At 44.1% G+C, this 60,506-nt stretch overlaps 3 protein-coding genes and 1 non-coding gene across 7 annotated transcripts; 2 read left to right on the top strand and 2 right to left on the bottom strand.

Moving 5' to 3' along the window:
* Nucleotides 1–12,765: 12,765 nt before the first annotated feature.
* Nucleotides 12,766–24,701, bottom strand: TRIM15 (tripartite motif containing 15). 2 transcript variants are annotated; one of them, XM_032271845.1, is made up of 8 exons: nt 24,279–24,701; nt 22,052–22,115; nt 18,182–18,277; nt 16,924–17,154; nt 16,199–16,221; nt 14,832–14,947; nt 14,439–14,471; nt 13,008–13,633 (listed from the first exon to the last, which is right to left on the bottom strand). In XM_032271845.1, the coding sequence occupies exons 1-8, from the start codon at nt 24,335–24,337 to the stop codon at nt 13,116–13,118; spliced, it is 1,140 nt and encodes a 379-aa protein (XP_032127736.1). In that variant the 5' UTR covers nt 24,338–24,701; the 3' UTR covers nt 13,008–13,115. The 2 variants fall into 2 exon arrangements, with proteins under 2 accessions (XP_032127735.1, XP_032127736.1); XM_032271844.1 differs by lacking the exon at nt 24,279–24,701 and having other exon boundaries at nt 12,766–13,633; nt 22,052–22,593.
* Nucleotides 24,702–24,736: 35 nt separating this feature from the next.
* TRIM10 (tripartite motif containing 10) lies at nt 24,737–34,445 on the top strand. Of its 2 annotated transcripts, XM_032271843.1 has the most exons (8): nt 24,737–25,519; nt 26,673–26,768; nt 27,290–27,520; nt 28,526–28,548; nt 28,856–28,971; nt 30,259–30,291; nt 31,898–32,073; nt 32,450–34,445. In XM_032271843.1, the coding sequence occupies exons 1-8, from the start codon at nt 25,091–25,093 to the stop codon at nt 32,510–32,512; spliced, it is 1,167 nt and encodes a 388-aa protein (XP_032127734.1). In that variant the 5' UTR covers nt 24,737–25,090; the 3' UTR covers nt 32,513–34,445. The 2 variants fall into 2 exon arrangements, with proteins under 2 accessions (XP_032127734.1, XP_032127733.1); XM_032271842.1 differs by having other exon boundaries at nt 31,898–34,445.
* Nucleotides 34,446–34,789: 344 nt separating this feature from the next.
* On the bottom strand, nt 34,790–48,586 carry TRIM40 (tripartite motif containing 40). Of its 2 annotated transcripts, none has more exons than XM_032271847.1 (6): nt 48,420–48,586; nt 47,217–48,198; nt 38,778–38,873; nt 37,665–37,880; nt 37,333–37,355; nt 34,790–37,152 (listed from the first exon to the last, which is right to left on the bottom strand). In XM_032271847.1, the coding sequence occupies exons 2-6, from the start codon at nt 47,559–47,561 to the stop codon at nt 36,897–36,899; spliced, it is 936 nt and encodes a 311-aa protein (XP_032127738.1). In that variant the 5' UTR covers nt 47,562–48,198; nt 48,420–48,586; the 3' UTR covers nt 34,790–36,896. The 2 variants fall into 2 exon arrangements, with proteins under 2 accessions (XP_032127738.1, XP_032127739.1); XM_032271848.1 differs by having other exon boundaries at nt 47,217–47,700.
* A 2,446-nt stretch (nt 48,587–51,032) lies between these two features.
* On the top strand, nt 51,033–51,164 carry LOC116545278. Its single transcript, XR_004266258.1, has one exon. It is a non-coding gene; the product is annotated as a small nucleolar RNA SNORA48 (small nucleolar RNA).
* Nucleotides 51,165–60,506: the final 9,342 nt, after the last annotated feature.

Below are 60,506 nucleotides of genomic sequence, written 5' to 3'. Positions count from 1 at the left end.
TATGAACTATACTTGCACATAAGGTAAACGATTTCTGTAGTACTTCTTACAAATAGGAACATTTCCCTGCCCTGTTCCTCCTCCAAAAGACCCAGTTCATACTTTTTAGCAAACTGTTTTGTGTTGGCCTTGATTTTTTCTAAATAACTTTGGTTTGGGGCATTATCTTCTCATTTCCCACTGTGGAGCAGGAAGATGTAGCCCTCTACTCTCTCTGTCCCCTGTCACACACACATTCTCTTCTACCCATCCCCAACCCTTCAATGTGGTCCTAACTGGTTAAACAAGTGTTTTGTGTGCTCGTTACTACATCTGTTTAAAAGCTATTCACACCTGGGCTGTGCATGGGGCTAGGATCATTTTTCCTTCCTGCAGAAGTTTTTGTCTTCCTGGAGTTTCCCTTCCCCTTTTGCATCATTTCCTATATCTTTATTACTTATCGGACTCCAGACTCCTTCACTGGCTGTCAAAATCTCCAGGTCCTCATTCACCAGGTGCTTTTACCAGTTTTGTCTGGATGCATCTCTAAGCCTGCTGGCCTTGAATCTGGAAGAGCTGCTTTCTCACCTGTGCATGGCTCCCTGGATATTCCTTCACCGCATACTGGGGTTCCTGCATTGTTTCTATTTCTTTATCCTGTTTTCTCTCTTAATTTACTTCATTTTGGTGGAACATTATTTAGGAGCTTTCTGAGAAATGGTGCATGGAAGTTGAATTTTAAAAATCCTGAATATCTGGAAATACCTTTATCCCACTTTTATACTCAATAAGTTCCTTAAGTTTAGGATTCATAGCTGGAAATAATTTTCCTTCAGAATCAAAAGCATTGCTTCACTGCCTTCTAGCATCCTTGGTTGTTGAGAATTCTTGTGACACCCTGATTTATGATCCTTTGTATATGGCCTATTTTATGTTTTTGTTTTTTACCGGAAGCTTTGGGTCTTATCTATGTTCTTACTCTTAAAGATTTCTTCTCTTCCTCTTCCCTTTCCTCCCTTCTCCTCCCTCCTTGCGCCCCCCCTCCCCCCCCCACCAGCTTTCTTCTTTTAGAGACAGGGTTTCACTCTGTCATCCAGGCTTGAAGGCAGTGGTGCAATCATAGCTCATGTGGCCTTAAACTCCTGGGCTCCAGCATTTCTCCCACCTGAGCCTCCCGAGTTGCTAGGGCTACAGGAGCACGCCACCGCACCTGGCTAATTGGTTTATTTTTTGCAGACACAGGGTTTTCCTATATAGCCCAGGCTGGTCTCAAGTGATGCTCAGCCTCCCAACGCATTGGGATTACAGGGATGAGACTCCATGCCTTGTCTTACTCTTAGATTTCTTCATGTGACTTTGTATGAGCCTTTCTCCCCATTGTGCTGGTTAAATCAGTGAGCTCTTTCATTCTAGAAACTTAAAGCCTTTCAGTTCTGGGAACTTTTATTGAATTATCATTATTATTATTTTTAGAGTCTTGCTCTTTTATTCAGGCTGGAGTGCAGTGGTGGGATCATAGCTCACTGCAGCCTTGAACTCCTGGGCTCAAGTGATCCTCCTGCCTCAGCCTCCTGACTAGCTGGGATTACAGGCCTGAGCCACCACAACTGGCTTAATTATTATTTCAGGGACATGGGCTTGCTCTGTCACCTAGGATCCTAGGGCCTAGTGGTGGTACACTTGTAGCTCACTGGGGCTTTGAACTCCTGGTCTCAAGTGATCCTCCCACCTCAGCATCCCAAAGTGCTGGGATTACAGGCGTAAGCCACTGTGCCCTGCCTGAATTATTTCATGTTGACTTTCCCTCCATTTTCTCTATTCTCTCAAATCTATTATAATCTCCAGGCTTCATTAGTCTCCTGAATTCATTTATTAAGTACCCGTGATGTGCCAGGATGTTTCTAGGTTACAACAGTGATAAGGTTAACAAAGTTTCTACACTCATGGAGTTTATATTCCAGCACATGGTGACAGGCAATACGTTAAAATTGAAAAAAAAAATTAGCACTATGCAAGGAACTGAAATAAGTCTGTAATAGATAGTGATCCAGTATCTATTTTATAATGTGTGATCAGAAAGGAGTTCCCTGAGAAGATGGCGTGGGAGCTGAAATCTGAATGGTAAGAGGGAAGTCTAAGATCACACCAGCGGGAGGGACGGCAAAGTCCTAAAGCAGGGACAAACTGGATACAGAAAGACTGCACCTAGAGTATGGTTATGGCAGAACAGAAACAGCCATAGCTTTTTTGTTTTTGTTTTTTCGAGACAGAGTCTCACTCTGGTGCCCAGGCTGGAGTACAGTGGTGCGATCTCGCCTTGGCCTCCCAAAGCGCTGGGTTTACAGGTGTGAGCCACTGTGCCTGGCCGGCCATAGATATTAAAGTGGAGAAGTAAGCAGGGATGGATCATGTGGGGCCTTGTGGACCATGCAAAGAGTTTGGATGTTTTTTCCTAAGTCCAGTGGGAAGCTACTGAAGTGTTATAAGCAGAATAATGACTCAATGTAATAAGCAAATATTGAACATTATTATGTACCAGGCACTGTTCTGGGTAAATGGGATGCATCAGTTTTTAAAAAGTTCCTTTCCTTGAGGAGTTTACATTCTAGAAGGGAGATATAGACAATAAAAATATGTACGGAAGATACAAAATATTATTAGAAAATAAGTTCAACAGAAAGAAAACATATAATTACTTAAATATATTTGGAGGAAGTAGGCCAGATGGTTGAATAGATGACATTAGTATGTGCCTCCTCCATGGAGAGGAACCAAAGTAGCACGTAGATATTCATACAGCATCAATCATCTAAGAGAACACTAGGATTCAATAGAGAAGTTACGGGAAACATCGAAAGTAAGGAGAGCAAGGCAGGGCAGTTTGCTTGGCCAGGATTGTCTGGGAGCTGGCGGAAGCTGCCGGATGTGAAAAAGGGGTAACGGAGAAACCTCCAGGATCCATACTCCCAACCATAGGCTTTTACAGACTTAGCAGTGGGAGAATCTCTTGATGCATGTGGGCTTTACGCCTAACACAGGGAGCTGCCTAGAAATCGCACAGAAACGTTGCTCCAGAGAAGGAACTCACGTAGTCCCACGGGCATCTAAGCCCACAGCAGCTTCAGTTTGGTGCCATTCTGAGAACCTTACTGCCTGAGATCTATGTCTTGCCTTGAGACTAGTCTGATGTGGCACTGCTGTTGCTGTTGCTACTGCTGCCACCGGGTAAAAGAAAGAGAGGGGAGACTGGGCACTCCCACACACCCCTGGGACAAATCCCATCGCCACTGCTACAGGCTGCTGTGAGACCAGGGCTTGAGAAGACTGCACTCCCTGCGGCTACTTGTCCATGCTGCTCCACCTGAGAGGGGTCCTGCCCTCCCCAATGGCAAACACGTAGTCATTATTCTGAGAGTTTAACCACCTGGGTCTGCATTCTGCCTTTGGGCCTGGCTGGGGCTGCTGCCACAAAGCCAACGCTAAGTTGAGGAGGGAGAGTAGAGACCGGGCACTTCTAAACATTCCTAGGACAAATCCCACCATGGCTGCTATGGACTGCTGTGGACAAAGGTGTCAGCAGATTACACTCTCCACAGCTACTTGCTCATGGTGCTCCAGCTGAGAGTGGCCCTGCCTTCCCTGGTTGCAGGACTACAGCACAGCCATCACAGCCAGCCCACACCTGAGCATTCTGCCAGTGGCCTGGGGACCTCCTCGTCTCTGCCTATTATAGCTAGCACCTGAATGCATTGCAAGGGGACCTGAAGACAGGTCTGCTGGCCTGATCCCATCCCCTCTAGCACATAAGCGCATCATCCAGGGGCCTGTAAATTGCCCGGCCCAATCTACTACCATTGGCATTTGAATCATTCCTGCCAGGTCTGAGGTCAGCCCAACTCAACCTACCAATACCACCATAGCTGACACCCACCCACACATGCTTCCAGTGGGTCAGGGTACTGGCCTGCCCAACTTGTCACAGCCATCACCAACACCAGCATTGGGTCCTAGTGGGTTGTTCCACCACTGCTACTGCCACTACCCATTTCACACCAGCTGCCCAGGAGCCTGAGAAGTTGCCCACATGCCCTGCCCACTGCTGCCACTGATAGCATCTGAGCAAGTCACCTGAAGGCCCAAGAATTGGCCCTCCAAGACTGACTAACACTGTCAGTTTAAGCCACTCTGTGGCCCAAGAACAGGCTCATTCAACCCACTGCTACCATAACTAGGGCCTGAAGACTGGCCCACCTGGCATCTCAGTTCCCAGCCAAACTTCACCACAGCCTTCACTAATAAGTGCACCTTAAGTCACTGAGGAAATTCACAGATACCACTGATGTTATACTGCCAAATAAATCATATAGAGATCACACTACTGCAGGCACTCAAAATTAAACCCAAAGCACCCTACTCAATAGAAAACATGTAAAACCTTCAGAAAAAAAATCCTCCCCTATGAAAGCAATTTTAAAAATGAAAGAAGTGACTGTTGCACTAAGACGTGTGGATATCAACGTAAGGACATAGGAAACAAAACAAGGAAATATGACACCAACAGAAGAACACAATACCTCTCCAGCTACAGTTCTCAATCAGAAAGAAATTCATAAAATCCTAGATAAAGAATTCAAAGTACTGATTTTAAAGAAACTCAGTGATATACAAGATAATTCTGAAAAACAATAGAAAGAAACAAAAAAAAATGTAGGATATGAATGAGGAATTTACCGAAGCAATAGATTTATTTTTTAAAGAACCAAATAGAAATTCTGGATATGAGGAATTTATTAAAGGAAATACAGAATACATTTGAAAACTTCAACAATAGAACTAGATTGGGGTGAAGAGAGAATCTCAGAGCTTGAAGACAGGTCTTTTGAAATAATCTAGTCAAACAAAAATAAAGGAAATAATTTTAAAAAATTCAATTTACTTTGCCTAGATAAAAAAAAAATTAGCAAAGCCTTTATGCTACTTGGGACAACATAAAGCAACTGAATATATGAATTGTTAGTATATCCAAAGGTGAAGAAGAAAGGATTAGAAAATCTGTTTAATGACGTAATAGATGAAAACTTTCCAAGCCTAGCAAGGGATTTGGACATGCAGGAATAGGAGGCTCAGTGTTTCCCAGGCAGTTGCAATGCAAAGGGTACATTATAATTAGACCGTCTAAAGTCAAAAACAAAGAGCAAATCCTAAAAACAGCAACAGAATAGTGCCTAGTCACCTAAAAGGAAAACTCAGACTAATGGTGGATTTCTCTGCAGAAACCCTACAGGCCAAAAGAGAATGGGATGGTATATTCAAAATGATGAAAGAAAACAACTGGCAGCCAAGGATATTAGGTTGAGCCAAATTAAACTCTAAATGAAAGAGAACTAAAGTCTTTCCCAGACAGGAAAATACTGAGGAATTTTGTTACCACTAGATCAGTCCTATGAGAAATCCTCAAGGGAGTCCTAAACCTGGAAGTGAAAGGGTGACATTTGTCATCATAAAAACACACAAAAGTATGAAACTCACTAGTAAAGCAATCACACAAAGGAAGAAGTGAAAGGACTCAGATGGTGCTTCTGCAGAAATCCACCAAACCACAATGACAAACAAGCAGAAAGGAACAAAGAATATATAAAATAATTGGAAAACAATAATATGACAGGAACAAAGCCTCATATATCAATAATAATCTTGAATGTAAGTGGACTAAATTCTTCACTCGAAAGATGTAGAATGGCAGGGTTTATTTAAAAACATAATCCACCTGTAAGCTGCGTCAAGAAACTCAGTAAAGTTTCTTACCAGTAAAGACAAATATAAACAAAGTAAAGGGATGGAAAAAGATATTCCATACAAACGGAAACAAAAAGTGAGAAGGAGTAACTATACTTAGATACAACAGACTTTAAGTCAAGCATTGTGGAAAAAAAGCCAAAAAGTGATTATATAATGATAAAAGGATCAATCCAGCAAGAAGATACAACAGATCTAAATATATATACACCAAACACCAGAGTACCCAGATTCATAAAGCAAATATTACTAGCTCTAGAAAGAGACAGATTGGAATATAATAATAGTGGGAGGCTTTAATACCTCATGCTCAGCATTAGACAGATTAGCTAGACAGAAAATCAACAGAGAAACATTGGTTTTAAATTGGACTTTAGATCAAATGAACCTAACATTTACAAAACATTCTATTCAACAACTGCAGAATTTATATTCTTTTCATCAACATGGAACCTTCTCCAACATAAACCATATATTAGGCAGCAAAAGAAGTCTCAACAAACTTTTAAAAATTGAAATTATATAAAGTCAAAAATAAATAAAAGATGAAAAAAATTGAAATTATATCAAGTATTTTCTCAATAGAATCACAATAGAAAAAAAAATGAGAAATCAATACCAAGAGAAAGTTTGGAAACTATACAAATACATAGATGTTAAACCACATGGTCCTGAATGACCATTGGGTCAATGAAGAAATTAAGATGGAAAGCCAGGCATGGTGGCTCACGCCTGTAATCCCAGCACTTTGGGTGGCCAAGGCAAGTCGATCGTCTGAGGTTCTGACCAGCCTGATCGAGACCAGCCTGGTCAGCATGGTGAAACCCTGTCTCTACTAAAAAAAAAGAAAAAATTTAGCTGGGTATGGTGGCAGGCACCTGCAGTCTCAGCTATTCGGGAGGCTGAGGCAGGAGAATCGCTTGAACCTGGGAGGCGGAGGTTGCAGTTAGCCGAGATTATGCCATTGCACTCCAGCCTGGGCAACAAGAGCAAAACTCCATCTCAAAAATAAAAAAGTTTTAATTCCTTGAGCATTTTACCAGTACTTTCCTGTCTTTTTGTAAAACTGCAAACAAATTTTAACCAACCACTTAACTCATAGTGCCACTGGCTGAAACATATTGTTAATATGGTGGTGAGCTTACGATGTGGTGATGCTTGTGATGAGTTATACTCGTCAACTGTAAATTTAATTCAGTATACAAATTTCAAAACCTCTGCAGCAACTCGGCTCTATGAACCTGGCCCAGAAGATACCATAACAAGGAAGATCATGTGATGGAGATAATTGCCCTCTCTGTAAAATGGACATCATCAGATGTTGCCTAAAGGCAAAAGCCTGGATCTCATCCGCTTTGAGGTTCTTTCCAGCTCATCATCTTCACTAACTGCTTATGCTGTGCCAGGCAATGTGCCAAGCACTTTTACATGTATTATCTCTTTTAGTCCTGACAACAGTTCTCAGGTAGGCACCTGTTCCCAGTTTTCAGACCAGGAATCTGGAAGCTCAGGGAGTTAAATAAACCTCCCTAAGGTCACACAACTGAAACATGTTGGGATTTGAACCAGGGGCTTCCTGTTTCTAGAGTCCGTGCTTTCACTACTGAGCACAGAGGTAGGAGGTTGTTTCTCCTGTGAGAACTGTAAGAAAGTGTGTGAAATTGGCCCCCGGTCATATGAGTAACAAGGTGATACCTAGAGGGTCTAAGGGCACCACCCTCCCTCCTGTAGATGAACAGCTCCTTGAAGTTAGGGTTTAAGTCACAAGTTCTCAGAGTTAGAAGGGAATCCTCAGTGCTCTTTAGGCCCTGAGGAAGTGGGATAATTTTCTCAAGCTCAAAGTCCTTGACAGAGTCAAGACTAGAAGAGGCCTTTATATCCACACAGCTGGGTATCTCGACGTGTTTGCATTTACTGTTCATTCTGCATAGTTCTTAGGGCCACTCACTCAGTCTCAGAACTCCTCTACAAAGAGACTTCTGTGGGGAGATGATTATAGTGGCAATGGCTGTATTGTCATCATGAGAATAATTAGCTCCTGTCTTTTAGACACAAGAGTGTAGTGGGAGGCATGAAATTTACAAATAATATTCACTGGTGATAGCCCCACAATCCTAAATTAAAGGCAATCTACACAGCGATTTTCATGAGTATTTCTTTGTTTCTCTGAATTTTAATACACCTTTCTTTTTTTTTTAATTCCCTGCTCTTGCCCCCAGACAATGAAGCCGTACTTCTCTTTGCATTCTAGGGACACCTAGCTCTAGAGATGCAGGGAAAGTTGGCCATGACCAGAGTCCACCCTTGGCTCCACTCCTCCCTTCATCTGTTATTCTGAGTACGAGGTCTGCCATCCTGGTTTTCTTGGTCTTAGAGTGCTGGGCTGGATTTGCCACACATAAGAAAAAGAATGGATAAGACAGAATTGTTCTGCTTTCAACTAGGTTCTGTTGAGTGCTTGGGGAATTCTTTCATCATCGCTTGTTTTTGTCAGGTTTGTCAAATATCAGATGGTTATAGGTGAAAAGCAAATAAAAAACCGCAATGAGATACTATCTCACACCAGTCAGAATGGCTGTTAATAAAAACTCAAAAAGCAACAGGTACTGGCAAGGTTATGAAGAAAAAAGAATGCTTTTACACTGTTGGTGTGAGTGTAAATTATTTCAACCATTGTGAAAGACTGTGTGGCGATTTCTCAAAGACCTACAGGCAGAAATACCATTCAATCCAGCAATCTGATTATTGGGTATATACCCAAAGGAATATAAATCGTTCTCTATAAAGATACATTCATGTGTATGTTCATTGCAGCACTATTCACAATAGCAGAAAACATGAAATCAAATGAAATGCCCATCAGTGATAGACTGGATAAAGAAAATGCGGTACACATACACCATGAATATTATGCAGCCATAAAAAGGAATGAGATTATATCTTTTGCAGGGACATGAATGGAACTGGAAGCCATTATCCATAGCAAACTAATACAGGAACAGAAAACCAAATACCACATTTTCACTTATAAGTAGGATCTAAATAATGAGAACACATGGATACATGGGGTGGGGAACAACACACACTGGGCTCTGTTGGAGGGTGGGGGTGGAAGGAGGGAGAGGATCAGGAAGAAGAGCTAATGAGTGCTGGGCTTAATTCCTGGGTGATAGGATGATCTGTGTAGCCGACTTTACCATGGCACACATTTATTTACCTATGTAACAAACCTGCACATCCTGCACATGTACCCTTGAACTTAAAATAAAAATTGGATTTTTTTTTAAAAAAAGAAAAACATTAGGGAATAGCTGCCTATGGGAAAGAGGAGAATGGGAGTAAAAATTGGAGAGAGAGAAGAAAATACAAATAAAACAAGAATATCTTGCATGGACTGATGATGATTGTGTTCCAAGAACCGAGAGGTATGATTGAGTCAGCGCTCTGCACTGAAGTCTGAAGGAAGGAAAGAACTGAAAATGAAAGAGAAAATAAAGGCCATGAGTAGAGCCAGGAAGCTTCCTTGTAGACGGGAGAATGGGCCCCACAGCCAGAGCAGAGTAAGCCGACCAGAGAGACAATGCATCTGCCTCAGCTCTGGTTCTCGTTACAACCAGCTCACTGTCATCACAGTTCTTGGGCTCCAGAGAGATTCCCTTACAGGTCTCACCTGGGTCCTCACAATATCCCCTCTGGTTCTCTGAACCTCAGTGGGACAGCTCCTCATGCAATCCAGCAGCCCAGCAGTTCTTTTGTGGGGCCTCTTTGCCTCCTGCCCAGTAGTGGACAGAACTCAGCACTTGGAACTCAGGAACACTTACAAAAAGCATTAGGGGCAAGATAGGTTGTGCTGAGGATCCTGTAGGGGAGATGAAGGACAGTTTTACATCATAAACACTGCAGCGTAGCTATCCTCCACTCCAGCTGGACCACCAAATGGATCATTTTCCTCTGCTTTTCCTTCAGACAGCTCCCAGACCTCACCCTGTGGTCTTAGCCACTCCCAAACCTCCTTTGGCTTCTAAATTTCTCTTTTCTTTCTTATGCAGAACAATTTATTAATATAGTCGCAGAGCCTCTAAATGTGCATATCCACACTTTTAAATTATCGGGACCACTCTAAAATTAGAAGTACCAGAGACCTGGAAATACAGTGTGCTTATGGTTCATTGGTTCTTTTTTTTTTTTTTTTTCCTGTTTCATACGGAACTAAAAATGCCCTGTCTAAAACATGAATTCAATGGGTAGCAAACGAAACAAAGCCCCATTGGGATCTGTCTGTTTCAGAAGCCTGAGTGTGGTGGGAAGGTGACTGCACTGAGGTGCTGAGCTCCAGGACCGGTAGGTTCTACTTCAGCAGGTCACAAGCACCAGCTGTGAAACTGGTTAGACAAGTTCATTTAACTGTGTGCCAGTTTTCTCAATCACCGAATGAGAAAAACAAAATAGGTCTTATGTAGTTCACAGGCTTGTTGTAAGGTTCAAATGAAGATATGATTTTTAAAAGTTTTTTTTAACTTTATAACCTTGTGTAATGTTTGACCAGCGTTACAATCAGCATGTGTTGCACCTTGTTTTTCTTTTGGGAGGGTTTGCAAAGAGTATTTATGGCATAATCTAATTTATGTAAAAAAAAAAAGAGAAAGAAATATACATTTGTATTCAAAACTGGCAGGATATACAAAAAATCGATATCAATGATTAACTATGGGGAGTGACAAGGGGAAGTGTTGAGCGGGTGGGAAAGAGGTTTTTTATCTATACACTTTGAAAATGTTTAAATTTTCTTAACCATGAGCATACAAAACGTTTATAATAAGCACTGGGCAATACTACTACTACCACTACTATTACTGCTACTAGGTTGGACTACCAAGGCACTTGGGTCGGGCACAGACGGCTCTGCTCACCACACTCGGGGGCAGAAGGAACCCCACATTGTCTTGTTTCTTTTATATCAAGACCCTCTATTTGCCCAACAGTCAAGTTAGGGTTAATTTTTCACATCACAATGATTCACGTTATATTTTTTTGGAGGGGGACAGAGTCTCACTCTGTTGCCAGGCTGGAGTGCAGTGGTACAATCTTGGCTCACTGCAACCTTGGCCTCCCAGGTTCAAACGATTCCTCTGCCTCAGCCTCCCGAGTAGCAGTGACTACAGGCGAGCACCAGCATGCCCGGCTAATTTTTTGATTTTAGTAGAGATGGGGATTCACCATGTTGATCAGGATGGTCTCGATCTCCTGACCTCACGATCCACCTGCCTCAGCCTCCCAAAGTGCTGGGATTACAGGCATGAGCCACCACGCTAAGCCCTTTTGGTTGAGACAGAAAATCTCTCTCCATCAGCTGGCTGGAATGCAGGGCTGTGATCTCAGCTCACTGCAAGCTCTGCCTCCTGGGTTCAAGCAATCCTCCTGCCTCAGCCTCCTGAGTATCTGAGACTGGGACTACAGGCACACCATGCCCAGCTAAATTTTGTATTTTTAGTAGAGATGGGGTTTCACTATGTTGGCCAGAATCGTCTCGATTTCTTGACTTCGTGATCCATCCACCTCAGCCTCCCAAAGTGTTAGGATTATGGGCATGAGCCACCTTGCCCAGCCCATGTTGCAGTTTTTAAATAAAATTCACATATGGTGCAAACTCTTTGAGTGCCTTTAAAACATCTGACCCATGCTTTAGGAGCAGGGGCTCACCCAATACAAAGATTTTTTTTTTGTTCTTTTCTTTTGTTTGCTTGTTTGTTTTTTGGAAACCAAGTCTCACTCTGTCACCCAGGCTGGAGTGCAGTGGCAAGATCTCAGCTTACTGCAACCTCTGACTCCCAGGTTCAAGTGATTCCCCTGCCTCAGCCTCCCAAGTAGCTTGGATTACAGGCGTCTGCCACCATACCCAGCTAATTTTTGTATTTTTAGTAGAGATGGGGGGTTTCACCAGGTTGGCCAGGCTGGTCTTGAACCCCTGACTTCAGCCTCCCAAGATGCTGGGATTACAGCTGTGAGCCATCACTCCCAGCCTATTTTTTTTTTTTTTTTTTTTGAGATGGAATCTCACTGTGTCACCCAGGCTAGAGTGCAGTGGTGCGATCTTGGTTCACTGCAACCTCTGCCTCCCAGGTTTAAGTGATTCTCCTGCCTCAGCCATCTGAGTTGCTAAGATTACAGTTAATTTTTGTACTTTTAATAGAGATGGGTTTCACCATGTTGTCCATGTTGGTCTCGAACTCTTGACCTCAAGTGATCCACCCGCCTTGGCCTCCCAAAGTGTTGGGATTACTGGTGTGAGCCACCATGCCGGCCCTAAGGTGTTCTTGTACGTAGAGTATCGTCTTACACTACAGGGAACCTGGAGTGCAGTTGAAGGCAGATTTTTTCAGAGGTTAGGGTGGGAGGTGAGAATGAGTGTTCCACTGGAGAGGAGAAAGGGTAGGGGTTGGGGCAACCATCAACTGTATAGGGATTTACACTTTGCTTTGTAAAGTTATTTTAACCTGTGGTCTGTTTCTGTGTTCAAATAATAACAGCAATATTGAGAGGTTAGTTAGACCTGAGCAAAAGCCTCATTTTATTTAACAGTGGGGCCTGGTGATTGTCCCACTGTCATCAGGGGTGTCCTGAGTAAAACAAGGAACAGGACTGTGTCTTGGTCACAGAGGGATCAGCACCCATCCTCTCTGCATCTACTCCCCCAACCCATCTCTGCCCCAAATTGCCAACACAGGCAGATTCCACTGGATCTAAGCCTTCAGCCTCATCCACACTAATTAGACACATGGAATGCAGAGGTCTGTGAGTCACACTTTCTTAGGACATTCTCTGCAAGTCTAGAGAAATGACCAGTAGGGATGGGAAAGGAAGGGACCCTGGGGTCCACCCAGGGCTGCTGAAAAGGCCCTAAGCCCTACAAAGGTGGAGGGATCTTCAGGTGTGTGTCAAAGTACGAAGTTAACTGTATAAATTAATGCAAGTGCAACAAAACCCTGGTTATTCCCACGATGATTATTTTGAAGCAGTTTAAACATTTTATTTTAGGTTTTTTTTTTCTCCCCGCACCCCAAAGCCCTCGGGTTCCTAGGTTGGCTGCTGCCCTAAGCCGAGTCCCCTGTGGTTCTGCACTGGAAGGTGCAGAGAAGGCCGCAGCGTCACGGGGACGTTCAGGACGTCAGGGAGCTGAGGGCCTAAGATAAAGTAAAAACAACGGCTGTTCCAGACTTAGGTCCCCTGTCCTCTCGCCTCACGCGGGCACAGGGGTCCACCCGGGCCGCGAGCTGGCCAGGGGCTGAGCTGGATCCCAGGGCGCCACGGTCCCCGCTTCACTGCCTTTCGCGCGCCCCACTTCAGCCATTCAGGGTAAGGCAGGAACCTTTTTTCCAGACGGCAAAGAAAGGGAAGACTTTGCCGGAGAAAGAGGCAGTGAAGGTGAAGATGGGCTCCCGGGTCTGGGCGTTGAGGAGGGTCACCAGCCCCGCCTCGTAGTCCAGGGCGACGCCCACGCCGCGCGGGATCTCGCTGAGCCGCAGGTCGGTGCCCGGGGCGGTGCTGGCCCAGCACTGCTGGTGCGAGATGATCACGGCCCAGACGCCGTCCTCGGCGCTGAGGCCCATCTCCCCCTTCCTGCTCACCCCCTCCGCGGCCACCCCCACCGTGCAGCCGCCGCCGTCGCCCAGCTGCAGGTCCACCTGCCAGCGGTGGCGCCCCGAGGAGAAGCCGGGGAAGCCCAGCACCGCCGGGAGGCCGTCGAAGCGCAGGGGGCTGTCTCGTAGGTTCTTCTTCTGCCCGGTGTACCTCACTGACTTCCTGTCTTCCGAGAGGGCCAGGCTCCGGCTGGCGGTCTGGGGGTCCAGAGTGATGACCCCTAGAGGGAGGAGGGCGCAGACCTCAACAGCGGGCGGCAGCCACAGCTGCTCCTAGAGCAGGCAACGCGAGAGGGAGTTAGGAGCACTGACTGGGGCAGCCTGCTCTTGGGCCACTTCTCTGAACAGTCCTTCTACCTAATCGGCAAGTGGTGCTGCAAGGGTTTGCTTCTCAAAGTGTAGGGGGAGGGGCCAGCAGCAACCCCATCGCCCTGGAGCTTGTTAGAAATGCAGAATCTTGGACCCCATCCCACCGTACTAAATCAGAATCTGCATTTTAACAGGATCCCTAGGAGACCTTTCTGCATGTCGGGTTTGAAAAGCACTGATCTATACCAGAGTGAGGTGATGCTTGTGGAAACAATTTCTAAATTAAGCACCAATTAAAAACAAATGTGATTTTAAAAATTGAACATTATTTGTTCAAATCAATAGAGTCCAGCACAATGCTGCTTAGAAATCTAGGGCTTGATATTTTTTTAACCAGTATTATCTATACAACTAGATGACATTAATTAAGCACTTACTATGAGTCAGGTAATATACTAAGCTCTTTGCATGTGTTAATTCATTTTGTCCTCACAGCTACTTATGGGACAGGTACAGTACTTTTTTCCCCTTCATTTTACTGATAAATAAATATTGTGGGACAGAGGCTTAATAACTAGCTCAGTGTCTCAGAGCTACCAAAGCTGAATCAGGAACCCAAGCAATCACGCTCCAGAATTCATGCATTATATTGCTCTGTTTGCTGCCATGGACTGAATGGGTGAATGGAAGAATGACCCTAAATCCCAAGCTGTTTACCTGAATCTGTTTCCAGATGATGCACCAAGTTTTCTGAGGGAAGCAGAAATAGAAAGAGAGATCTGTGACTTATTACTTCTTACAGGTATCCCCAGGGGCAAGGTGTCTTGAGTACAATGTGAAGATGAGGACAGAGGCTGTGGCTTCTGCTGTGGACTAGTGGAGGAGAAGTGGTCCTCACCCTCCTGGACTCTCAGTCCAGAACCTGTCCTTAGGAAGTGGAAGAGATGCTCTGGGAATGGTGCCCCTGAGTCAGTTGAGATCACTAAGGGAAGGATCTGGGGAGGGAAGATGTCTTGAGCCAGTTTTTGAAGGCAGAGAAGAATGGAGATGGGTGGAAGGCAGGAGGGCAGCTAATGGAACTGGGGAAAACTGAGGCTCCTTCCCCTTTACCTGAGAACATCCTCATCATCTCTGGGAGGGGAAGTATTTTCCTGTGGAGATCACGGATCTTCTGGACAAGGTCAGGAGAAATGGCCTCAGGACTCACAAAAGTCTTCATCTCACACCTGCAGACAGGTTGATAACCAGTTAGCTCCAAATTCCAAAAACAAATGTTTGGGTGAGACCCAGTGAAGGTAAAAAATCAAACTAAAGAATGATCTGATGTCTGTGGTGAATAATCAATCAGATTGAGTATCATTTATTTACTTTTGCTAGAAATGTGTAGTTAGTAAAGTTGTAGGCATTTCAGTTAACCTAAGAGGAACTAACAATAATTACTTCTCAAGAATTGGAGAAGTAGGCCCCTGTAGGAGAGTGTTTGGACTTGTGTGGGCTGAGGGACAGAGATCATTACCCATTAAAGCCTCTAGAGGGCAACAGGGTACCATTTGAAAACAGCTTTAAACTACCCTTCTGTGCACTACTATTTGTAAAAGAAAAGAGGCTAGAAGGGAAGAGAAACAAGATAAAAGAAAATATATATTGCAATGAAAAAGCTCCTGATTCTGGTCCCAGCTCAGTCCTCATTAGATACTCGCTGCATGACCTTGAGCACTCTTCACCCCCCAGGTCTCAGTTTCATCAGACTGGAAGATCTCCAAGCCCTTCTAGATCTAAACCTCTAATACTCTTTGAAAAGTATGTTTGAAGACACTTCCTGATTCATGGACCCTGGGCTTATCCTCCCTGTGCATGAATAGGCACAAAGCACGTGACAAGTGTTCCCTAGTCACTACACCTCTTCTCATCTCAGTGCAGACTGCTAATGCTTGCAGCAGACAGGGAAGGAAAGGGGCATGCCTTTACAATGCCTCTGGCTCCTGCTGGCTGTCTTTTGGCAGCAGCTTTAGAAAATTCTGAAGGAAACAAGAGATGTGTGTAAAAAAATGAATGAATGAAAGAATAGGCTGGTATTCCTGGTTTCCATGCTTATCATAGTCTACAGAAAGCATTTCCCCTTTGAATTACATTTTAAATGGTGTTAGATACTGACTCAAGTACTAATAATTGCATAGATTAAATAAATGTTCCTGGATCAACCTAAAACATGATTATCATTTATAACTTCACTTCTAGGGGAAAAATGTGTCCCCAATACCAACCAATTAGTTTAAAAATTAACCTTTAGAACACAAATCTTTAGTGAGTTTGGACTGTTTGTGCACGGGTGAATGAGACAGTGTCTGCCAGAGTGCCTTTGCTTTCCTGGAAGAGGGGAAGTGGGTGGAAGTAAGGGCCCCTGCCCCTGCCCTTGCCCCTGCCCCTTTAGTCTTCATGTTGAGTGAAAGGAGGCAGGACTGGGGAGTGGACCCTACCTGCTCTGGTTGATTCTGACATCCTACAAAAGAAAGACAAGAACATGCATTTAGTTTTCATAAATCGTTCCTGTTAGGGATTGTGTACATCCTTTTTTCCTTAAAATGTGAGCTAAAAACTCTCTTCCTGCAGAGAGCTGTCCTGTTCAATTACCTACTCATTCAATTGTTCTTTTACATAACGCTTTCCTACTAATTTGTGCCTCTGTAGTCAGTTCATTTGTGCTGGTTTCTCTGTTTCAGCCTTATTGTGGGTGGGTTGTGTCTGCAGTGATTAGGAAGTGGTGGAGAGCAGGGACCTGCCTTCAGTTATCAGCTGAACCTGATGTGAACCGGGATCACATATTCATAACCACAGCAGACATCAGTTATTGAGTTCTTTCTGTGTACCAGGGACCATGCTAAGCATTTTATATGGAATGTTAGAAGTTTGCAACAACTTTATGAGGGAGGTGCTGTTGTCATCCCCATGTTTAGAGAGCTTAAGAGACTCACTCAAGTCACACAATTGGAAGAGCCAACATTCAAATCCAAGACTGTCTGACCCTAAAGCCCTTAACATGACCACATTGTATCACTTGGGCAAGTCTCCAGCCCCTCTGGGTCTGCATTCCCATAACTTCTCTCGACTTCCCTTTTCTGCCTCTCTCCAGCCCACAGCGTGGTGCCCACCCCCTTCCCATGGAGTCCCACTCCTATCCCACCAAGTGTGAGGTGTCTCTCACTTTTAGAAGCTCACTTGCTGGCTGCTGGCACTTCTCCTCCAGCTCCTTGACCTGGGCTCCAAGCCGGGTGACTTCCTCAGAGACCTTTGTGATGTATTCATCCCTCTCCTTCCGGATCTGCTGCTCTAGTTCCCTCAGCCTGGCCAGCAGGAGACACTGCTGGTACTCCAGCTCCTGCTGCAGCCTCTCAAAAGCTGTTTCCACCTGATGCTTCTTGCTTTCAATCTGAGCCTGCAAGGGATAAAAGACAGACATGGTTAGGAAGGGGCTCAGAGATAGTGCCCAGGATGATCATCTATGTACTTCTTATTGATTAAGAGGAATAGGGAGTAACTAGTTCCGAGACTCATTCCACCTGTGAATACGCCTAGAAGAAGATAGGTCTCAGGATGAACTTACCAATGACAAGGGCTGTGCTTCTGCCTTAGCTAGAGATTCTAATAACGCTACATTCTGCTCTCAGAACAATGTTGAACTTTTCAAAAATATTTCCACAACTACAATACCATCTTAACCCTACTATACCTTCTTAGAGTTAGGTGGGGAAGACTGTAGTCATTTCTTAGAGACCAAAGAAAGTTGTGATTGGAGTCAATACACCTTAGTGGGAGAGTGTGTGATTTTGGTCTTAGCCATGGAAATCACCCTCTATAGGGCATACTTTGATGAGAGCTGAGGGATGGTGGAGAGATTGTTTTGTCCCCATATTGTCTCCTTGGTCAAGGTACCAGAAATCCCCACACTCCGATTCCTCCATAACTTTATAGCATGAAAAAAGAGGCGTGAGGGAGCCAGATGCAGCCACACCATCAGCCTACTGTCCTCAAGGTCAACCTTGGTCAGGACTAGAACCCTGACACTAATATACACCTTCTGACGCCAAGCTTCCCATCTGAAGGTGGTGTATTTAGGAAGACAGACTAGGATGGAAAGAACAATGGATTAAGGGTCAAGAGATCCAGGTTCATTATGAACTTGGGCTTTGCTATGTGGCCTTGAGAACATTGCTTTTCTGGACCTCAGTTTTCTGCTCTGTAAAATGTGATATGTAAGATGGATCTTGTATTAGAAGACATCAGAACCACTTCCAGTGCTGATGGTCTGAGATCCCAAATGCCTTTGTGCAGCCACAGGAAGGTGAATGAGAGTAGTTTGCCAGTTCTTTTCAGCCAGGCAACAGATACCAGCCAACAGTTTTCCCCAGAGTCTGTTAAGAAAAACCTTCAAAGGAAAAGGTAGCCAGTGATGTGGCCTGTACCAGCAGTGCTTGAAGCTTCTGGTCTTCTCCACACTTTACATCCTCAATCTCATCTCTCTCCATGCTCAGGGCTTCCAGTCGACTCCTGAGACGATCCTGTGGGGAGAAGAATGGGTGGACAGAGGTGGCTGAATTCATAATTCAACTCACAAATATTAATTACCACATCCTGGGCACACGGCTGAGTGCTGAGGGATTCGAAGGTGGAAAAGGCCCAGTCCTTGTTCCTAAAGAGATCACTATCTAGGAATAAGTCAGTTTCAAGTGATTAAAATACAGACAGATAAATGCAGTAGTTCAGGGGTGCACACAGTGAGATGGGAACACAGAGGACAGCTCTGCCTGTAGGCCTAAGGGAAGGTTTAGAAAGCAGAAAACATTTACAGTGCGCCTTGAAAGATACATTTCCAGTTGAATAGAGAGGGAGAGAAAACGACTTAGTGCTCCTGAATTGTGTACTTAAGAAGAGAGAGGCGGGGTGTGATGGCTCATGCCTGTAATCCTAGCACTTTGAGAAGCTGAGGTGGGCAGATCGTGAGGTCATGAAATCAAGACCATTCTGGCTAACATGGTGAAATCCTGTCTCTACTAAAAATACAAAAATTAGCTGGGTGTGGTAATGCATGCCTGTAATCCCAGCTACTAGAGAGGCTGAGGCAGGAGAATTGCTTGAACCCTGGAGGCAGAGGTTGCAGTGAGCTGAGATCACACCACTGCACTCCAGTCTGGTGACAGAGCGAGACTCTGTCTCAAAGAGAGAGAGAGAGAGAGAGATGGGAGGAGGAGAGAAGAGTATTCTAGGAGAAAGAGACTGAGTGCAAAAAGTATTGGAAGCAGGAATGAATAAGACAGTTCAGGAAAAAACAGCAAGCGCAGCTCAGTCTGGCTGGACACATCTGAGCGATGAGGCTGGACAGGGAGGCAGGATCCCGACTACGAAGGGCCTTGAATATTTTGCTAAAGACACTGGACTTTCAGCCACCATTTTGGCCGGCGCAGTGGGTTGCTCAGATTCTAGCGCCGGGAATCAACAAGTTGGACGTCCATTCAGAAACCCAACTATAAAGACGGTAATTATAAAGACCACAGATGGATAAATCTATAAAGAAGGGAAGAAAACAGCCTAAAAAGGCTGAGAATACCGAAACTCAGAACGCCTCTCCCTCTGCAGGGGATCACAGTTCCTCATCAGAAACAGAACAAGGCCTGATGGAGAAAGACTGTGTTCCATTAGCAGAAGCAGGCTTTAAAAAGTGGATGATAAGAAACTTCTGGGAATTAAAAGAACTTGTTCTAACCCAATGCAAAGAAACTAAGAACTTTGAAAAAAGGTTTGACGAAATGCTAAAAATAACACACAATTTAGAGAGGAATATAAGTGAATTAATGGAGCTGAAAAATACAACACGAAAACTTCGCAAACTATGCACAAGTTTTAAGAGCTGAATTGATCAAGCAGAAGAAAAGATATTAGAGGTCGAAGACCAACTTCATGAAATAAAACAAAAAGACAAGATTAGAGAAAAAAGGATAAAAAAGAACGAGCAAAGTCTCCAAGAAATATGGGACTATGTGAAAAGACCTAATCTACATTTGATAGGTGTACCTGAATGTGATGAAGAGAATCAATCCAAGCGGGAAAATACGCTTCAGGACATTATTCAGGAAAAAACTTTCCCAATCTAGCAAGGCAGGACAATATTCAACTCCAGATAATACACAGAACACCACAAAGATATTCCTCAAGAGACCAACCTCAAGGCACATAATCGCCAGATTCACCAGGGTTGAAATGAAAGAGAAAATACTGAGGGCAGCCAGAAAGAAAGGTCGGGTTACCCATAAAGGGAAGCCTGTCAGACTCACAGCAGATCTCTCAGCAGAAACCCTACAAGATAGAAGAGAGTGGGGGCCAATATTCAACATCCTTAAAGAAAAGAACTTTCAACCCAGAATTTTACATCCAGCCAAACTAAGCTTCATAAGCGAAGGAAAAATAAAATCTTTTGTGAACAAGCAAGCACTCAGAGATTTCATCACCACCAGGCCTGCTTTACAAGAGCTTCTGAAAGAACCACTACAAATAGAAAGGAACAGCCAGTATCAGCCTTTCTAAAAAAATGCCAAAAAATAAAGAACATCAACATAATTAAGAAATTGCATCAATTAATGGGCAAAACAGCCAGCCAACATTAAATGACAGCATCAAACTCATATATATTGTTACTAATTCTAAATTCAAATCGACTAAATCCCCCAATCCAAAGACACAGACAGGCAAAAAAAGCCAAGACCCATTGGTATGCTACATCCAGATCCATCTCACATGCAAGGATACACAAAGACTCAAAACAAAGGGATGGAGAAAAATTTACCAACCAAATGGAGAGCAAAAATAAATAAATAGAAAGCAGGAGTTGCAATTTTTGCTGATAAAATAGACTTCAAAGCAACAAAGATCAAAAGAAGCAAAGAAGGATATTACGTAAAGATAAAAGGATCAATGTAACAAGAAGAGCTAAAGATCCTAAATATATATGCACCCAATACAGAAATACCCAGATATATAAGACTTATAAAGAGACTTGGACTCCCACACAGTAATAGTGGGAGACTTACAGATCAATGAGACAGAAAGCTAACATCGAAATTCAGGACTTGAACTCAGATCTGGAACAAGTAGACTTAATCAACATTCATAGAGCTCTCCACTTTAAATACACAAAATATATACTCTTATCAGTACTACAGCACACGTATTTACAGGCTTAAATGAAATATTGGTTGGCTGCTTGTTAATTATTTTCTTCCCTCTTTTTTTTTTGTCTCTATTATTAAACATAATTACAGACATACCCATTTTTAGACTGTATTTTAGCCCGGGCAATAAAGCAACACCCCTGTTCTCTCTCCCTCTTCCTCTTCCTCTTTCTTCCTTTCCTTTATTCTTTCCTTTTTCTTTCTTTTTTTTTTTAAATTTTCTTTTTCTTTCTTTCTCTCTTTCTTTCTCAAAAAAAAAAAAAAAGACTAAAGTTTTAAGGAATACATTTGAAAATTCTCAAAAAAAAAAAAAAAAGACACTGGACTTTCTTTGGGCACTAGGGATACGTGGACAGATTCTGAGCAGAGGAGTGACTTTGGGTTTTAGGAAGACCTGTCTCCCAGCAGATTGGAAGGTGACTAGAAAAAGTGAGAACGGAGACAGGGAATACACTGGAGACCGCAAAGTTTGGGCAAGAGACGGGGAGATCCTGGCTGTGGGAATAAGTCAGAATTAAAGATTCAGGAGATGTTTCTGAGGAAACCACTTCCAGACCTGGTGACTGGATGACAAGAGCGAGATCTGAGAGGCTGATGGGAATGGAAAGTGCCGGAGACCAGACGGGGAATTCTCACAATTCTGGGCTACTGCCGCCCTCCTTTTCTGAAGAAGAGCAGCACTAACCGGTTCCTTTTCCCAGCTCCTCCCACCTCTCTGCGGCAGTCAGGGCCCTGTAAATCCCGTATCCAGTGTGGATCTTGGGAGAACAAGTTCACCCTGCCCATAACCCACAGAAGATCCCACTCGGCACTGGGCTTTCCTATCACAGTGAGTGAAGCCAAGTCTCTAGTTCTGTGCACCCCACCTCTGTGGAGTCCTCTGAGAGCTGGAGCTGAAGTTCCCACAGCCCGCGAACAAGTTCCCACATCCGCACATCAGAGTGGAGCTCTATCTGTCTTCAGTGTGGGAATGTCTCAAAGTTCCTATAGCCTTAGGATCCCCTGATGTGGAAGCCAGGCCTTTCATCCAGATCCCCACCCCATTCCCTCCCCTCATCACAGGATATCATCCTGCCCCAAACAGGCCCTAGGTGAAGCCACACTTCTTACCCGGTAGGGCTGAATGGCCTCGTCCAGGAACCTCACGGTGTGCGCCTGGTGCGAGGGGCCCTCCCTGCAGAACACACAGAGGAAGTCGGTGTCATTCTCGCAGAAGAAGTAGATCTTCTCGCCGTGCTCCTCGCAGTAAGTCTCCCCCAGCGGGCCCAGGGGCACAGGGGCCATGGGCGTCTCTGCCTCCTCCTCCCTTTGGCAGAGCGGGCAGAGCAGGATCTTGCCTGAGGGCTGGGCCCCCATCTGGGAGAGCTTGGGGAGGCAGAGCCGGCAGAAGGTGTGTCCACAGGGAGCGGTCACTGCATCCTCCAGCGGCCCCGCACAGCAGGTACAGGCGGGCGGCTCCTGGACCACCTTTAGGGACGGGGTTGAGGGCATCACGGTGCCTTCCCAGCCCGTCCACTCAGACCTCTCCCTCAGTCCACGCGAATTCCCTTCCCCTGAAATCGAGTCACAATTATAGGAAACACAGAGGGGAAGTACTGCAAGGCTGAGAGAGAAAGGCAGGAATGTCAGCACAGGGAAGCCACCTGGCTCCGCCTCTTGTGCTCCCTAGAACCCTGGGCCACCACCCATCAGCAGAGTGGGTCCAAACTCCAGGGCGTCTGGAATTACCCAGCATTTCCCAGTAGCGGCCAATAAGCCAGTTTTTTTTTCTTTTTCACCCAGGCTGGAGTGCAGTGGCATGATCTCAGCTCACTGCAACCTCTGCCTCCCGGGTTCAAGCGATTCTCCTGCTTCAGCCTCCTGAGTAGCTGGGATTAAAGGCACATGCCACCACGCCCGGCTAATTTTTGTATTTTTAGTAGAGATGGGGTTTCACTAAGTTGGTCAAGCTGGTCTCCAAGTCCTGACCTCGTGATCCGCCTGCCTTGGCCTCCCAAAGTTCTGGGGTTACAGGCATGAGCCACCGCGCCTGGCCCAGTAAGCCAGTTCTTTACTCCTGGCTCCTTCTGGTCCCTGGGGTGGAGAAAAGAGCACATTATGAGGTCACAGGGAGATGGGATTTCCTAGAATCTCTAGACCACAGAGGCTGGGGAGAATTGGAGAGCAGACGCTTCCTGTCAGATTGAGCAGGTGGGAGCCATAAACTTCTGGCTTTGAGGCGTGCCCGCAGCATCAAAGTCCAGGCTGGAGTGAGAGGTGTGGACTTCCGGAGACTCTGCGAGAAGGGTGTGGGGGCACACTGTTTCGACACTGCAGGTCGGCGTGTAAGGATTGCTCATTGGGTCCCCTCTTCTGCTCCCCTTTCCTCCCTCACCACATCTGCCTATGCTGACCCTTCCTCCCGTCCCAAATCCCCCACCACCTGGCACTACAGTCCCCGCTGGGGTTTGGGTAACATTGGACTGTCTTATTTATTTATGGATTTTTACTGTAGCAGGGAGAAGGCAAGAAACCATAATGCAAACAATTTATGTTGATACACATTAGAAAACAATTAGAAAGATAAACGATTTCAACCACATTTATCTAAGGTTTGGTACTTTTATATTATTACATTCAATTTTAACAACCCTCTACACAGACATTATTACTTTCATTTTACAGAGAAAGAAATGTAAACTGAAAGGTAAAGTAACTTTCCGAAGGTCACAGGGCTGGAAAGTCTCATGTCAGGGACGATCCCAGCCTCCTGGCTTAAAGCCCTATGCTCTTCCCACACCCCACGCCAAGATCAAGATCAGCAGCCACGGTTTTTCATCCGCTCACTCACGTCTGTGAATAAAACCAGGCCGTCCCCTATTCTCCCACTGGGTGATCAGCCCAGCCCCCTGTGGTTGTTCTTTTTTCACTAATAACTTTATCACCTCCCCTTCCCACCCACTCTTTGCTCTTCCTGCCACGAGTGCAGCCCAGAGTTAGACTGTCCAATACGTGAGCCCCCAGCCACACGTGTCTACCGAGCACTGAAATGTGGCCAGTCTGAATGGAGGCATGCTGTGTGTGTAAAATACACACCAGATTTCAAAGGCTTGGCACAAATGAAAAAATGTAAAATATCTTATTAATAACTTTTTATATGGATCATCTATTGAAATGGTAATGTTTTGGAAATATAGGACTAAATAAAATAACATCATTAAAATTACTTTCTCTGTTTAGACTATTTTTTTATGGCTACTAGGAAATTTTAAATTGCATATGTGGCTCGCATTGCATTTATGTTGAATAGCATTGCTTGGAAGACATACATTTGACAGCAAATTATTTAGTCACTTACCTTTTTACTTGTGTGCCTTGGACAAGCTGAATGACCTGGTTGGACCTCAGCTTTCTCATTTATAAAATGGAGATCCTGATAGCACTGATGTTGCAGAGCAGATACAGAAATCAGATAATATTTTAAAATTGTTTATATCAATGTAAGATGTACTGTCATTGTAAGCAAATTCTGGCCATTACTAGTTTTCTTTCCCCTCGCCAGCATAGGGAATATTCCAGCCTCCTTTGAGGCTTGCAGCAGGCCAGTTGAAGCAATACCATTGAAGTTGCTGGTGCAGTGTACACCCTGGCACAAGGACCTTATCTGAGTCCCCACACTCTCCTGCTTGCTGATGGGCAAACCCTGGGCTGGCTGATACCTCCAATCTCTCTGGAGACAGCTGGCCACATTGCAGAAAGGCTGGAGTGGCATCTCCACTCTGTGACCCAGTCTCCCACCTGGCCCCATACAAATATTTGTTTTGAAAGTAGGCAGTTGGCATATCACCACTTTGCTTCTACTGGAGGGTCTCTTGATGGACAGAAAGGAACAGTCAGCTCCTGGTTATGGTCATCTAAGGTCAACTCTGAAATGCTGTGAGCACCTCTTCCTTCCTCTCCTCTGCTATTTTCCATCTCTGCTGTTGGCAGAAGAATAACATCCTGGCCGCCAGAGATGCAAGTGTGTGATGATATGGGTGCTGGTGCATATTTCATATGTGCCTGTGTCCAGCCATGTACACATGTGGGTGTGTGAGTGTGTGGCCCAGCCCTTCCCCCTTGGCCAAGCAGAGAGGGTGACTTTGAGGAAGTCATAGCAGCAGTACCAGCATGGCCTCTGCTGCCTCTGTGACCAGCCTGGCAGATGAAGTCAACTGCCCCATCTGCCAGGGTACCCTGAGGGAGCCGGTCACTATCGACTGTGGCCACAACTTCTGCCGGGGCTGCCTTACCCGCTACTGTGAGATCCCAGGCCCAGATCCAGAGGAGTCCCCTACTTGCCCACTCTGCAAAGAACCCTTCCGTCCTGGGAGCTTCCGGCCCAACTGGCAGCTGGCTAACGTGGTAGAGAACATTGAGCGCCTCCAGCTGGTGTCCACACTGGGTTTGGGAGAGGAGGACATCTGCCAGGAGCACGGAGAAAAGATCTACTTCTTCTGTGAGGATGATGAGATGCAGTTGTGCGTGGTGTGCCGAGAGGCTGGGGAGCATGCCACCCACACCATGCGCTTCCTGGAGGATGCAGCGGCTCCCTACAGGGTAGGAAAGGGGAACTGAGGGATCCCAGGGTGGACTGGACTAAGAGAAACAGCAGAGTTGTGGGTTATTTAGGCCACCCTGAGGCCAAATTCTTTCTCCTTACTTATGTGATCACCCAGGCAGTAGACCAGGCACGGAAATTTGTGTGTATGTTTTTTCTGAGTGTGTTCTGTGTTCACTTGTGGCCAGCAGATAATGGGAGTTCAACAAATGCTTGTTGAATGAATGAGTGACCAAAATACGAGTGTGAGTGTCTGTGTCATGGATTGGATGTGTCTGAAGTTTGTATTTGAGGGAATGATTGTACAAACAGTGTGTACCTGTGTTAATGTTTGCGTGTTTAGAAGTGTGTCTGGTGTGTTTGGGTGGGAGTCTGAGTGTGTATATATTTGAGTGTGTAAGTGTAACTGAGAGTTCCTGTTTGCGAATAAATTCGTGTTTACATATATTCAGGTTGGTAAATATATGTGGCATGTCGTTTTATCTGACACTAAATGAGTGTGTGCTGGTTTTAGTTGTTTATGCATTGTCTGTGAATTGTGTATTTTAGTACAAGTCTGGGTGTGGATGTCTTAACTAGTTAATTAGCAATTGACAGTGAGAATTCTAAGGTATCTTTGAACACACATATTCTGGAGCAAATAATTTTTAAAACAATTTATCAATTATTTTTGTATTACCCAAGTTTCTTCTCCCTTCTGGAGTCATACACAGGTAATTGATTCCAGTAACAAGGGAGGGATGCTATTTGCACATGTTTCTTTGGGATGAGTCGGAAATTTGGAATGATTTCAGTGCAGGGCATATCAAGCTCAGGACTGACCACAGATACCACTTACCTGAAGCAAAACAAAGTAGGATGTTTAACCTGAAGAAATACTCAAGTGGGAAAACCAAGTCACAGCCTCTAACGGCATAGGATAAAGAGGGAAAGTCCTGATCAAAAGTCTTGGAGACAAATCAAGAGGAACAAGACTCAAAGGCAGTCTGTCAGGGCGTAAGCTCTCAGGGCAGAGAAGGCTTGGGCATTGTCAGCTAAGGAAGAGACTCCTTTCCTGGAGCCATTTCATTCCTGGAGGCAGAGGGTCAGATGACATGACAACCCTGAACAAATCATTTCCCATCTTGAGTATTTTATGTTCCTTCTCCGCAGGAACAAATACATAAGTGTCTTAAGTGTCTAAGAAAAGAAAGAGAGGAGATTCAAGAAATCCAGTCAAGAGAAAATAAAAGGATACAAGTCCTCCTGGTAGGTCATCATCCCTCCCCAGACCCCTCCCCTTCCTCAGGCTCCAGTGTCTTCCTGAAACTGAGGCAACATAGATTACAGGGCTTTGAAGTTATTAAGAGTTTAAATCCTGACTCTGACACTAATTCTATGACCTCAAGCAACTCTCCAACTTCAGTTTACTTATCTGTAAAATGGAGAGTAAAAATCATCATGACTTCATTGAATTACTGTAAACATTAAACCAGATTGTGCCTGTAAAGTAGCTCAGGGCTGTGCATATAATGTGCTTTTCATACAAGACAGGAGGTAGGGTGCCCCCACCACCTCCCCCCACACCTCCTCTGAGCCCTACCCCTTTTAGAAGCTACAGCAGATGGTGCTGAGACAGTACTGTGAATCTTGCTCCCAGACATGGGATGACAGGTGAAAAGGAAACCATGACACAGTTCCAGATCTACCTGGGGACAGGAGAAGAGGAGGAGGAGCGGGGTAGAAGGAAGAAGCAAACTTTCTCCCGGGCTCTCCTCCTGCACCCTCAGACTCAGGTGTCCACCAAGAGACAGCAGGTGATTTCTGAGTTTTCACATCTGTGCAAGTTTCTGGAGGAACAGCAGAGCATCCTCTTAGCACAGTTGGAGAGCCTGGATGGAGACATCTTGAAGCAACGGGATGAATTTGATTTCCGGGTTGCTGGGGAGATCTGCCGGTTTAGTGCTCTGATTGAAGAACTGGAGGAGAAGAATGAGAGGCCAGCAAGGGAGCTCCTGACGGTGAGGCCTGAACCTGAACCTGCCCCACCTGTGCTGTTCTGTGGCTCTTGCATCTTTGCCTTGCCTAAGCCATGTCTCCCTCACTCACACATCTCTGTATGGCAGGTGGGAGGTGGGTCAGAGGATCCGAATGTCTCAATTCTAGTCCATGCTTTTCCAAGAGTTCCTTGGTCACTTTTTGCTCTCTGGTCTCCATCTCTCCATCCCATCATCTGCCAAATAGGGAGGATACCTGCCTTAAATATTTCACACGACTTTTGTGAGGATTCAACAGTAAGATGGAAGTGAAAGTAGCACTTTGAAAAGTATTGAGTATGTTGCAAACCATTCTCTATAATGTAAATGTCACCATCCACCAGTCAGTCAGGAAGTTTGTCCTAGTCTAGCTCACTTCCTCACACTGGAGGAAAGATATTAGGGTCCTCACAAGGCATTGGAAAGGCAGCATGACTTAGAAAGATGCCCTCAGGACTGAGAAACAGAATACCTTCATATGAGACTTACCTTTGCCTCTAATGAGCAAGGGAAGGTCATTTCACCACCTTTATCCACAAAATAAAGGCTTTGGGCTCTGATTTCTAAAGATGGGTAAGCCCTAATGCTCTGTGACTTCTAGCCTTGTCCTTTTCCTGTCCAGGGCTAGAAATATATTTTGTCTTTTCCAGTCATAAAAAAAGTAGGAAGAGCCTGGGCAACATAACAAAACCTATTTCTACCAAAAAAAAAAAAATTAGCCAGGCATGGGCACATACTTGTCGTCCCAGCTACTCAGGATGCTGAGGTGGGAGGATGGCATAAGGCCAGGGGGTTGAGGCTGTAGTGAGCCATGATTACACTACTGCACTCCAGTCTGGGGACCAGAGTGAGACCCTTTATCAGATAAAAAACAAACAAATAAACAAAACAAAAACAAAAACAAAAAAACAAAAAAAGGAAAGAAAGAAAATAAAAGGAAAATGGGAAGGAGAGGCTGGAAACTGAATCCCTGGTATCTCTTTCTCCTAGGATATCAGAAGCACTCTAATAAGGTAAGCAATATAGTTTCTCTTTCTTTTCCCATATAAAAATACATACATTCACCACATGCCTAGATATTGCCATACAAATATATAACATTTTCACTTAAGGATGTAAATTTACATATAAACTTCAACATATTCAAATGCATTCTCAGGTATACCCATAGATGCCCAAAAGTGGGCAGTGGGGTTCATCCTAGAGGAAGTATGTCTGCAGAAAGTGGCACCTCCATGCCCTATTAGAAGATAACCGGCTGAGACTGGAGACATTATTAAGGATAATAATTCCCAGACCCAACCATTTCTGTGCTCCTAGATGTGAAACCAGAAAGTGCCGGAAACCAGAGTCTGTGTCCCGAGAGCTGGGCCAGCGGATTCGGGACTTCCCCCAGCAGGTCCTCCCACTGCAGAGGGAGATGAAGATGTTTCTGGGTAAGAGGACCTCAGGCCTCCACAGAGCGCAGGTGGGCATCAAGCCTGGGCTTAGGAGTGGCCTCCACGCTCTGCTGCTAAAAGGTGTGACTTTGGCAAGGCTTAGTCCTTCCTGTGCCTTGATTTCCTTATTTGCAGATTTTTATGAAATCTGCCTATTAGAATATTGCGACAATGAAGAAAGATAATAAAGGTGAATATTTCTGGCAAAACATTAAACTGATTTAAAAATAATTCAACAAATCTGATCAGTGGACATTAAACAATATGAAAAATAATGGTTAACAATATATCATTCTTAATACATTAAAAAATCCCACAGCAACATTTATAATACATGATAAGTTTTTGATGATGGTTGTTAATTAATAGCCAGCAACAGTATTTATCTTTGCCCTGTGGTAGCTGGCTCTTCCCTCCCTCCTCCTCGCTTTCCTTCTGCTAGCCTGGCTGTCGGAGTTGGACTGTCCTGTAGCAACTGTGCTCCCCTTCCTTTTCCGGAACAGGGAGTGGTGGTAGGGGAGTAGGGAGGGTTTGGAATGAGAGGAATGGGATATGGCTCTCTGCCAACCACTCCCTCACTAACCATGACAGAAGGAATGATGCCACCTATTTTTAAATGACTCACCCACAATGATGTCGCCTTAGAAGGACTTTTCCCATAAGTCTACTTCCTGCAAATACTTCCAGTGGCCTGGCAGTGAAGGAAATTTTACTTTAATCAATGCCCCTGGCATTACTCTACTATTAACTGATCATAACCTTAACACTACTTTTTTGGACCCTGGTGGCAGAGGTGACCCTAACTTGTATCAACATTTATTCTGATTGGTCACCCTGAAGCTGACCTTTGACTCTCCCCAGAATTATTTCCAATAATAATAATAAATAAATGAACCTACTTCTCTATTCATTAAGCAGATATTTCTTGAGCATTTACTCTGTCCTGGGCTCTGCAGGTACAGAGGTGAGCAAAGCAGACACGGTCCCTGCTTGCTTCGAGCTAGGGCAATGGGGCTCCCATCAGCAGCAGCAGCAGCATTGCCCAGGAGCTTTTTAGAAATACAGATGTTCAGCCCCACCCCAGAGCACCTGAATCTGAAACAGGTGTGTTTTAGCAAGTGCTCCAGGTGATTCTGATGCGAGCTTGGAACCACTGGTCTAGAGGATTCCAGCTTTATTCTTCTTGTCCCTTCCCTTTTCTGGGCCTCAGTTTTCTCATCGTTAAGTGTCTGATGGTTTTGTAAGACTAATAAAATATCATCCTGTTTTATTTCTTCTTTACAGAAAAACTATGCTGTGAGTTTGACTATGAGCCAGGTAAGCAGCCTATGTCAGAATGGGAGAGAATGAGAAGTCTTCGAAAAGGAGAGACAATTTTGTAGGATTCTATATTGGGCACTACAATAGTCATAACATACATATACTCATACATATATACATCATATGTATAGTATATATGCATAACTGTATATATACATATGTATATATATAGATTCTTGTCTGAGGGTCCAGCAGGCTCAGTTCTTCTATGAATGGCAAAACTCACCAGACAACCCCCAGCGTGTGTATAGAATACATGTGTGTGTGTGTTTGTCACATTCTTTGTAAGGTTCTCAGGAGAACCATGAAGAAAGGACAAGCACACACACATACCACATTAGTGGTGTGAAGCTCACATCCTGGTGATTCACGCACATGGAAAGCCTGTTGAGTAGATAGAAAGATTAACGCAGAATGGGATAAGGTCCATCTGGGAATGCTTTCTGGATAAAGGGAGGTTTGATCTGGGCTTATAACCATATCTTTAGAACTGTGAGGAACCCCTGCTTCCTCTCAGATGTGATTTCACAGATGACAGAAGGAAGGTGGCCTGTGGGTGGGAAAGAAATGAACAGAATGGACCCTGCAAGGCTGTTGCTTCTCAATCAACCAGCCTAAGACCCTGGGAGTCACAGAGTTGTTGGAGGGGGTTCTGTAATCCATGGATGGATCTGAATTTACAGAAGCTTCTCAACTTGTGAATACTAAAGTAACAAAATGCAAGGCTCTGCAGAAATCATTGGTGTTCGCATGTTCTCACTCATAGGCGGGTGTTGAACAATGAGAACACATGGACACAGGGAGGGGAGCACTACACACTGGGGTCAGTTGGGGGGAAATAGGGGAGGGAGGGTGGGGGGTGGGAAGCTGGGGAGAGATAGCAAGGGGAGAAATGCCAGATGTAGGTGATGGGGAGGAAGGCAGCAAATCACACTGCCACGTGTGTTCCTATGCAACAATTTTGCATGTTCTTCACATGTACCCCAAAATGTAAAATGCAATAAAATAAATAAATGGGAAAAAAAAAAAAAAAGAAATCATTGGTGTTAAAATGTGGTCCTCAGGCTCGACAGTTTTAGAATTACTGAGGCAGAGTGAATAACCCAGGGGTGAACCAGAGAGCCTGGCAGGAGGGAATACTGTAAACGAGTCACAAGTGCTCTGGGAGGAAAGCGGGGAGGAATCATGAAGGTTGGACTGAAGGGAGAAATGTCTCTGCTCTCCGGGATAGACATGGGAAGAGCGGAGAATGTGGTGTATCGGCAGCAGGAGATCCGAGCAGGCACACGCAACTTTGGAGGCCAATCAATTTGTGGTGAGCAGAAGAGCTTTCCCAAGGACCACATGGAACTAAACGAGAGCTGTCGCATCCTCTGAGGCAGGCTTCTCAGGCTTTCCATGTGTACGAATCACCTGGGCATTTTGTTAGGATGCAGATTCTGACAGTGTATATCTAACAAGTTCCCCGGTGATGCCACATTTTGGTCCACGTAGGGAGTATATATGATTTTGGTAATAGTAACACTAATGGGGAAGTTTCTAGGGCTTCCTTGGAGGTAATAACATGTCTGCTGACACCTGTCTCTTTTGGCTATCCCCACAGCTCACATTTCTCTAGACCCTCAGACTTCCCACCCCAAGCTCCTCTTGTCCGAGGACGGCCAGCGGGCTCAGTTCTCCTACAAATGGCAGAACTCGCCAGACAACCCCCAGCGTTTTGACCGGGCCACCTGTGTTCTGGCACACGCTGGCATCACAGGGGGGAGACACACGTGGGTGGTGAGTATAGATCTGGCCCACGGGAGCAGCTGCACGGTGGGCGTGGTGAGCGAGGATGTGCAGCGGAAGGGGGAGCTTCGGCTGCGGCCAGAGGAGGGGGTGTGGGCTGTGAGGCTGGCCTGGGGCTTCATCTCCGCTCTGGGCTCCTTCCCCACACGACTGGCCCTGAAGGAGCCACCCCAGCAGGTGCGGGTGTCTCTTGACTATGAAGTGGGCTGGGTGACCTTCACCAACGCTGTCACCCGAGAGCCCATCTACACCTTCACTGCCTCCTTCACTAGGAAGGTCATTCCCTTCTTTGGGCTCTGGGGCCGAGGGTCCAGTTTCTCCCTGAGCTCCTGAGAATGTGCAGTTACCTACCCTCCTCTAAGTACAGGATTCAAATCAACTCAAGTACCATGTGGACTTAATCCCTGGCTGGGTCACCTGGAAGACTTGAATAGAAACTACTGCTTTAGAAGGTGGGATGGGACCGGTTGGTAAGGGAAAGAGGAGAGGACACTCAATCTACTGATCAAGACCTTTCCCCAATGCCCAGTGGATGGCCAGGGTACCTGGGGACTCAGGCTGCTGCCAGCTCTCCTCATCACCATCGTTGCCAGGCACAGAAGTAGCTGCATAGAAAGAGCACTGGATTCGGAGTCAGAAGACCTGGGTTCTTAAACCAGCCTTGTAACCAGTTGTCTGACTTTAAGCAAGACATCACTTCTTTTCATCTTGTTTTCTTCTAATGATATTAGGGTTCATGTAATCACATTCCCTAGAAACATTTATTTTGTGTTAACCATGAACCAAGCAGTGTGGTAGCTGGTGATTTGAAAATATATAGAAAAAAAAAAAAAACACAAAACCTGTTCTGTTTCTGAAAGAGCTCTTGGGAAGACAGAGAAACATAAAGAGGAAATTACAGCACAGTGTGGTGAGTGCTATGGGAGGTCCAATCCCAGCATCATGGAAGCTCAGAGGAAGGGGCATAGCTCAGCCTGGAGGGAGAGGGTGAGTTGGGGATTGCTTTCTGAAAGGGGTGGTCTAAAGGATGCCTATGGTCAATAAGGAAAAGAAGGGAAGAAGCATCTTAAGAAGAGGAAACAGTAGAGAACTGGCTGGATGACCTATGACCCATGGAGCACTGGGACATCTCCATTGTCCTTATGGGCAGATGTGTGCCATCCCTAGCTGATAACACTCACTGCCTCCTTCCTCCTGGTGGTGCCACTTCTGGCTGAGGTAAAGGTGCAGGACCTGGGGGCAGGGGGACATAAGGGATAGCCATAAATCATAACTCAAGGACTACACTCCACCCCTGGGGAAATTGTCTTCCTGATCAGCTGATTACCAATGAGGTCAAGAAATGAGATAGTGGAAGCAAATGGGTCACAAATAGCTCAGCTGTGGGCTCAGAAATTGCTAGGTAAAAGAATTCCAGAAGGAGGCCAGGGCATAAGTTGGATGACCTGTAACCTTTAGCCTAAAGAGTGGAGACTACTGTAATGGAGACTACTGTAGTGACATCTGAGAAATGGGATGGAAGAGTCATCATGTTTTATTTTCTAGTTCTTGTCAGTATTGTATTTTCTTTTGCATAATCATGCCCTTCACTGACAGTCTTTTAAAAATCATCTCTGTTTTCTCTGCTCAGATGTAAACTACACCACTCTATCATCTCACTACTAGGTCTCCTGGGAGGAGGGGGGCCATCAGGGTGCAATCTCAAAGGCAGAGAGCACAGCGTGCTTAAGCCCAACCTTAGAATTCAACTGAGAAGTTCCACTGTTCGTCCTGAGCTCAGCAGGTAGAAAAGATATGATCAGAAGCCAGGGATTAGAGATTGAATTCCTTTCACTGGGAATGTGCAGTATCTCATTAAAATGTTGTATATTCAAAAAAATATAGACACCCGCAAGTGCTTATATAATGATAAAACATATCCAAAGCACCCAAACCTGTGATTCCACTAAAAAGTAGATCCTATTTTTCTGTTTATTTTTGTTGACTTTAGCTGTGTTTTTTAAATGGACTATTATCCTCTAAAATGTATGTGTATAAAGACCCTGGCTTGCTGCTGGGGAGCTTTACACACCTGTGTCACTCTATCTTGGTAGCTAGCCAAGATCATGCAACCAGTTAATCCGTGTCTGACCCAAGGGCTCTTAACCGCTGTGCTGCACTGCCTCACTCAGAGATAGATGCCTGCATGGGTCCTAGTGATTATTTTAATGCTGGCTACACCCCATAAGTGACTTGGATTCAGAAATACAATTTATATTTCTTCTTTTTAAATTCTCTTCTTTTTATTTTAATAGTTATATGGCAGTGAAAACAATTTCTATGTCTCACACTGAGGAATAAAACTGCTCATAAGTGAAAACACTGATGTTGGTCTGTCAGCACCTGCTTCTCCCCTAGGGTAATTTTACTTGAAGTTTACTTGTTTTTGGAGTATGCAGTCAGCACAGGAGAAGTGGATACATCCTAAGACCTGGTAACTTCAAGATAAGGTAGCTTAACGAAACTCCTTGCTCTACTGTCCGGAAGTGGAACTCTGGGTTCCCTCCCCAGGAAGTGCTCAAGTCTAGAGGCCCCGAGTCCCAGCTGCCCTTTCCGGCTCTGAAGGACTATTGCACACTTGCAACATCCACAGTTTATCCCTCATTTTTCACAGCTTCCATGGTAGCAACCCTTTCTATTGCAAAGAAGTGAGATCCACTCAAGTTAGTTCTAATGATAGGTAAGTTTATTATAAGAACAGGTACAGAAATAAGGAAAATGGGATTTTCCACCATGAGCCAGATCTCATGAGAAGCTATGTCAGGGGTGAGTGAGTTGGTGGGGTCACCACTCCTTCCTGTAGGAAGAACTAGAGATTCAAAAAATGTTGATAACAATAACATACGTAGAACTCATTTTGGCCAAACCCCATAATAAATATTTGTAATATACTATCTCGTTTAATCCTCACAACCACCCTGGGAGGTAGGTGCTGTTATCAATATCCCCATTTCGTACTTAAGAGAACTGAGACGTGAAGGTCGAGCAGCTGGTCTCAAATCAGCCGATAGTTAGTAGCAGAGCCAGCATTTGAATTCTGGTGCTTCGGCTCCTGAGTCTGTGCTCATGACCATTATGCAGTGGCATGTTGTGTGCCCAAGACCTACTGGTAAGAAGGGGGCTCGAGGTCCAAGGCAGTGTGAAGACTGGGTCTTCCTGCGGCCTCTCAGCAGCATGGGTGGTGGACACCTGCTCCAATACATGGTGACTGTGCATGCAGCTCTGATTCTCTGTGTCTGCTCTCCTTGCCAACTGATGACACCTTCACCGTAGGTCCCTTCTGAATCTCCAAGAGGAACTGATGGTTTTAGTTAATTACTATTGTCCCTCTTTGATAAGGCCTTTCTTGACAGGTGACCTCACAGACTCGGCTGGCCAACCATCTGCTGTTGAGACACCCACCCTTGGCCCGATCATCTGTGGTCACGTCAGAAGGAGCCATAGGGGGCCTGGCAGGCGTCTTCAGTATAACGAACTTCTCTCCTCTGGAGGGACCCTGTGGACTGCCATTCTCCTCCCACTCCTGGTACAAGTTCTGTTGGTGACATTAGCTTCAGCTGGGATGCAGGAACTGCTAGTTGCCACTTCAGGGGTGTTCTTTCCCAAGGTTACAGAGGAATGAGTTGTCAGGACCGAGACCTAAACTCAAGTCTGACTCCGTAGTTTTCACTCTTTGCGCCACCACATGGCTTGTTTTATTCTTGTGGGCATGTTTTATTCCTTATACCTCACAGTACGGTATTGACTACTTCATCGAGGGCTCAATAAATACTAATTAAATGGTAATTGATGGATCCTTTTAAACAGAGGATTAAGAAGGGCCCTTTTGCTTTCTAATTAATTCATTTATACATACATTTAAAATTTTATTGAACACCACCTGTGAGCCAGACACTGTTCTAGACATGAGGACACAGACAGTATGGTCCCTGCTCACCCAAAGAAGTGAGGCTTATGCACAGATGACTAATATATAGTTGTATTCATTATCCATGGCTCCATAAAAATTGCCACAAATTTACTGCCTTAAAACCACACACATTTTTTGTCTCACAGTTTCTGTGGGTCAGAAATTTTGGCACAGCTTTGCTGGGTCCTCAGCTTGGGGACTCACAAGACTGTAATCAAGGTGTTGGCTGAAGTGGGTTCTCATCTGGCTCAGCTGGGGAAGAATCTGCTTCCAAGGTCACTTGGGTTGTTGGCAGAATTCAAGTTCTTGCAGCCACAAGACTGAGGGCCTCTGCTTCTTGTTGGCTGGAGGCTGCTCTTGGCTCCTAGGAGGGGCTCTAAGTGAGTTGGCCAATGAGGAGGAGTCCAATACAATGAACACAGTTGCCAGAGTGACACCCTATCCCCTTTGCCATATTCCATTGATTAGAAACAAGTCACAGATCCTACTCATATTCAAGGAAAGGGTACCACACAAGGGCATTAATACCAAGAGGCGAGGATCACCAAGGGGTGCTGTCTCTGAGTCTATCTTCCACAACAATAATGACTAAATGCCAGGCAAGTGGTACAGACAACAAATACTGCAGGAGCTCAGCTGGGCTCCATATGTGAGGTGGGGTCATCACTGGTGAGCTCGGGCCATCCAGATCCTTGGAGGATCCTATTTTAATGAGAGTGCGAGAGAAGAGCACTACCATCAGTTCACAGGCAAATGGATATCTCACAAATAGTCCTGGAGACCATGGACCCTGACCTCTGCAGTGGCAGCCACAAGCATGAGCCTGTCCTGGAAGGAGGCTGTCTGTCATCCAAGAGTCAGAGTGTCAGGCATCAGGTGATGACTGTGGGCATGAGGAAATGGGGACATGTTCAGGAGCTGGCGGGCCTGAAGATGCACTGGGTAGACCTAACAGGGGCCTGGACAGGTTGGAGGAAGGAGAAAGAGGAGGCTGAGGTGAGCCTGAAGTGAGGTGTCCCGGAGATGAACAGGTCAGAGCTTCTGAGGATGGCTGAAGAAGCAATTCATTGACTCTTTTCCCCAACTGGGGATAAATAACCTCTAGTTTCTGTGGAGCACTCCTAGAAACAAAGAAATCCTTCATAGATTAATATATATTCATATATTCAATTGGCCATGTAGCATGAAGATACAAAAGCTAACAGAGCCGTGGGTCTCCTTGACCTTGATGAACCCCTGTGCATGGCTATGTTGTGTGGGTTTATATGCACATGTGGGAAAGAAGAAGGGACAGCTCATACCTGTTCAGTAAGTCACCGGCATTCTAGGAGAGAGAAAAAGTGAGAATCATAATCAGTTCTCAGGTTCCCGTCACCTCCAAATTCCTTTCCCAATTCACTCTTAGAGGCCACTCTGGCGTCCCACCTTGAGAACTGGGGGAACATAGCAACACCCCTCTTCTGTACCCATTCTGCTGCAGTAGCACTCTGTAGCCTGGAACAAGCATTGTCTACCGCAAATCACCACATATCACATGGGCCCCTCCCTCTTACACCTCCCAGAAGTGTGATGCGGATGGGCTGCCTACTATCCAGGAGAATCCCAGCCCTTGGGGAGGCCTCAGGTTATGCACCTTCAGGGTGTTGGTGTCTAACTCCTTGGCCATCCTCTCCAGATCAATGACCAGGCTGCTGAGCTGAGTTACTGCTTTGGAGATTCTGGCCACTTCTGTTGGCATGTGCTCCAGCTGGCCTGGCTGCTGCTGAGGGAGGGCATCCAGCTGTTCCCTAGTTTGGTGCTGGCTCTCCAGCTCAGCCTCCAGCCTGTGGTTCCCATAGTCTACCTGAAACTACAGGAAAGGGGCTCCCTAAGACTCGATGTCAGGTGGCTCCCTCCTGGCCCTTCACAGTCTCTGAGTATCTGAGCAGGAACGCTGATTCCTCAACCCTCTTCCCCTTATAGTGTTTCCACTGTGTGTCACAGGTACTGCAGAGGCAGCTGTGGTTCTCACAAAGTCAGGGACACCTTCCCCCTTCTGCCTCACACTGAACATCTACAGATGCCATGTGACAGGATGGAAAGGTAGACTGTCAGAGACAGAAACAGAGGCCTATGGCTTGTGTAGTAATTTTCAGTGGATGAGATACTGGTCTCCTTTGATCCTTACTGTGAGCCGGCTAGAGCAGGACTGTTATCATTTACCATATAAATCACATAAAGATCGGAGGGCTTAGATGGCCAGGCATGGTGGCTCATGCCTATAATCCCAGCACTGTGGGAGGTTGAGGCAGGTGGATCACAAAGTCAGGAGTTCAAGACAAGCCTGGCCAAGATGGTGAAACCCCATTTCTACTAAAAATACAAAAATCAGGCAGTGCGGTGGCAGGCACCTGTAATCCCAGCTACTCAGGAGGCTGAGGCAGGAGAATTGCTTGAACCCAGGAGGCAGAGGTTGCAGTGAGCTGAGATCAAGACATTTCACTCCAGCCTGGGTGACAGGGTGAGACTCTAAGACTCTGTCTCAAAAAAAAAAAAAAAAAAAAAAAAAAAAAAAAGATCAGCGGGCTTAACCTGCTTAGGCCACTTACTTAGCAAATCTTGATGCCAAGACCAACACCCAGGGTTCAACCTCCATGACCATCTGCCCACATCAGGCTGCTCCAGGGACAGACAGATGTGCAGAACAGTAAGTAAGGGCCCCTGAGAACACTCCAGGTAGTCCTTCCCAGGAATCTGAAAAACCCACCTGCAGAGTCTGCAGTTTCTCCTCCTCCTGAGCCTTGAACCGCTGAAGTTCTGCGATGTCTTTTCTGAGCTTCCTGCTCCGGCGGTTTAGTCGTTCCTAAAGAGACAGATGCCTGCTTGTCAGACTGGGAGTGAGGGGGGCAACCCCTGGGGAGAGTCAATGGAACATGGAAGGGAGCCTGATCCCAGGATGAAACCGATGTAAAATTCTGCCTACAAAGAAATGCATCATGGTTGGAGTATGGAACTTGAGAGTTTATTTATTGGATAATGGTGGGGAAAAAAGTCATGGGTATTTTTTTAAATAGTCTTATTACTACAGAAAAATAACAGCTAGCAACAGAACCATTTCTACTTGACTTCAAGGTGCTTTCACTCAACATATGAAAGTCATATGACAGTCTTCTAGCACTTCTTACTATTTTACATTAACAGGTAAAGCCAGTAGGGACAGAACTGCCTTAAAGAGGAGATGGTGGCCGGGTGTGGTGGCTCACGTCTATGATCCCAGCACTTTGGGAGGCTGAGGCAGATGGATCACGAAGTCAAGAGGCAAGAACAGAGTCTGGCCAAGATGGTGAAACCCCGCCTTTACTAAAAATACAAAAAAAAAAAAAATTAGTAGTAGCATCCCAGCTGCTTGGGAGGCTGAGGCAGGGTAATTTTTTGAACCAGGGAGGCGGAGGTTGCAGTGAGCCAGGATTGTGCCATTGCACTCCACACTCCAGACTGGGGAACAAGAGCAAAACTCTGTCTCAAAAAAAAAGGAGATAACAAGCCTCTGCTACCACTGCTCCCTGGTCCTCACTAGGATGAATGACAGGCAGAGCCCTTTACTAGATGTAAACCCATAGCCCAGGCTGGCAGTGCCTTCGCCCTCAATCTTAAATTAGTATCTGGATAGGTCACTGTGTCCTTGAAGCTACGAAGATAATGAATGATTTGAGTTTCTAAAAGTTTTTGCTTTCAGGTTTTTGATGGCCTATAAGAGAAGCAAAAATAACAACAAATGCTTTAAATGGCTGCCCATGGTTGGAGGGTGTATGATGAAATGGAAAACAAAACGAGAAACAGATTTGTGAACTAAAGAGCAGGATGCACTGTTAGCTGGAAAGTGTGTGTTTCATTAAATCTTTCCCACTTCGGATTTTTTAAAAGAATCTTTTTTGAGGAGATTTTGTTGATGTACAGGTAGAAGTCGGGGGATGGAGAAGACAATTGAAAGTTCTTTCTGGCCTGAGACTTGGCTGGTGAAATCAAGGTCAAAGGACTGTGTGTAGGAGCAGTAAGCAAGGGCATTTGGCAAACAAAAAGCTGCAGTAAGCAGAGAAGACAGTGATGTCACCACGAAGTTACTAAAAATGTGTCACATCGCTGGGTGTTACCTGCAGGCATTTCTCAGCAGAGGGGGAATAAAAAGTGATAGGTGTGGGAGGTAATAAATGGGCAACACGGATGTCGCTCACGGGTCTCGCTGAAGCAGGTGGCAGGCTGGGTTGGTGTGGAATTGTTTGAGTTAGCACAAGAGTTCAGGTCCTGAAAAGCACGAACAGTCTCCACCCCTTGCAGCTACTCTCTTTCTGCTCTCACAGTCGAGTCTTCTGGCCTTGCTCTGTTCACTTCCTCCCTGCCATCATTCTGCAGCCAGCCGCCTTGCTTCTCATCACTCCTTTCAAGCGTCTCTCTCCAAGGTCACCTGTGATCTCCAGCCATGAAATCTGCAGGTGCCTTTTTGGACCACCTCTCTACCCCCATCCTTCCTAGACCTGTGCCTTCTGCCACTGCTTCTTCGCCTCTTCACTTTTCCTGTAAAAAGACGCCTGGAAATTGGCTCCTCAACCCTTTTCTATCTCAAACTATGTCCTTAGCATTCTTTTCTGGAGGCTTCAGATCTTATCATTCCAAAACCAAATCTTTCTTCCTAGCAGTCCATCTCATGCATCCAACTGAGAGCTAAGTATTGCCTACTGCCCTGTTGGCAGCTCAAAATCGATACTGTCAAATCAAACATGCTGCCCCCTTCCCACCCTCCTCTGCAGTCCACTCCTCTTCACCTTCATATTTCTGGCATTGGAACTGCCATTCTGCCTGCCATTCAGCTTAAAATCTGTCATATTTCACCTTTGTTGATGTTACTCCTCCCTTCAAAATGGCTTCTCATCAACAAAGATAAGCCCAAACTTCTTCACCCAGCATCCAAGGCACCCTGTGACCCAGCCGCAGTGGACACTGTCTGGGATTCTCTCTCTTCCCCCTCCTTGCTCTCTTCACCAGCACACAACGTTGCTTTCCGCTTCCTGAACACATGCGTGCAGCCACACCTCCTCATGGCCTTTTACTTCCCTCTGCCAGAATGCTTTATGTTTCTGCCTGTCAAATTCAGACCTGTTAAGGTCCAGTTCAAAAAGCCACAGTCCTATTATCTGGCAGTTTAAAATTTAATAAAGTCAACTACAGGCACTATGTAAATGAAAAAAGAAGGCAAAGATAACAGCAATAAAGATAAAAGCATAGAACAACTGAAGATAATACATTCATATCGTTTACAATATTCAAAATGAGTAAGGTAAAGTCCTCGGTCTCTAAAAAATGCTTTTTCACCAATTTTTGCATTAAAATATTTAATGGATGCATAGCATATAAATAAGACACTCATTAGAATTGAAAAACCAAATTCTACACACTTCTACCTACCAAAATATTCCTTAGCAAAAAAAAAAAGACAAATTGAAATCTAGAAAATAGTCAAAGGCCTGTCTTATCTAAATGAATATTTTAAAATTCTGTCAGACATTCAGATTGAATCATTAAATTTTAAAAATCTGACCAAAAAAAGGGCATTAAACAGATAAGAAGTATCTATCCCTGACATTAGAAAAAAAAAAAAAAAAGAAAAATTAACAGCTTTCAAAATGCATGCTCCTTATAGAACTGTGTCCCAAAATATGGATTTAAAATATCACTCACATGATTATGATCTAGAAAATGTCAGGAAAGTTTTAAAAAATGTATGAGTAAATACATGAGCTCAGCAAAGAACCTCATTTAAATCTTCAAATACAAATTGTCAAAAAAATAATGTTATAAAATATATAGTTACCCTGAATAGAGTCAGGGCACATGAGGTTGAAGTAGAGAAAATTTAGTATCTGATTCAAATACATAGTGGAAAGCTTTTAGTGATATATCTTTGTACTGGTTGAGAAGAATAAATAAATCCCAAAAGTTATAATTTTTAAAGTAATCAACAAATTTAATGCGATAACCATTAAAATCTTAGGGAATGCTCTGTAAAATTTAGAAAGATTGTAAAAAAGCACTCTTCTTAATGAACAGTTAGCAAAAATATAAGGTAATAAAAATTGTTAAATGGCAAAAATGCTGCTAAATTTAAAAATAAACCATGAAGTAACATGTTTCAAATAATCATATCATAATAACAGAAAGAATAATCAATGGACTAGGGTAAAAAAAAAAAAAAGCCCATCATAAGAACTTAATTTATGCCAAACGAGAAACAACACGTAAATGTGGAAAGAACTCACTATTATAGAAATGCTTTGGGGACAACTGGATACCAGAATGAAGAAAAATTAACATGGAGTCATCCTTCACACAACCTGCTCTATAAAATTCCAAGTAAGCCAGGAATGAATAAACCTTTAAAAATAAAACAGAGCAGCACACTCATATTAGACAAATTTCTGTGTATTTAGAACATGAAGATTATATTGTGAAAAAGAATACAACCAATTTAAATACAATTTTCTAAAATTTTGCCCAAAAATGTAATTAAGAAGAAATTACAGAATAAAAAAAATACATGTTAAAAGACTGGGCGTGGTGGCTCAAGCCTGTAATCCCAGCACTTTTGGAGGCAGAGCCAGGAGGATTATGAGATCAGGAGATTGAGACTGCCCTTGGTTAACATGGTGAAATCCTGTCTCTACTAAAAATACAAAAAATTAGCCAGGCGTGGTGGCACGTGCCTGTAGTCCCAGCTACTTGGGAGACTGAGGCAGGAGAATCGCTTGAACTGGGAAGGTGGGGGTTGCAGTGAGCTGAGATCTCGCCATTGTACTCCAGTCTGGATGACAGAGCAAGACTCCGCCTCAAAAAAAAAAAAAAACAAAGTGTATGTTAAACACAGCTAATGTAGCCCATTAACAAAAGATAAACTACTTTGATGCAATCATGTAGAATTTATGCCCTGATTCTAGGGGAAAATGCAGACTTCGAGTCTTCAGGGATAAAAGCCTCACCACTAGCATTCATAATCAAGCAAAGTAAAACAATGTACATCACCATCACTCACTTACTAAACCAGCAAAATACATTGAAGTGATTGACACTGGCATTGGTTGGTCAGTGATGTAACAGGAATACAAATAAGAATTTGTAGATTTTATAAAATTTTCAATCTTTTTACAGTACAGTCAGGGATTATATGATTCTTTAAATAACATAATTTGTAATACTTAATCTACAAAGTTTAATTTAAATAAATACAGATACGGTGAAAAAATCAGTTAAAAAAACTCCTTGATTTCAAAAGTATACTATCAATATCCATGAGTACACATAGGGTCCACCATTACAATCACTTCTTCAGAAATACCCTCAACTCCCTGACCCTCTCTATTACTTTTCAGACAACTCCTTATCCTTGGTAAAATGTATCATCACTTCTTGTTGGCTGTCAGTCCTCAGGCAGCCTCCTGAAACATGTTAAACATTTCAGACCTCAAGCTGGTGCTCCATACTGTCTGCTAACCCTACATAGTTTCTCTTGTGAGTTCACTCTCCCACACTACATCACATCATCTTTCTTTTCAGACCTTTCACATCCATCCTGACCTCACCCATACTGCTGATGCTCCCTCCTCACTTACTACTGAGAAAATAAAAACCAGAACCAAACCTGCATTTCCAAAACCACAAAACTACGTACACTTGCAGACACCTTCTCTTGTTTCCTATTATTACTATGGAAGAAGTGTGCCTCCTCTCAACCCAGCTCCCATGCCTCTGCCACCACCTTACTGAAGTATTAGCATCGTTCAATGCCATCTATTGTCATCGCTTAAAATACCCTTCTCTCTTAGCAATTGGGGCTCCATTACCCTTGTTTTTCTTCTGCCTTTCTGGCAACTCATCCTACGTCTTCTTTACTGGTTCTTCTCTACCTACATCTAAATGACAGCCTTTCCCAGAACCTTACCCTGAAACTTCTTTTCTGTCTAGCCTCTTTTGAGGCTATTACATCAATTCCTTGGTTTCTTGGTTGTGTTTCTTTATTTGAGACGGGTTCTTGTTCTGTCACCCTGGGTGCAGTACAGTGGTAAAATCACAGCTCACTGCAGCCTCACTCTCCTGAGCTCCAGCAATCCTCCCACCTCAGCCTTCCAAGTAGCTGGGATTACAGGCATGAGCCACTGCACCCAGCCCCAAATTGTCAAGTCCTTTTTTTCAAAAAAAAAAAAAAAAATCCTGCTAATTTCACTTCATTGTTGTTGTTGTAGAGATAGTGTCTTACGCTGTTGACTAAGCTGGTCTTGAATTCCTGGGCTCAAGAGATCCTTCCACTTCAGCCTCCCAAAGTGCTGGGATTACAGGTATGAGCCACTGTGCCTACTTTCCTTGCATTTAAATATTCTTTGTCCTGATGTATCTTTGTTCTAGGTTCTAGGAATATGACTCTGGAGATACAGCTTTGTGATCCAGTTGCATATCTAAGATCTTATTTTGATGTGTCTCAACTTGGACTCAATTTGTCTTGAATGAAACTCTTGATGTTGCATTCAAACCTGTTCTACCAAGTTCTTATCTTTCACACCATCCACTCAGTTTCTCAAACCAGAAACTCATGAAATTGTCTTTGACCCCCCTCCTTCCTTCAATCCACTTCTAATCTATCAGTAAGTCCTGTCGATTCAAACTCTAATGATAAATTCTTCAAATATAACAAGACTTCCCAGGCGTGGGCATCTGCATGCACTCCCTGCCGCCCAGTCTTTGCACTGGTCAATTTCTCTTCTTCCAGCCCTCAGCTTCAACGTCACTTCCTCTATGAGGCCCTCACTGACCACATGGACATGGGCCACCCATTACTGTCCATCCCAGACTCTTGCTTATTTTCTTCCTAACTAATAAAATGTTACAGTTCTTTGATTACTTATTTGTGTCTCCCTTACTAACCTGCAAACTCTTGGCAGAAGGAAGGGTATCTGTCTTCACCGATTCCTGGCATATACTGGAGTTTCTCACACACAGCAGGAACTTATTAAGTTTTTACTTAATGAACAAATGTCATCATTATTTATTTGTTTTAGGTTTCTTGTCATTATTTAAAGTCAGATTTGAAACAAGAATTATGAATCATCTTTGTACTTCCTGCAACGCCTAGCATGACACCTAACACAAAGTACAGACCTGAATAAATCATTTAGTGAGGGGAATAAATTTCTCCATCTTATGCTGCCTCATCGGCAGGTGAGAAATCCCCCACCCCACTCTCTGTGGACAGTGTGCCCTAGAGGAAATGATGTTAGAACCAAGTAGAACTTTGCAAAATAATTTTTAAAAAATTCAAAAACTGGCTTTTTGAATTATTTATCTACCTTTCTATAGTCATTTCCAACATGGACTTCCCACTTTCTTATTTTGTATCATAACATGTTCTCCAAAAGCCAAATATCTCAAAGAAGATTTTGGAAATTCAGCCTTCACTATTGGATAAAAGGACACCATGTGAAAATATTGTCAATCGTCCAGTCAAATTCTAACTGGATTGGGGTCAGGAGAAAGGTTGATAAAAAATTCGAAAGCTAATTGGCAAAATAAAGATATACAAGTATCTGCATAAATTCTGAAAAATAAGAGTATTGTGAGGGTTCTATCAAAATATCTGACATTAAAACATATTGTAAAGATAAAGTGGCTAAAATACTTTGGCTTATAGACAAGCATAGACAGAATAGAACAAAACAAGAGAATCAAGGAAATATGCAATAAAATATGCACATATGGTGTATTATAACATTGACATTCAAATCGGTGGGGAAACTATATGAATCATTCAATAAATGGTGATAGGACAAATGATTATAACTTGGAAAAACTAAAGTTAGACTCCTACCTAATGCTATCACTGAAATATTTCTTGGATAGTCTATATTCTCCAATATATATGTTGAAGGTTATTCATTAGAACATTCTGTGTAATTTTTTTTTTTTTTTTGAGACGGAGTATTGCTGTGTCGCCAGGCTGGAGTGCAGTGGAGCAATCTCGGCTCACTGCAACCTCCACCTCCTGGGTTCAAGTGATTCTTCCACCTCAGCCTCCCGAGAAGCTGGGACCACAGGCAAGTGCCACACGCCTGGCTAATTTTTTTTTTGCATTTTTAGTAGAGATGAGGTTTTACCATGCTGGCCAGGATGGTTTCAATCTCTTAACCTTGTGATCCGCCCGCCTCGCCCTCCCAAAGTGCTGGGATTACAGGCATGAGCCACCGCACCCGGCCATTCTGTGTAATCTTAAAACAAAACAATAGCTTGGAAATAATCCAGTGTCTGCCAATTTATGGTACATTCATAGAATTCAGTACCACACAGTTGTTGAAAAGAATTCAGAAGATCTATACATGCTGATGGGAAAATGTCCAAGACATACTTTTGGATAATGAAAGTGAGTTACAGAAAAAAAAAAAAGAATCCTTTGAGTGTGTGCATGTGTGTGTGTGCGTGTGTTTTAAGAGTTCATTTATAAACAGTCACATTTTTTGGAAGGATGTACAAAAATCTGACAATGGTTACCTCTGAGGACTGTGAATGGAGGGAGAAAGGAAGACAAATTTTTAGCCTTGACTTTATACCTTTCAGTGCTTTCTGAATTTATTATCTAGAGCATGCAACTTTTGTCACAGAAAATTTAACAGAATAAGATAAAAATAATTACCATAGCAAAGAAAGGAAAAGGAAAGAAAAGACAAATGCAGAAGTCTCTAGAGAAAGAGAGAAGAAATTACGTACTAACTTTCAGGTTTTAATATATCGGCAGGATAATTACTAGTGTATATAAAACTGATTACATTTCTAGCCAAGTTTCTAGTATTATCAACCAGGAATTCACACAGTCTTAGTCCTGAAAGGGTTTTGCGTTGGTTAGTCCAATTACTTCATTCTACAGATGAGCATATTGGGACCCTGACATCACAGGGACAGTGTTCTCTTTTAGACAGACTCACATTAATGCACCGGAACATCAGCCTCCAAATATACACAGAAAAGCAAAGACAAGGGTTCAAAATAGAATGAAGCAGAAGAAACAAAGAGAGGTGTCCATTGTCCAGCTATTCTGAAGTGCCAGGCATGATGAACACGTAGGATGCCGTACCTCAGGGAGGTGGGGGCAGGCCTGGCTATGGTGGCTGGGGCTTACCTTGTAGTGACTGAGGGCATTTTCAATGGTCAGCTCACGATGAGACGTGTGTTCAGGGGACACCAGGCATTCCACACACAGAAGAAGTCTGCTCTCCTCACAGAACCTGCACACCCTCTTCTGGTGGTTGAGGCAGATATAACCTGTTCCCAGCACCTCCTCGGAACAGGGCTTCCGGCAGAGGGGGCAGCAGATGGCCCCAGAGGCTGAGGCCTTCTCCACATGCTGTTTCAGGCACACTCGACAGAAGAGATGTCCACATTTGGTGCTCACGGCCTCCTTCAGGCTCTCCTGGCAGATGGGGCAGACACCCTCCTCCTGGGTGTCCTTATGCAAAGGGATCATGGCCTTGTCCCCACCCTGTCAGCCTTCTGCCTGCCTCCTGTCTGCAGGGCCTCCTTCTTCACTGGTCTTCGGAAGGCCTGTAGCCCTCAAGGGTCCCAGATAAGAAGGCCCGGTTGGAAGGAGGCAGCCCTGGAGCAGCCTGGAGATCAGGACACAGCCTCTAACTTCAGGCAATTGCCCACTCTCCATCAAGGATGCCGTGACATAGACCACACAAACCACAATTCTGCACAAGTTTCAGAAATAGCTTATCAGCTTTCACATGGACCCTGCAGTTTCCTTGTATTTGTCAAACTTGAAATTATTTTTCATACACCTAGAGGAAGCAAGTGATGCAATAACTAACTCTGTTTTCCTCTTGAGAGCCTTATGTGAATATTTTTATGGGCCCCAAATCAAAAGGGCAAAGTGTCAATGTCATGGCCAAAAGCCAGACCACCATAAACTTACAATGTGAATCTCCGCTGATTTGCCATCAGTAGAGAGAGTTTGGTAGGAGTTTGGACTGTTTTCTCCCACATTGTCACACTAGACAGCTCACTGCTGCCCATTCCTACCACCAATCATTATAGCAGCACCCCCATCAGCTGGTCATTCTCCCAACCAACATCCCTCCCAGGGTCATATAGATTCCACACTGAAAGGATGAGAAAGAAAACAGGACACAGAACAGACCAGAGACTTGTGTCATGTTTGAAGCCACTTTGTTCCTTGCTGTCAAATCACCTCCAAAGACGACCCAAAGAAGGAAGTCCCCACCCCACCCGCCACTTCCTTTCACACTGAGCATTCACTCTCATTCCCTCATGCTGCACCTCTTGCCTAGTCCCCCTCCTGAAACGCTTTCTAGTATCCTACCTCAATTTCTTCTGCTATAACTTCAGATCATTTTCTCCGGCTCCAGACTTGGAGAGATGGCCAGCAGGTGAGTGGTTCTTAAATCGTGCCAATCATGTGTGTTCATATGTCAGTAAATCTCAGGTGGCATGGAGAGACTCATCCTTTCCTAGAAACACTGCATTACCAGGAAAATGACCTAGGGTTGCTGGAAGGTGAGATGGACGTTGGCTGGTGCAGGGTGTGGCTTGTTTGCTCATGGGGAGGAGGAAGGTCTTGGGCCTTTGACGTCAATATGACAGGACTCAAGTGAGAATGGACATCCCAGAACCCCAGCTTTTGGAACCTCAGGATCCAGGTGTCACAGAACCATGGCACCCACTCAAGATGCTGGAACACCAACTGTCCACCCAATTGTCTAAGTTCCCTCCAGTCAGGCTGGAGGCATAGAGTTTGGGGGATCCCCCAAGGGGTGCCACTGATAAGGGCTGTCACTTCAAACTTTTAAGGGTCCTTGAAGCTTGTCGAAAACCTCATTTCATAGCCTCCTCCCTCAATCCCACTTTGCCACTGTTTGCTGTGGGGTTGTGTGATATTGTAAGATAAAAAAATAGATACAATTAGTCTTGGCACAGAGCTCCTAAAACCCTTGAACAGATGCTCCTTAACTTATGATGGGGTCACGTCCCAATGAATTCACTGAAGTCAGAAATATTGCAAGTTGAAAGTGTACTCAATACCCCAGTAAACCCATTGTAAAGTCAAGAACTTTAAGTTTAATCATCCTAAATCCAGATGCAGCTCAACTTACCACACAGTTACATTCCAATGAACCTATCTTTTATTACTTATAATAAGCCCCTTTCAACCATACCCGAGTTTATGCTCATGAGGTGACTCTTGGAGGAAGAATGGGGGCTGGTTGCCAGAAAAACCAATCAAGCGATTAGACGTTGGAACTTTCATTCTCACCTTTGACCTCTGGGGAGGGGAGAGGAGCCCAGGGACTGGGTTAATCACCAACGGCCAGAAATTTAATCAATCATACCTAAATCATGGAATCTCTGTAAGTCCCTAAACAAAGAGGTTTGGGGAGATTCCAGGTTGGTGAGTGCAGCCACATGCTGGGAGGGTGGCACATCCCACACTCCACTGGGGACAGCAGCTCCTGTGCTCAGGATCCTCCTGGACTTTGCCCTGTGTACCCCTTCATCTGGCCATGAAATCACCATGACCCTGGTGATTTCAAAGACCATATACAACATGATCATATAACACCAAGGCTTTTCAGTTCCTTGTCCTGCTCACATCCAATGACCTTTACTTTGGCCAACCACCCTAGTGGCCACTCTCTTGACCTTGTCAGGATTCAGATTTCACCACCTGAAATTAAAAATCTAGGCAGTGTACTCACTTACAGTTCTCTTCCTAAGCCGTCTGATCTTTAACCTTCAATCCTTGGCCCCTCCACAATCTACATGTCTGTCGCATCTCATGAAATAACATAAGAAACAAAAATGTGGACAGATTAAGTAACCTGCCCAAGACCACAGTGGTGTAAGATCAGAACTGGGAAGCAGATCTGAATGTCTGTCATCCCAGCCCATGGGCTTCATTATCAAAATGTCATCTCTCTATATACCTTTTCTTGCTTTTAGAAAGAATTCAGTAAAAGCTTGATAAGTGAATGGGTTAATGGACAGATGGACAAATAGATTGATAATTAGATATATGGATAGACAGATGAAGAAACAGCACGTTGTACCAACTCATAGTATTGATTATATAGTAACTTCTACTGATTAGGTGCTTTCCTTGATTTTCCTACTGGCTTATTGAGCAACTTGAAGGTGGAATCCACTGTATTTAACTAGCACTAGCTTCAGAATGTTTCAAATGTAGAAACCACAGAAGGAAAGAAAGATAAATTCAGTCACATTTAAAAAGATCTGCATAGGGCAAAAAACCTGTCAGCGCAGTGACAAGAGAAAAATGACCAAATAAAAATGGAAGAAGAAAAATGTTTACAACTGCCATCAAAATCAAAGGGTTAATTAATTACCCTTTATATAGAGCTCTTACAAATAAGAATTTATCAACTACCAAGAAGAACATCGGGCAGAAGTATCTCAACAGACATTTCATAGAAAAAGAAATACAAAATATCTCTAAAGCATATTAAAAGATACTCAGTCTCACTCTCCTGAAGAAAATGCAAATTAAAATAACACTGCATACTATTTTCCCCAATCAGATTGACAGAAATCCAAGCGTTTGGTAACACAGTGTTGGTATGTGTGTGAGGAAATAGGCAATCCCATGTTCTGCTGATGGAAATGTCAACTAATACTCCTTCTTTAGAGGAGAGGAATTAGAGAATTTCCTCCAAGATTACAAATGCACATTCTCTTTTAGCCAGCAAGTCTGATGTTAGAAATTTAGCATACGTATATACTCATGCATATGTGAAATAATGTTTGAGAAACATTTGCTTCAAATTTTAGAAACTAACCAAATGTTCATCAATGGAAGTTAAGCTAAATAAACTAGCTACATTCACACAGTAGAACACTGTGCAGCCATTAGTAGGGGGTAGGATGCAGAAAGGAACTTTTTCTATTGGAATATCTCCAACATAATTGATTTAAAAAAAAAAAAAAGCTTGATGGTGCCCATCTCATATCAGCCAGGAACAAAGCAACTCCTTGCTTATCCCAGCTTGCTTTCAGTGTATGCCCACTCCTGGTTTATGATTTGGACACATAGATTACTGAATTTAAAAAATAAAAATACATTTAAAAGCGAGGTGCAGGCTGGGCACAGTGGCTCACACCTGTAATCCCAGCACTTGGGAGGCTAAGGTGGGTGGATCACGAGGTCAGGAGTTTAAGACCAGCCTGGCCAAATGGTGAAACCCCGTCTCTACTAAAAATACAAAAATTAGCCGGATGTGGTGGCGCACACCTGTAATCCCAGCTACTCAGGAGGCTGAGGCAGAAGAATCACTTGAACCTGGGGGGCAGAGGCTGTAGTGAGCCGAGATCACGCCACTGCACTCCAGCCTGGGTGACAGACACTGTCGCAAAAAAACAAACAAACAACAAAAAAGCAAGATACAGAACAGTGTGTGTAATATGGTATTATTTGCATAAATGGGGGAAGAATAAATAACATTCTTACTTGCTCTTTATCCAAAGAATATCTCTGGAAGGATACATCAATAAACTAGTAAAGATTGCTTTTGGAGAGAGAAACTAGATGTCTGGAACCAGGGGCAGGAGGGAGCCTTTCCCCTGTGTTTTTAAAATTTTGAACCAGGAATTGTGCCATCTATCTAAACAGTTACTTAAATTTTAAAATGTTTAAGAAAAGAAAGAATCAGTGGTCAGAATGAAAGGAATTCTGGACTAGTCAAAGAATCTGGATTATGATCCTAATTGTAGAGATTTGCAGCTTCATGTTCAGGGGCAGCCACCACTTCAGCCTCCTTTACAGGAAAGTGGATGAAATGTCACAGCTGGAAATGGATGTGCTTCATAAACTACAAACCAATGTGCAATTGTCAGAGTTCTTATTTCCCTGAGTCAGTCTATTCAGCATAGCTCCTTGCATATATCAGATGCTCAATAACTGTTTTAAAGGAGTGATCTTATCTAATTTCTCCTACTTAAAAAATATTGGAGACAAGAGTCAGGAGATTTTTGTCTTCCCCTTTTCCTTTATGACTTTTAATTGCCTCTGTTTTGACATTTCCCAGCAGAAAAGACCTACCTCCTACCCCTTTCTCACAGCTGCTCCAAACTCTTCACATCAGTGGAAGCTCAGCTCAAGTCCTAGTTTCCTGAATTGAACTTTCCTAAAAAGTCAGTCTTCATTCTGGTGGATGGGGGCTAGGACCTACCCCACAGGTTGCTTGCCAAGCTGAGGGCTCTGGCTCAGGGCAGCAGTGGCCCCAAGGAAGTGAATGGATCCATCCTAATTTGTACAATGGTGTCAGAGGGACCTGCAGGTCTATATGTATCTCTGTTTTCTAAATCACTGTCTCATCTATTACCGTTTGATTTTTGCCAACTTCCCTGGCTTTGGCTTATATTTAGCTCTATGAGATATAGGACTATATCTCTCTGTCTTTTCATACTCTTCTGCACCTAGCCCAGGGCTGGGCACCTTAAACCACTCTCTAACAGTCTCCAACTAAGTCTTAAACTCAAATCCCAGCGATATTTTCTCGGTTCACATCCAAACTGATGACTCAAACGTTGGATCATCAGCAGTCCCCTCCTTGAAATTCTCCCAACTTGATCCCGGGTTCTCTCTCACTTATTTGCTCATCCATAAAATGAAATCTACTCTATCCTAGTGCAGCGATGTGGAACTACGTGGACTTCATAGGTGGAGAGGACGGATTCAGATTCCCATTCTACCTCTGCACAGTTGTTAGCACTATGCAGATCCTGCAGCCTCCTTGAGACCGGATGCTATCCTGGTCTTGATATCCCTATTGAGTTTAAACTTTTGTGCATTCTTAAATGTCCCATCACCACCGCAAGTTCAATGTACCTTCTAATTATTCTTACCTGGATTATCTGCCACCCTGCCCAGAACATGCAATGGACAGGGTCATTCAGCTGTGTTCGGCAGTTGTCTCTTGGTGGGCAGTAGGTGGCACTGTCTTACAAGATAGGACACGACTTCCGGTTTACCTCTGGAAGGTGGAGCGTTGCTGCCAAGGCTCCAGGGCACTGGGATTTTTCTTTTTTTTAATGGTGGCTTAAAAACTGGTAGAGTAATTCTCCAGGGCAAGAAATATCTGGCTGTGGAAAGCTAGCTGTGAAATATGTAGATTGAGGATGGGAGGAGAGAGGAGGGAAGGGGTGCATAAAACTGTGTAAGAGGAAGCCGGGTGGTCCTGGAGAGAGATGGAGCCTGCAGGGCTGCACAAGGCAGGCGACCAAGGAGGGAAGTTTACCAGTGAGAAGTGTCTTGGGCAGAAATAGTGAAGAAATGTTTAAGAACAGAAATGCCTAATACTGAGCCTTAAGTTGTCTGCTCTGAGAGTGTGTCCTCTGACAAAACCCATCCTCTAACCCCACACTCAATACCTTTTATCCCTAGACTTCCAGGAAACAAGCAGTCAATCTATCATACACGGTGTTGGAAATAGATGCTTGGTGCTACAAAGAAAAATTAGCACTGAGACAAAGCAAAGCAATGTTTACTTTCTGCAGGAAGGGTACTCTGGCCAGCCATCTTGCCACGAGAGTTCAATGAACAAAGGAAAAGCAGACATATTTTTATCCTTTATGCATTTGGAGTTGTCCTGACTGCTGTGTCTGATCTCTATTAGTTAGAGCCAGACCTCACAATTTAAACTAAAGCCTGATTGGCTAATAACTTAAAACTTTTCTAAACAAGTAAAAGCAATGGAGGACAAAAAGGAAGTCTAAATAAAGGATTGCCTGTGAGCACATCCAGCACAGATATCTTGGTTAAAGTACAAGGACATAGAATGTATTACATGCCTATAAGCATGTGTAACAGCTACATAGGATAGGGCTTTTAGCAAAAAGCAAGAAGGCTTGAAGAAAATCTTTAAAACAAACTATTACTTCTAACACTTATGAAACTTTGAAGAGGAACTTTTCTACTTCCCACACACAGTGACTTGAGTAAGAGGAAATTTAGAGGAATCACAGGAAAGGTGCTATGCTCTATGTTTGATGACGGAGTTCTCAGAAAAACAGGGTTTGGGAGAAGCAGAGGTTCGAGATCTGGGATTCAGGAGGCACTGGGGACTCAGCAGAGCCCTTGGGAGCTGCTGGTGAAAGCAACAAGTTATTGGTAGAAACCTCTGAGTTCCACCCAGTGGCGTGGAGGAAACAACCTCCAATACAGCTTGGCCTCACTTATACTCAGATTGTAGAAAAGTTAACCCATAGAAGCAGATAGTATTAATACAGTGGTGGTTACTAAAGGCTGTGCAATGAGGGGCATGGGAATGGGTTGGTCAAGGGATACAAAATTTCAGTTACTTCAAGGAAGAATACTTCCAGAGCTCTACTGTACCTTATGGTGACTTGTTAGTAATGATTCACTGTGTTATTGAAAATTGCTAAGAGAGTAGATTTCAAATGTTCTCACCACAAAACAAGAAAACCAAATGAAGGAAAACTAAAACAGCCTGAAATGTGTTGAGGCTATTAGGCATTCATCAGATTATAAGGAATCCTTATTTCAAGTCCTACAAAACAGTTGCTCCTGAGAAGCACAGCCAGATGGACCAGTGTGGACATTTTAGATGGCGAGGTTGTAGAAACGAATGAATCCACCCCAAGCGGAATGCGTATGAGGGGCTGGCTTACAGTAAATACTTAACTGGACACACCTATTTCAACAAAAGGAGAAGGTTACACAATCAGCCACTTCCCTATAATAGGGGAATTTATGAGCTTCTAACTGCAAACACTGAGGCACAGGGAAGAATCAAAGAGTAAGCAAATACAGAGAGTGATGTTCTGTGAGACAGACAGTAGGAGTCAGCCTGAAGTGGGACGCCAGCAGAGAGACTTCAGGGACAATCCTGCTGCAATCGTGAGGTGTGCAGAGGAAGCTCTGCTGTGAAGTTCATCCCTTGCACCTGCCCTTTCCAAGGCCCTGGAATTCCAAGCAATGTGTTCACATGGTCATACCAGGTGTTTTGTAAAATTTGTAAAAGTAGTATATTTTAACCACGGTTAGGACAGTCTCCTTCCGTGCCAACTTCCGTCTGTCACAGTTTCTCTTGTATCAGGCAACATTTGGGGGATCTAGCTAAGGGGAAATTAAATTGGGATTACATTGGTTGAGCTTACTAGGACATGTGGTTCATAAGCACTTGCATGTATAGTCGTTATTGCTACCTGTCTCAGCGGAGAAGTGGCTTACAGGAACCACCACCCACTGAGACAACTCACCTGACATCAGAGACTAAAGTGCAAGGTCAGAAATCTGTCAGGATAAGAATGGGTGCTGTGACGTGAGGCACCAGAAGTCTGTGGACAGTGAAGCCAATAAATCCTTTTAACCCCTAGATGTAGAAAATTATAAGCATAGAACTCAGTCTCATCAAAGTCGAATCACAATAGAAGTCCTCTTCTTTAGGAATGTACCTAACAATTATGCATATATAATTGTACATACAACATGAAATGAAATGATCTCTTACATATTTGCACATGAAATTAGTAGAAGTTATTCTGACATCAGAAAGGGAATTGGAAGAAGAAAAAAAACGTTTGGTTCCAGTCAAAAGCAGTAATTTATTGAAGGGAAGTGATACAGTTTAAATAGATGCCTAGCTTATTTGACAATCACTTGATGAAGAATGAACTGCATAAACATATTAAAACTTTAAAAAAAGTTTTGGCATAAAATATTGACATTGACAAACAATTTCCACTACACCTTTACGACAACGACTTAACAATAAACAGCTCAATGACCTTTAGCAACTTAAAAGAGTATTTAAGATTAGTCACTGCCCAAATAACTTGAAATGCCCTGAAATCTCAGACTTACATAGGAAACTCTTCACAGAGGCGTCTCCAAAATTAATAGCACTAAAAATTTTACCAATAATGATTGTGAAACAGATATTAACTTTTCTAAACTTTCAATTAAAAAAAATTTTTTTTGCTTAACTATGCTAGATGAAATACCAAATTATTCATTCTTACCCAAGAAAATACATTACAAAAGTGTCAAATGAAGAAGGAATCAAAAAGTATAAAGGTGAAAATATAGCAGTGATTTAAGCAGTTATAGAACTTCTTTTTTGGATTTTTTTGCTGTTTGTGGTATTTGTCAGCTTTTAAACATTTATCATTTACTGTCACTGCTTTTCCTCATTCTAAGTCATATTTTCTTTTATTCTTAATTTTGTCAAATTTTGTATTTCTTTTTCTTGAAAAGGTCCAACACTGTGTAACCTTGAAGTCCCACAAACCTGGGCCATCTTCCCCCACCAAGAGAGTTTTCCAGCAGTGGGAGTGGCCCAGGCACGCTCCTCAGATAGGGCCGGTTTCCAACAGGAGCCCTACTGGGAGCTGAACCGGAAAACAAGTCTCTTGGTAGCGCTGGTCCTACGTGTCTGGGCTCAGTGGATGAAGGAGGAGCAGGTGAAAAGCAGAGCCCAGTGCCCAGCGGTCAGCTCCCTTGGAAGTCCTGCTGAAGGTTAGTAACCGTCCCCAGGGGCTGCCTCTCCCGGGGCTCAGGCCGTTTTGAATTTCTGTCTTTGACATGACTCCAGAATTCCAGAGGCAAGGCTTGCGCTCTGTCGTTTGCAGAAAACCGTCGCCAATTGGCATCTGCGTCCTTGGGTGTTTCCAGCCCCACCTCCTCAGTCTTTCTTGTAACTAACTTGATCAAATGTGCGCTTTGGGATTTTTTTTTTTTTTTTTTTTTTTTTAAAGCCCACCTCTGCGGGGCGCGGTGGGTCACGCCTGTAATCCCAGCACTTTGGGAAGCCTAGGCGGGAGGATCACGAGGTCAGGAGATCGAGACCATCCTGGCTAACACGGTAAAACCTCGTCTCTATAAAAATACAAAAAAAATTAGCCGGGTCTGAGTCCCAGCTACTCGGGAGGCTGAGGTAGGAGAATTGCTTGAATCCAGGCGGCGGAGGTTGCAGTGAGCCAAGATCGCCCACTGTCTGGGTGACAGAGCGAGACTCTGTCTCAAAGGAAAAAAAAAAAAAAAAAGCCCACCTCCAATTGGGACAAGACAATAGAATCAGGATTCCCGCTACCCCCACCTTCACCCCAATCGGTTGCTTTTCAAATATCACTTTTCTAAAACGCCGCCAGTCACTCGGGTGTGAGATCTCGCGTCCGGCTTTCCTGGGTGCTCACCCGGTGGTCCGCGCCCCAACCTCCCTAACATTCCGAAACCGCCGCCGGCGCTGCCTCACTCTTCGCAGGGGCACTGATGCGGAGCGCACGAAGCCCATTAAGTACCTGGGCCCGCAGCCAGGGCTGGGGTGTCCTCTTCCCACCCCTAGGCGGTTCTCTCGAGTCTCGGCACCGCCTCCTTCGGGTCCCCCCTCACCCTGCGGTCGCCGGCTCCTCACCTGGGTCCTGTGCGTCTCTGGCTTCTCACAGAGTAGCCGTCTCCATTCTACGCACAGGGAAACAGAGGCCCAGAGCCCTGAAAGTCTACCCCAAAGACCCCTGATAGTGGTCTCCAAATGCTAGTTCTGTGGCTCTGGCAGGATTTGCATGATTTGCATTTTATTTCCCGCAACAGAGGCAGCCTCCGGGAACTGGCCTCCACGCCTTTTCCGTGCAGACCCCCAGTCCTTCTAGTCACCACTAGCAAAAGCTCTAAGAACGGTACTCCCCAAACCAATGGAATAAAAAAGTTTTGTTTAGTTGAGCCTGCAGAACTCTTAGCTGGCTTACAGATTTTAAAGGTAGCGTTTGGCACCTCTTGAGTGCTGGGGACAAGCTGCGCAGGCGGAACCCTCCTCCACTCCGACTGCTCTGCGGCTGCGTTCCTAACCCTCTACCTACACATCAAGGCTGCCAGACGTACTACAATTAAGCAAAGCCTGATTACAGCCATCTGGGAAGCTCGAGGGAGGACAGGGAAAACCTATGTTGGTTATCCATACATGTTAATTCCTGTTGGACACATATCTGTAAAAAACTCCCAATTTCTCTTTTTTCAAAAGACTGCTGCCACAAAAGTCACAGGATCATGTATTGTAGGTCTGTTACACGTTAACAAACTATCTCTGTGCCTGTTATCAGCGAATAGATGACCTCAGTCCTGAAACTCCCTTATGCCGCTCTCACCGATACAAACCCCTGGTTTTGTAAGCTCAGGGCTGCTTCCTCTGACTGTTGCAGAGCAGCCGGGCAGGTTAATAAACTTTCTTGCCTGACTTTGGGTCTATTCTCCTTTCTCTCGGCTACCCTTTCATTGAGCGTTTTTTGTTTGGCTCCTCTTTCTGCCTCTAGAGCTGACTTCAGCTCCAATCTCCTGTCACATCCTGGTCTGCAAACTGAGACCACTCAGGGGTCTTTATGCCACAGGGCGACGACTCCTTATGCCGTTGTCACACTAAACTAGAATTCTTACAGCCGCAGCACATACATGTCTGCATTTTAGAGGCCCCAGCCTGATTATGTGCACAAATCAGGCTGTTTGCAGCCTTTATGTTTCTGGGCCCAGTGAAGAGGACTGCTCTGACTTCAGCTTTTCTGAAATATTAGATGTGAAAAATGCAAGGTTCTCTTCCAGCCCTGACTGGAGGTAATGTGGCCATGCGTGCATGCAGAGTTTACAGACTTTACTACTATAGAAAATAGAACCTTTCTGAAAGCTAAAGCCCAGAGAACAACAAACTGCTACAAAACTATGGCCTGAATCAAAAGGGCTTTTGCTTCCATTAGCGGACTGAGTAATTCAGACCAAGCCTCCAAGTGAAGACAACTAAAGATGCTGGGTAAGATTTTTGTCGTTGTTGTTCTTTCTTTTTTAAAAAAATTTTTCTTTATTTGGGTAAAATATTTTTAAAGTATCTTACTTAAAAATTCAAAGGGCTAGTGAGGAATTGCTGGGCCAAAATGTGGGAAAGGAAAGGAACATGGAGGTGAACCTGGAACTGGAGTTGCTTCTGTTCTGGGAGCATTTGCTGAAGAGAGTTCAAGAATCCAACCTGCATTTTTGGGCGCCTTTAAAGCCTTAAAGGAAGTAGAAGTGGAGTCGCAAGCCCAGAAAATCTGAAGCAATCACTGAACTTGTTCAAAGTGACTCTAAACTGCTAGTGTCCAAAACAAAAATCATTTTGGAAAGAAGATAACAGCATCCGAGGCCTCAAATGCATCTAGCAAACAAGCAAAAATAACCAAGCACCAGAGAGGCGAGACTGCAATAAGAAAAGCAGAAACAGGCTGGGCGTGGTGACGCATGCTGTCATCCCCACACTTTGTGGATCTGAAGCTGGAGGACCTCTTGAGCTCATAAGTTCAAGACCAGCTTGGGTAACATGGCAAAATCCCGTCTCTACAAAAAAATGAGAAAGTTAGCTGGATGTGGTGGTGCACACCTGTAGTCCCAGCTACTCGGGTGGCTAAAGTGGGTGGATGGCTTAAGCCTGGGAGGCAGAGGTTGCAATGAGCTGAGATCATGCCACTGTACTCCAGCCTGGGCTACAGGGCCAGACCTTGTCTCCCTCTCTCTCTCTCTCTCTCTCTCTCTCTCTCACACACACACACACACACACACACACACACACACACACAAATAATAATAATAAAATAAAACAGACAACAGAATCAGACCCACACAGCTTCCAGACTCTGGTGTTATTGGGCATAGATTGTATAACAATGTATATACTATGTTCAAAAGATAAAAGACATGCTTGAAACATTTGCAGAGAGCCAGAAATTATAGCAAGCGATGCAGCAGATTTTTTGGGGAAAAGAAAATCTACATTGAGACAGTGATGGGCACTAGAGTTATAAAGTCATGGAAACTCAAATATAGTGGCCTTGCTGGTCAATCTGTGAGCCTAGGAAGAAATAAATATGAGAGGCTATGTGACCGCAGAGAGGAATGGAGAGCATAGATAGCTTCCTGTTTTTGAGTTCAGTTTTTTGCTACTATACAATTATATAACCCAAAATAGATGATTTTAACTATGTAACTTAAAGGATTATACATTCATTTGGCTCAAAAAATAATATATATAAAAGATGTACATTAAGTAGGGTTGTGACCACCTTGTCCTTCTTCATTCATTCCATCTACCACAAACCCAGTCCCTGGCCCATAGGTACATATTTTATTAGTTTTCTGTGTATCCTTTCAATGTTTCTTTATGTAAGTAGAAGTAAATACAAGTATATATATATATATATTTCTCCCTTTTCTTAAGCAAAGTTTTGCATACTAAACACTGTTCTGTCACTTAACAATGTTGCCTAGACATTGTTGTCATTGGAACATAGAGAGCCTGTATAAAATGGCCCAGTTTAGTATGGCAACTGAAAGATTAGCTACTTTGTGCCAGGTGCCATGGTAAGGACTGAGGATGTCAAGATGAAAAACCATGGTCATGGG

The sequence above is a fragment of the Sapajus apella genome, unplaced genomic scaffold, assembly GCF_009761245.1.
Source record: "Sapajus apella isolate SASKATOON/1434 unplaced genomic scaffold, GSC_monkey_1.0 scaffold252, whole genome shotgun sequence".
NCBI lineage: Eukaryota > Metazoa > Chordata > Mammalia > Primates > Cebidae > Sapajus > Sapajus apella.
Note: the sequence above shows the minus strand (reverse complement) of the source record. Positions and strands in the feature narration are given on the sequence as shown.

Excerpts from the sequence above, each read along its gene's own strand:
- TRIM40 (XM_032271847.1), bottom strand. The coding sequence starts at position 47,561 with ATGATCCCTTTGCATAAGGACACCCAGGAGGAGGGTGTCTGCCCCATC. Across the intron at positions 38,874-47,216 it reads ATGCCCTCAGTCACTACAAG|GAACGACTAAACCGCCGGAG; the intron begins GTAAGCCCCAGC and ends CTGTCTCTTTAG. Across the intron at positions 37,881-38,777 it reads AGAAACTGCAGACTCTGCAG|TTTCAGGTAGACTATGGGAA; the intron begins GTGGGTTTTTCA and ends CCTTTCCTGTAG.
- TRIM10 (XM_032271842.1), top strand. The coding sequence starts at position 25,091 with ATGGCCTCTGCTGCCTCTGTGACCAGCCTGGCAGATGAAGTCAACTGC. Across the intron at positions 25,520-26,672 it reads ATGCAGCGGCTCCCTACAGG|GAACAAATACATAAGTGTCT; the intron begins GTAGGAAAGGGG and ends CCTTCTCCGCAG. Across the intron at positions 26,769-27,289 it reads AAAGGATACAAGTCCTCCTG|ACTCAGGTGTCCACCAAGAG; the intron begins GTAGGTCATCAT and ends CTGCACCCTCAG.
- TRIM15 (XM_032271844.1), bottom strand. The coding sequence starts at position 22,432 with ATGCCCTCAACCCCGTCCCTAAAGGTGGTCCAGGAGCCGCCCGCCTGT. Across the intron at positions 17,155-18,181 it reads AGAAGCTTCAAGCACTGCTG|GCTCAGATTGAAAGCAAGAA; the intron begins GTACAGGCCACA and ends TATCCCTTGCAG. Across the intron at positions 16,222-16,923 it reads CAGCAAGTGAGCTTCTAAAA|GATGTCAGAATCAACCAGAG; the intron begins GTGAGAGACACC and ends TTTCTTTTGTAG.